The sequence below is a fragment of the Phragmites australis genome, chromosome 19 (assembly GCF_958298935.1).
Source record: "Phragmites australis chromosome 19, lpPhrAust1.1, whole genome shotgun sequence".
Classification (NCBI taxonomy): Eukaryota; Viridiplantae; Streptophyta; class Magnoliopsida; order Poales; family Poaceae; genus Phragmites; species Phragmites australis.
Genome location: NC_084939.1, coordinates 10,917,257 through 10,989,345, shown reverse-complemented (window position 1 = coordinate 10,989,345; position 72,089 = coordinate 10,917,257). Strand labels below are relative to the sequence as shown.

The following is a 72,089-nucleotide window of genomic DNA, read 5'->3' as shown; positions in this document are numbered from 1 at the left end:
TTGTTGAATGCCTTCTTCGATGTAAGAGCCCACATGTAGGTTAACAATCTAATATGTGGAATAACTGGTGCTGACCTTGACGTTCTTTGTAGTATGTTGTGCACCGCTAGTACAAAATCCGTTGTGATGTTGAGAAAGTCATCGTCCGAGTACCTGAGCTCAAGAATGAGGCTATTGAGCTACGCCAGTAGTTCTCTCAAGTGACAGCTAGAGGATCAGATGAAGGGTAAGCTTCTAGTATCCCAATAGGCTACTCATTCATTTTGTCTTCTGAACATGTCACCTTGCATGACTCTCCATGGCCCGAGAAACTGTTGCATAGGAAGGGGCACAAATGTCAGCTGCCTGCCAACAACTTATAGCTTGCTAGGGTTGGGATCCAAGCAGAGCCTCCCAGCGGAGATGATGCTCTAAGGCTCACTATCCGGGCCACCAAGCTTGCTGAAGCAATCAGTGGGTTATGAGGGACAGTCACCAAACACCTATCGAGCCAGTCCCAGTAGAGCACAAGGATGGCATTCACTTTGTGCTGGCTGTCCTCAAGACCCATCAATCGGAGTTCAACACATGCATCCTCCTGGAAGGCTTTGGGAATGAGCAGGAAGAGTCATTGGCCGAGAAGGTCGAGGAGGCAACTAGGATAGCCAAGGCCTTCATGGACGTGATGGACTTCTTGCCCTCATTGTATTTCTTCATTTTTTCCCTACAGTTTGTAAAAAGCACTTGGTTGATTTTGTTAGTTTTAGTTGGGAACTTAAACATTTTTCACGATTGATGGGAGTACTTTGTGCTGGACTCTTTTGACAACATATCGTGGTTTTCTTATTGTCTTTTTCCTTCGATTCATTCAATACACATTGATCACTAGTTGGAGCGCTCATTATGACTGGCCTTCGGTCTTCTTGAGTACGATGCATCATGGCCCCTATTGACCCGTGGAACATGATAAGGAGCCTTTTCGCAACTCCAAGTTAGCAATGCAATGATACCTCTCTTCTCGTTAGAATCTGCTTTCAGAGGGTACACCATATGTTGTTTTCAATTTCTAGCATCTAGTACTTACTAATTAAGCCCTCAACTGTCTACATGGAAAGAAGGTTTCTTGGTAGGCAGTCAAAATAGTAAAAACATAATAAAGTAAAGGGAATTCATATTGCCCTTGGCTCAACATAAGCTTTTTGCCACCCCAAGTGCGCAGTTGGGTTGAAGGACCTGAGAAGTGACTTACTCCATTTGTCGGGCATGAGGATGCGTTGAAAGACAAGGCAAAAAAAAAGAAAATTGATTGACTTCCTAGGCAGTATGATCTTTATTACTGCTTGAAGGTACTATTAGGACTTACACTTAGAACTTACAGAATTCATTGATGACCAACAAGCTATATAGACCTATTATCTAAAACATAAATGATACAAACTAGATTAAGCTGATAAGCAGTGACCCTTATTACTTCGTGGTAGCATAGGTGCTGTTTCATGGGATCTGGACAAGTTTTGGAGCCAAGCTCCTGGGTTTGCGTCTCGACGCACTGTGATAGCGGTCACTAGTGAGGCTTCTTATCCACCTTGATTATTGAGCTCTTGGGTTCTTTTCTTGGTTGGTGTTGAAGTGCCATGTCGAGACTCTGCTTATCGCAACGAGGACCTTCCTTAGGAGAATCTCAAACGGTGATAAGCATAATGCGTGGCTGCCATGAATTTGGTGAGAGTATGTCTTCCCATGATATCATTGTATGCCGTCTCGAAGTCAACCACATCGAACAAAATTATTATGTCTAGAAGTTGTTATGCTTCCTGAAGGTAACAGGTTGCGATATCTAGCTGATAGGAGTGGCTCATGATCCCGGTACTATACTGTGGAAGTATTGAGTAACCGGCTTCATAGCACACTGAGAGATCTGCATCCATTCGAGTGCATTTGCGAACAGGATATTCAGGAAACTCCCTCCATAGATAAGAACTCGGGTAACCCTACATTTATTTATCATATGTTCAACCACTATCGAGAAGCGGCCTAACCGTACGAAGTTATCAGGGCAGTCTTCTTGGTTGAAGGAGATTTTAGTGTCTGACCACTTCATGGCCTGATGATCCTTGGGGATGGCAGCTAGGACTTCTCAGGCCACTATCTTGTACTACCTTTTAGACTCGCAGGACGTGGAACCACCAAACATTTTTTTGATCATCCTCTCATTTGGTTGGAAAGAAGTCAGGTCTGTGTCATCTTCACTGCCATCCGAGTTGGAGTCTTTGCTTAGGGCCGTGACCTGTATCTTCTTTCATTTGGCCACTTTCTCGACCTTTGCTTTGACTAACTTCTTCTAGAGGCGGTACTCGTGGAGGCTGCGGTTGTCGGTCTGGTGGAGGTTGCACCAGGGCGTACTGTCACGTTCGTTAGAGCCTGGTGTAGAGTTCTTGCCTTGAGAGGAACCAGGACGCTTGTCGGGACGAGTGTTAGGTAGATCTGCAACAACTTCTTTAGAATTATTTTTCTTGCCCTTTCCTCCCTTGGTGTTCTTATTGGGCCATGGACTTGTCGCCCTCGAGCCTAGGTTGAGGGCACTTGATGCCCTAAGTCTTCTCCTTAAGAAGCACATCTTCCACCTTAGCGGACTCATCGACGATCTTCATGAGCTCCTTAACTCTCTCAGGCTCTTAAATGGTGATATCTTGAATGTATCTCCGGCTCCTGACCCGCTGGAGTGAATGCTTATATGACGTCGTAGTTGTTGACTTTAGGGATGTTGTTCTAGATATTGCTAAAGAGTCATACAAACTTGTGCAAGATTTTGCTTCCCGTTTGATCGCAATGATAGACATATTTTTTTGTGCTGGGGCGAATGTACATACCTTGGAAGTTGGCTCGAAATACATCGCAAAGCTGCTCCAATGAGTAGATTGTTCCCAGCGGTTGATTGGTCAACCATGTCTTGGTTGCCCCTTCAAGGGTAGTTGGGAGGTAATTAGCCATTACCTTCTTGTCCCCACTAGCTGCTTGGATGATCGTGGTATAGATCTAGAGAAACTCAACGGGATTTGTACTTCGATTGTATTTCTCCATCATCCTAGGGTGGAACCTTGTTGGCCAACTTATGTTTCGTAGTTCTAGAGAAAAGGACAAGCATCTGTTGATCGCGCTGTGCCTGGTTCTATCATCATTGAGAGTCTTTCTAATGGAAATCGGAGATCGGTCCTAATTTCATCGATGTCGGGACGTTCCCCAGTTAGATCAATGAGGGGTAAATGAAGCGTCTTGAGATCCCCTTGGGCACCTTCGCCAGTCGCTGATGACCTCACACAAGTCATTAATTTGATGGCCTTTGACTGGTGAGGTTTGATGGTGGTTGTTTGCCTGATTGTCATCCTGGGAAGCTTTGTTCCTAGGGTTACGCCTTTCCGAACCCGATGCATCTCACGATGGGGGTTTGCTTGATTTGCCCCGATTAGCACTATTTCTAGCTAGGGCTAGATAAGAGTTCTCGGCCTGGATGATGATTTCCTTTGACAAGTTGACTACCAAGTTCATCCAATTCTTACTAGCTGGAGTAGCCAGATCTATGGTTGGAGGGTGCATAAGGCCCTCTTGTAGAAGAAGGATCCTCTTAGCTATTGCAGATTTAAAGCAATCAGCCTCCTATGTTTATGGTCGGGAGACTATATGACTTGAGCTCCATTAAGGATCAGGGGAGGTGTGCTCCTCTAGAGCTGGCCATCGCCCACACCCGGACCCGAAGGATCCTTTGTGTTTGTAGGATCGTCATCATGATTACCCAAATTATCGCCCCGTCTCTAATAGTAAAAACTTCTCAGGGGTAACCTCCGCTAGAGGAGGTGTCCAGATCCATCATGGATGTGTCATCGGATTGCTCCAGGTTGGTGTCTTGACAATCCATGTTGTCAGGAGCTACAGGGATTGATCCAGACTTCTTGTGAATCAGACATTTACAGTTGTTTTGGTAGCCGAGTGGTTTGAACTTGATGCCATAATCCTTAGTGTATTGATACATAAATGGACTTACCTCGTCACTTAAATCGCACCAAAAAGTTTGTCGTCGAAAATGATCCGAACGATCACCGGTTCGTTAGGAAGAGAGGTAAAGTTGTCGTTGCACCCCTCATCCGAAAAACCGATTTTTTGCGAAGTTTTCGGTGATGTTGATGACATGTTCTATATAGTCTTCAACGTGTTTTGTCATGATCCCCACGGACAGTGCCAGCTATCGACGGCTTGTGAACCGCCAATCTAACGGACTTGTTGAAGAATTGGGGGATTCTTTGAGTAGACGAATCACAAGGGAACATACACGGTTTTTATACATGTTCGGGCCTCCGAGAGGATAATAACCCTACATAGTGTTTATCTTGTATTGATTGAGCCTGTTACAAGAGGGTATGTGGCTAGTCTAGATAGATCTAAACCTAGTTCGCGACTTCCTTGCTCAGATTATATTGGCTTGTGTTTACTTGTATTGCTTCGTATTGCTTGTCCTCCATAGGGCCCCTGGCTCCATATATATATGGGAGTGACACACGTCCTCTGGACTCCTCCTTCATATTCTTAGAGATAAACCTTCTTAGTTACGGGACGCGTTAGGTACATACGTGTAGTTTTTTCATCCAGGATCCCCTTTCTAGAGATAAAGATATACTCAAGAATTACGAAAAACTCTGACTGGGGTGTTCGGATACGATTACTATCCATTATTCATCATCATAAAGTTCTCTCTTGCTTTGGGATTAAATTTGTTTGTCTCCTAAACCCAGGGTACTCCTAAAAGCACTGACATCCTGCGACTAAGCTAATACATGCTTATTGCGCTCATGTTACATTATCTTTGATTCACTAATCCTGGTTTCATTTTAGTCGTGTGTTTCACCGCTAACCAATGACCAAATAATTGCAGTCTTGAAAAATGTAGTAAGGTAGGGGCCTCTTAGGATAGTATAGGTATGTTCCTTCGTGGGTTTAATGAAAGTAGCTATTTTCAACTTTAAAACATCAAATACAAAAATAAAGAACTAAGGGGGTACAATGGTGTAGAAATAGAGATGGCACCTGCGCACCGAGACACTGAGTATCTACTTTTATCAGTGAATCAAATAATGCAGCTGGTGAGGCCAAGCTAGGACAATTATTAGAACGGGCGTTGTGACCCTCCTTGGGACACACAGGATGGCTTGATTCTATATAAGCATAAGGTGTACGTCCCCGGGTCCCCACCCCTTATCCGTACTATTTGGATGGCATCCATGGAGCAGCTCATGAAGGCGTTCAGAAAACTCCCCAACGTTTACGTGCTGATTTTTATATTCCTCGAGCACGGACAGAGATTATGTTCGGTGTTGCATCACTTGTCAGAAAAATAAGACTAAACATCTTCATCCTGCAGGCCTTCTTCAAAATCTTGAGGTACCTCAAAGAATTTGGAAGGATATTGCTATGGATTTAATTGAAAGTCTACCTCGCGTTGTTGGTAAAACTATTATTTTTACAGTGGTGGCCAGGTTCTCTAAATATACTCACTTCATTTCTTTATCACATCCTTATACAGCTGCATTCGTTGATCGTGCTTTCTTGGATGAAATTGTTCATCTTCATTGGATGCCTCGATGCATTGTTAGTGCTCGTGATGTGGTTTTTATGAGTAAATTTTAGAAAGAGCTATTTCAATTATCTGGATTTCGTCTTGTTATGAGTTATGCATATCATCTACAAATAGTCAGCCAATCTGAAATTGTCAATAAAGTTATTGACGAGGAGTAGTATAAAAATATCGTACACAATTGTCCTATATATGTACAGGTTCTTTGGGTTTCATAGATTCTCAGAGCATATAAGTATATCGGGGAAAAGAGTCTCTAGATGTATAGAAACTGAACGTGGGTCCTAGGGTATCCTTAAATGAAGAAATCTATCACTATGTTTAAAGATGACATAATCCTACTTAGAAAGTAGTCCAGATATTGCACAGAAACACCCTCATATATATATATATATATATATATATATATATCTAGATACACGGAGCTAGAGGACCCTACGAAGGACAAACAAGTCACAAGACACAACAAGTCTAGCACAAACAACAAGCGCTCAATGTGCCCCAAGCCTTACACAATCTTGATCAACATCAACATCTCACCGAGACTACATACGAAGAGCCTTCAACTAGGTTTAGATTCCATCTAGACTAACCAAGATCCCTCTAATCCGTCTCGGAGATCAATACAAGAACACAAGACGTAGGGCTATTATCCTTCAGAAGGTTTGAATCTGTATAAATTTCTATCTTCTGGTGCACGATTCGGCAAGAGAATGTTGATGGGAGTATGCCCGATCTTTCAAAGGTAATATGATAAGTCTATTGATGGAGTTTTGATATTGACAATCCAAAGGCTCCAACAATAATAGACCGTGAACCCTCGCAAGCATTACACCACTACTTCATGATTGTCAACCGTGCCAAAACGCGGTTGACCTCGCCAAGAAGGAGGCATTTCCTGCAAACGAATCAAGAACACAAGCAAGAACTCGGTCGATGCAATCAAAATATTACTAATTATCAATGAAGAACTCGAAGTTGGGGTTCTACAAACCAATATACGACAATACTATATAAAATCGAATAAGCTAAATAAAACCCAAGACTAAATTATGACAACTACTATATATATAAGGGGGTGTGAGGAGATCGACTTAGGGCTATGCAGCCATGAGAAGAGGCGTACACAACCTGCCCTCCGACTCCAACACGTTTACAAGACCCGGCAAGGCCCACAATGGTGTAACACCTTGATTTTCAATTTCTCAATTTCTTAAAATTTTCCTAGAATTAATTAAGGTCTAACAAATAGGATATGATAAAACCTATTTTCTAAAACCAAATCCAAATTTGACATAGGATATATTTTGCTTGAATGCATTCATGTTGGAATATGTATTTTAGGGTTTTATTTGATTCTTGTTGGCTTTTGTTAGAATTGGACTTGCTTAGGTTTGAACCAAAGGTTTGAGATAGAAATAGAATGAAAAAGGAAAAGCCTAAACCCTTCTCTCAGGCCGCCCCTCCCTCCTTCCGACCCAACCACCCCGAGCCAACCTATTTCCCCAGCCTGATGCCCCTCTCCTCCCTTCCCTCCCCCGCATGGGGCCGCGGCCCGTCCCAGCCCAACCACATGCTCGCTTTCCCCCGGCCTCCTCCCGCTCCAGCTGTGCCTGGAGACACCCCGCCCGGTTCCCTCCTTCACCCCCGCGCTCGCGATAGTCTTCCTCCGCTCGAATGCCGCCCACGCCTGCCGTGTCCAAAACGAACTCGAGCCCGCTGCCTAGGAGTCTCGTGTGCTCCGAGAGCCCCAACCCCGCCTATATATATGCTCGCCCCCTCCCCGATCAATCTCCAACCTAAGCTGTCGAGATCTCAAGCCCTAGCCACCGGAAACCAAGCTCTCCCCTGCCATAGCTGCCGCCGCCATCTAAGCTCACCACCCTACCGCTTCCGTGATGCCTCGCCCTATCGAAGACGCCTAGAAGCTTCACCGCTGCTTCCCAGTGCCCCTGCTGCCATCAGTTGGACCTCCCAACCGCCAGAGTTGCTGTCCTGATGAGCTCCTGTGCTTCCCAAGCCTCTCCGCTGACTTCGCCGTCGCCGATGCCCCTCTGGTGACCCTCCGCCCTCAGTACACCCCAAAATGGAACCCCCTCACTCTCCTCTTCATGTTTCGCCACTCGCCGTCACGCCCCGTGGCCAGCGACGAAGTCCGGTGACCCCTCCGATCGTCCGCCACCGTGTCCCACCTTGGCTCGCCGTGCGCTCCTCCCTTCGGCCGCCCAATCTCTCCCAAGCCGTCAGATCCAAAGCCAATCGCCTAGATTAGTCACCCATATACCCCTTCAGTACCAAATCATAAGCGCCACGTATCACCACTTAACCTAGTTGGCGCCAAATGCCACGTCAGCCGCCACGTAGCCTTGCCACATCACCCTCTTTGCCTACGTGTCATGCCTAGCCAAGCCCAATCAGCAAATCCATTTTTTCTAATACAAAAATAATTCAGTTAATTCCAGAATTAGGGTAATTTTGCAATTATGCTCCTAAACTTCTCTGTTTTTAGCAAAAAGCCCCTATATTTTTACACTTTAGCCCCTGAATTTTTCATAATTACATTTAGGTCCCTCTATTTTTACAAATAAGTCCCTAAAACTTTCTGTTAATCTCAAATTAGCCCTTTTCTATTATAAAAAATCCTAAACTTATTTTTAGCATAACTTTTGCATCGTAGCTCCGTTTTATGTGATTCTCGCGCTGTTAGATCCGTTTCTCTGAGCTCTATCTTTCTAGATTTTTTTTTGTCTTGTTGTTCCTTTGTTTTGAGCTCTGTTCTTATTGTGTTTTATTTGTGTGCTTTGCCGGTAATCATGCGATTAGACGTCAACGCCCTGGATCAATTTGAGGAGCATCAAGATGAAGAGCAAGAGTTCACTAAACAACAGTAAGGAGAGGTCAAGTTCCCTTGATCATCTTGAACCTATGTTTTAAATGTTTTGTTTTACAAAGTTGCATGCAATGTCTGGAAACTTAATGCGTAGTCACCTATGTTAGGATCTATCTAGTTCTTCCTTTACATTCCTTGAAGCCTAAGTATTTTGGGTAGATTTGCTTAGCCATGCTATAGGAATGTACGTTGGGTAGATTATCAAAGTTGCATGATTAATGGACATATGCAACTATGATCATAAACATGACGTAGCAACATGGAACTTAGGGCTTGGGCAAAGAGATGGCTTTGATAATGTTGATACTTGTGATGGGTTTGTGGATACGTTCCAAGCATAATGATAGGTTTTGGATGTCCTTAACATCTGTCTAGGCTCTAGATGTCCTTTAACTTTTGATGATTATTTCCCTGTTGGATAGTCTTTGCCCAAGTATAAAATAAGTGAAATATGTGAACTTGATTAAGGATCGGTTCGTGGAGCGACAACCCAAGAAATATCGTCAAACACGAGGCTGATATGGGTAAGGCTTAGCATATCAATTAGACACCTGGCTGGCATTCATTGTAGTACCAGGACCTAATTAATGGACCATGCTTCGTAGTGATCTCCTGGTGGCACACCACTGGCGTGTGTTAAGTGTCTTGCAAACACGACAACATGGATATCATGACTCATGGCTAAAAATTGGACAAACTCTGTAGAGTATAAAACTATTATAATAGCCATGCCCGCGGTTATGGGAGACTTGGATCCTCACATGATTAGTTGGTTATGGGTTGGTTTGGTGATGGTTAGTTGGTTATGGTTTGCAAGGTGGTTGTTCTCGGACAATAATGGTTTGGGTCATATGGGTATATTCACTTAATAACTGCTTAAAACTTTTCAATTACATTACTATTTTCTTTACTCGCATTTATGCAAACATACCTTGTGTCAACCTACTCTTATTATAAACCTGCATATCATTATTTTTTCCCACACTTGCTAAGTACTCCATGTACTCACTCTTGCTATCTCCCCGAATACATATGTAGCTCAGTGGAAGACTTCCATTAATTTCAAGACGATGACCTGATGTACTTGAAGTGTGTTCCCAGTCGATGCCTGTGAAGTTTATGTGGTCGCCGATGCTTTTGTTCTGCTGCCATCGTTTAGTAGCTATAGTTTGGTTAGTAGAGTTGTTTAGATGAAGTCTTTGTGTAAGAGTTAAATGGTTGTAAGTTAAAATATTGCTTTTTTTACTTCACCTATAATGTCCTTATGTGTGTTAAACTTCCTAGGCACACTTAAATCGCACTTGTTTTTATTCGTTAAAATCGGGTGTCACAGAGGTGGTATCAGAGCCACACTAACTGTTGGACCGCAAACCTAGTTAGAATGGTCATCCCCAAGGGTTCTCCTAGTTTGTTTCAGACCATAGAAGCTTTTCCTTAGTTCTTTTCTCATCTCTTGCTACCTTTAAGGCTATCTCCTATATCCTATCTTCTCCTTTTTAGATGGTTCATCGACTGCTCACTGCTCACAAGTCAACTGGAGGCTGTCTGCCCATTTTTCAACAAGTTCCAACTGAAGAGGAGTTTGATGATCACACTTTCTGCAACATGGACCATGTTCCCGATGTCTATGAGAGTAATGGTCTTCATGCCGGACACCTTTCTCGCCTGCTGTGGGGAATACTTTCTTGATTTAGACACACAAGGAAGCCAATATACCGAAGAGTCAAGAAGCAGCATACCGGATATGTGGAATGGAAAGTAGAAGTCACCATCTATGACTACGAGCGAAGCAAAGATGAAGGCATGGACGCTCATCGAGTTGTGGGCATTCACTCTGCAATTTCCCCAAGAGCAACCTTCACTGCTGGAGTTCAAGATGCAACACGTCAAGCCATATCCCGTGTTTGTGATTAGTACAACAGCAAGATGGTCGAATCTCCCTATGCCTACTGCCCCCGAAGAACTTGTGGAAGTGATGAACTGTAAGTGAAGCACACCTTTGGAGAAAACCCCAAGCTTTCTGAACAAGTGATGATCACTATGGCCTTGAAAGATGAGCTAGATTGTGCCTTATGGGAGTTGGTTGATGTTCGTCGGCACCTCGCTTTTGTCACTTCACTTCTCAAGGATGAACAACATGTCAATCAAGAAGAACCTGAAGTATATGAAGAAGAAGAAGCCATATCTATCCACTCGAAGGTTATATACCCTAGAGCAAATCATAGAGATGATTGTATCACACGTCTATGTTCATGTACTATCGAATAATGTGTTATTCCAAGAATGACTATCATTTACATTGATTGGAAAGTATGTGACTTGTTCATGAAACTCTGTGTTTATTTCATGATGTTATTCTTAGTCAATCCCTGGTCGCATATCATTGTAATGATACATAAGATCAGCACATGTATTGATTGATGATCACATTTCATAGATCATAGGTATAAAGATATCAAGTTAATAATGTGGATATTTATGTTAGAGAATATGATGTTGGATAGACCCACCTTGAGGTACTGTTGGAATTGTTATTTATGATGTGTCATCAGTTGTTATCTCATATGGTGTACCTACAGGATCCTTAGACCTGAGATCGTCATTGATTCCCAGAATGTGTCGTGGCATAATTTGAGGCTACCAAATGCTATTCCATAACTGGGTAGTTATAAAGGTAGTTTTCGGTTTTGGCATGAAACATGTCATGATGTGTGAGTGATTAAGATGGAACTTGCCCATATCTCTGGGCCCCTCGAGGTAGTTGGATTGAGAAAGTGCATGGCCACGCCAATATGATTAAAGAGTTAATCATGATGAATCCACTACTTGATCGAGTGAATGGTCGGGCTATCACAAAGGTGGTACTTATCTCGCCTTGAGCTTGAATGATATCGTGAGGCGAAGGGATCGGCGCATGTGTATATCATGGTTCAGCCGATATGATCTTTTATGTATACTAGAGAGTCAACATGTCCTGCTAGGGACCGCTATCGATTTCAGTTTGGAAATGGTTTCCGAGTCGTAGCCATTTGTACATGAACCTAACGGGTCACACACTTAATGGGTTGGAACAAAACATGCGAATTGGATTCGTATATGGGTTTTGATTGGATTGTGATCCATGAGCAGTTAGAGTCCTAAAAGAATTCCAACGTGGGAGCCTATCGACGTGCTCTATATAAGGAGAGGCGTGGGTAGGGCATGCTGGGGTTGAGTCACTCTAAAACCCTAGCCGCAACCTTCCACATGATCTCCCAAAACCCTAGCCGCGCGTACGGTGCTAGCACATCAGCGCTCGGTGTTTCTGCCTAGTACGTGTGGATATCGTAGAAGCGCTGCTGCTATTGCGGCGCTGATCTTCTTGGTGAGTTAAATGAGATGTGTTCGGGACTGATCGCCACCTGCTCGGAGTTGGTCAAGGAGCAAGACCACCTGCTCGGAGTTGGTCGAGGAGCACAACCACCTACTCAGAGTCGGTCAAGGAGCACGACCACCTGCTCGGAGTTGGTCGAGGAACATGATTGGGGAGGTAGTGAACACTGGATGATTCGGCATGCACAAAATCCAAATGTTGGACCTTCCGATGTGTGTTATCCATAGCCACTGTAAACCACGAAGCATCTGCTGTGTAACAAAATTTAGACGCTGGACCATCTGGTGTGTGTAATCACCTTGGAGTGTCCGGTCTGCACGCTGGACCATATGGTGTGTAGAGTATCAGTGCCAGTTGTGGTCTCCAACCTGTACTAATACCAGTATCAATGCCGATTTTACAACTAAGTCGACACTGATTCTAGGGCTATTAGTGCAGGTTTTTTCCTATAACCATCACTGATATTGTTTTGATTTTTTTGACAAAATATTTTGTTGTATATCTAGGTCTATAATTTATTGTATATTAGGTAATTTATTTTATATTAGGTTTATAATTTGTGTAGTACATCTTCATTACATGTAATTAAATCATAACAAAATCGTTTTACTTAATAGAAATTATGGTATATTCTTAGTAGATACGAATTAGATCTACAACTATCATACTATAGATTTATTTGTACTAATTAAAGCATAAATGATAGATGTAAACTTTTTACTTAGTACAAAAAAGCATATTCTTACTGAATATATGTCCTTGATACAAATTATAGCGAGTCCTAAATTAATTATTACATCAAAGCTGCTTTCATTTAATGTTTATAGCTTCGTTATGATCGTGACATATTTAGGTAGGTTCCTTAGTGTCGTCAATGAGAGGTTGGTTGACATTCTCTCCGAGAGGATGCAGGTCATCAAATTGATTGTAGTCTTCCTGTCGATGACATCCTCAACACCGACAATCTTTTTTTTCCTTAAAGAACCACATGGCGCTCATAGAAGACTTGGGTCCATGTCCTTTACATAGAAGACTTGGGTAACATCTTTGAAAAGCATGAATAATTTTTCTCTGTATTTGACGAGCTTGAGGTTGATGGTAGTTATACAGTACTTATCGGTTTTCACTCCACCTGGTAGTCTAACATATTGGCTCCGGAAGAGGGGGATCTTCAACTGTTCTCCATATTGAAGCTCCCAAATCTCCACTATGAATCCATAGTATGCCTCCCTATTGCCATCACGATCTTAGGCATCAATACAAATATCGTTATTTTGGTTAGTGCTCTTGTTGTCTTGTGCTCTCATATAAAATGTATAACTGTTATGTCATATGCTTTGTATGTATGAATCGTAGTTGACAACCTATTAGCCAACATTTCCAATAGTGCATCATCTGTATCTTTATCCATCATGTGTCTACGTAACCAACTGCTGAAATTATCTCTATGCTCCCTTGCAATCCAATCCTCTGACTTTGTTGGATTTGTGGATTGTAGCATTTGCACGTGTATATTGACATACAGGTCCACTATAATTGATTGTTGCAAACTACAAAATGTGCTTAGGTGAATGGAACATAAACCTTGGAATGGACTGTACTATGACCTAATGTCCCTTTCCCCTTTAGCCTTCCCTCATGATGAGATACAGGCTTACCAATTGCTTTCATATCCATATAGTCGATGGTGAACTCAATGACCTCCTCTGTTCCCTAGCCTTGGGCTATGCAACCTTCTGGCCGACCTCAGTTGCGAACATATTTCTTCAGAACTGACATGAACCTTTCAAAATGATACATCTGATGTAGAAACATGGGGCCAAGGTACTTTATCTCATATACGATGTCAACAATGAGATGGGGAAAACACTCTCAAGCTGGCATATAGTATGAACCGTGTCTTTCTACAGCTTTGTTAGTTTGCTCGGATCGATGACCTTCTGTGAAATTGCATTGAAAAATGAACACAACTTTATGATTAGGTCTCGGACCTTATCTGGTAAAATACCTCTAATTGCACAACAAGAAACTATATCATCATCATGTGACAATCATGGGAGCATCATGAATGTAGATCATCTTACTAACCTTGGAGCACCTTGGTCATGTAGATTCCTCCAAATTTTGATGTCTCCAAGCACAAGGTTGGGCACGAATGGTGGGAGCCGAGTAGAACAAAGCTCCTCTTTGTTCTGTTCACGCTTGGGGAGAAAAAGGTGTCTTTTACAGGCTGTACACTTATTAGTGCCGTAATACAAACCGATACTAATACTCAATATCAGTGTCGGCTCATGGTTACTAGCTGGCACTGAAGTATCAGTGCCAATTTCTTCCAAGAGCTAGCACTGATACTGAGTATTAGTGCCCGTCCAACCTGACTCAATCGATGATCTAGCAAGGGAATCTATGAATCAGCATTGACACTTCATCAGTGTCAGTTCTATCCTTACTAGCACTGATGACCCAGGTCAGATGACTGTTTCTATTATAGTGTGGATCCACAGTGATGCCCTTCACAGCAGCAAAGAATACATGTTCCACATGACCAAAATCGACGCCAAGCATTCATACCATGGAAGCAGCCATAGGAACAACCCCACCTTCCTAGCTCAATAACAGTGAAGAAAGCCATTCTATTGTAGATCTAGGACACACAAATACAATAGTACACTCAGTACACAGATTGAATCAACACCTAACGAACCACAACAAAACTGCGATGCAAACCCTACTCACCTTAGTGAAGGGAATGGGATTCAGAGTCCAGATCTCGAACCTCCCTCGCAAAAATGAGCCCTAAAAAACCGTAGTGGAAGGGGATCGGACGGCAATGAGGAGAGCGAGAGAGATGAATTTCTCGTATCTTTAGTGAGGGAGACGAGCGGTTTGTGTCTACGGGTGTAGTGGGAAGCGGAGAGCGAGGGGTCAAATTTAAAATAGTACCCAGGTCTTTAATTACATACTACTTTTTAGAAAATCCATCTGTATCTAGCATATAGACACAAATAGATCTCACAAGAAATCATCTATGACAATATCACATATAGGTTTTGTCTAAACTCTCTCTATGCTTGTATCATAGAAACAAACAGATTTGTAAAAAATGTCTGTGAGTTTTGGCACACTCGGACGTTGGTTATGTTACACACATGTTCGTCTTAGCAACTGCATGTGGATATTTTGTGGGTAATAGGTTGTAAGAAACTGTCTCTGACACTACGTTTGTTTTACTGATTCTATGGTAGTGAATGTGGTCCTTTATGGCACCTTGTATAAGGAATAAAACAAACACATGGGACACGGAGCAATGCATAATGTTCACGGATAAGGAATCCATGGTGCATTTGGCGAATACAACTATTTAAGACATTCGATTCTATGTCCCATTGCATCGAAGAAAATTTTAACGCAAGCAAAGGAGATATTGTGTAAAGAAAATTGGATGTATCAAGGCATACACATTTAGCATAGACATCTATTTCAGCCATTTAATCCGATATCTTGAAGCATGTACATAACAATCTAAGTTACAGAATAATATGATAAGCAAAATGGATGGCACAGGAAATCTTTCATGCGTTAGGCAGAGACAGCTACCCCGTTAATGTGATCGTATTAGCTGCCCGATTCCTAACCTTTATTCCGGGTTGATCTGCAAAGTAATACCTTGCTGCACAGGGGGACAAACTAAAATGACTTCACACATGCTTGCATGAGCATCTAATATCTAAGAATCGAAGTATACATATAGACTTCATATGAGCTTGTACATGTGATGAACTGGATGCTATAGATACGAAATATTCATAAGGACTTTGTCTAGTGAGTCTTCCATTTTTTTCACCGATGGACTACAAACCACGTACATCTAGTTGCATGCAGGGTAGTCTATGAAGAATCACAAAATTGATTGATTGATCGGGGATCCTTGTACATGCATATATAGGCTCTAGCCTTCCTTATCCAAACTAGTTTATAGAAGTAAAGTCCGGTAAATAAGGAAGGGAGAGACCTAACTTGATACGGCAAAGAGACACTACTATAAAAACTATTTTTCGAGACATCCAGGGTGTCTTCGTATATGCGGTTCATAGGATAAACCGCCAGAGTAGGCCCTTACGATTTCGGGCCACCTATGGAGATAAATTTCCACATACGGTTGCTTACGGCAACCACCTCTAAAAATAGGATGATTACCACAAATAGTTTCTTATGTGAACCGCATGTGTAAAAGGTCATTTTCAGAGGCGGTTCCTATAAGGAATTACTTCTGGAAATGAGATGATTACCATAGACGGTTCCTTAAGTGAACCACCTATGTAAAATATCATTTTCAGAGGTAGTTCCTTATGTAAACTGCCTCTGGAAATGGGATGATTTCCACAGACGGTTCGTTATATGAATCGCCTCTGGTAATAGATGACAGCTTATCTTAAAAGAATTCATAACTTTTCATACGAATTCAGATGAGGATAAACTTTATATGAAAATTGTAGCCCTCAACAATATCTACAACTTTGTAAACCTTTTCATTTGAGGTCATTTAAATATCCAAAAGAACATTTGCAGTTTTAGACAAAAGTGATCAAAAGGATTGCATATGCTATTAGTATCACTAGTACTTCTGTGGCGAGATGGTAAGGATGTATGATGTGAGTTGAGAGGTCCTGGGTTCGAGTGCCACGAACTGCACGCGTGTGTATTTCATGTAAGAAAAATCTTGTGACTTGTTACTTGCGATGGAGCAGCTGCGGGGCTGCCTGATCAGGCCAGAAAATAAATTTGGTTTTTTCTGACAAAAAAATATCGATACGAGGACCAATTACCATAGGCGGTCTGTTTAGGGAACTGTATGTGAAAACCTATTACCAGAGGCGGTCCGCTTAAGGAACTGCCTGTGGAATTACCAGAGGTAGACCGATTACCACAGGCAGTTCCTTAAGTAGACTGCCTCTGGTAATAGGTTTTTATAGACGGTCTCTTTTATGCCTATGAAAATTGTTCATTTTCATAGGCCTATGACCAGAGGCGGGTGGCTAAACGCATGTGGAAATGGGTTACCACCCGCCTCTAGAAACTATTTATGTAGTAGTGAGATAAACCACGATACGTATAGATACGCCAAACAAATCGCTAACAGACCCTTGCAATCGGAGTGGGAGTAGAGTAGATGTTCAAACTAGTCCTGAACTCCACAAAGACCATTGATGGGAGGCATTTGGTGAAGATGCCAGCATACTGTGATGATGTGGGAACTAAAGAACTCGAACTAACCCAGCAGCCACATGATCTGAAACAAAATGCAAGTTGATCTCCACGTGCTTCGTGCGTTGATGTTGCACAGAATTCATCGAGAGATAGACATCATTGATATTGTAACAATAAACAACGGTAGCGCATTGGAGTGGGAAGTGAAGCTCTTGGATTAACTAGCGCAACCAACATTAGCACATGGCAACAACATTAGCAACACCTTGACACTTAGCCTCAACACTAGAACGAGACAGTGTGCTGTCTCTTGGTGGACCAGGACACGAGGTTGTCGCCAAGAAACATGCCGTAGTCCAAAGTAGAGTGGAGAGTGTCTAGACACTTCGCCTAGTTGGCGCAGAAATAGGCAGTTAAGTCATAGATGATGGTCCCGTGAAGCTGCAAGTTGTAGTCAAGTGTACCCCAGAGATAGTGAAGAATACGCTTGATAAGCCCATAATGGGGCTCCCGAGGATCTTGCATATCAAGACATATGTACTGAACTACATAAGTGATATCTGGATGAATGAAACTTAGATATTGGAGAGCACCAGCGAGACCGCGATAGTGGCTAGGGTCAGCCATAGGAGAGCCGTGTTCAGAGATACCTTAGAGAACGTGTCCACAAGTGTGTTGCAGGGCTTGCAGTACGTCATGTTAGCATGATCCAAGATATCCAGGATATATTGCCACTGAGAAAGAAACATGCCATCCACCTGGCAAGCCATAGAAATACCCAGGAAGTGGTGTCAGGGCCTAAGATCCTTCATGAAGAATTTTGTTTGCAAGGCCTCAATAGTCCATCGAAGGAGAGAGACAGAAGAGGCTGCAAGAACTATCCCGTCCACATAGAGCAGAGGGTACATAGTACCAGAGTCACGCCACAGGATGAAGAGTGACGTGTTCGACCGAGCACCCACAAAGCTGATGGAGAGCAAGTAGGAGCCAAAGCGACTGTACCAGGCCTGAGGGTTCGTGCTTAAGACCATATAGTGACTTGTTGAGATGACAAACATGCTCAGGTCGAGAAGGATCAACAAAGCCAGACAGTTGCACATAGTAAACTGTCTCAGTTAGAGTTCCATGCAGAAAAGCATTTTTCATATTGAGCTGATGAATAGTCCAGTGTTGAGAGAAAGCAATTGTGAGCACTGTACGAATACTAGCAACACTACCACAGAAAGGGTCATCTGAGCTCCCTTTTCACTACCGGTTCAAAAATAACCGGCAGTGATAACATATCACTGCCGGTTCGTAAGCTTCAACTACGCATAAAAAGCCAAGCGAACAAGATCCTCAGTGATAGTGATTAACTCTGTCGGTTAGTAATAAGAACTAGCAGTGATGTATCACTGTCGGTTCTTTAGATACAACCGGTAGTGATATTTAAATTATCATTGCCGGTTAGTAACAAGAATCGGCAATGATACATCACTGTCAGTTCGTATTACTAACTGACAGTGATATTAGCTCATCAAAAGACGTGCAAACAATAACTAGCAGTGATAATGGCTATCACTGCCAGTTGCATTTACGAGCAGCAGTGATCCTCAAAATCAGTATGTACTCACACGTGCGACTTTAAACATAAGCGATCGTCGCTCACTCTTTCACTTTGCTCGCTCACTGTCTCTTGCGCGCTCTTGCTCTCAATCTCTCTCTCGCCCACCGCTGGCCACCTCAACCTCCCATGTGCGATTAACATGGATCCACGGTTGCCTCCACAGCTGCCTCCACCGCCTTCTCCAAGGATGCCTCCCACACCTGCGTCCTCGTCCAGGGAGGAGGAGGCCTCGCCGGATGAGACACCGCCCACCACGTCCGATTCTAGCATTGTACCACCGGATCCCCCTTGTCAGACGATGAGGTGTGATGAGATCATTGATGAGCTACCGAGGGCCAAGAAGGCCTGGACGAGCTCGTCAGAGGAGGAACTTGTTGATGATGATGACGCTGTCGCCGATAGTGGCGACGAAGATAATGACGACGACGACAAGGACGATGATGACAGCAATGATGGTGGCATCGAGGATGACAACGATGATGAAAACATGGCTATGAACTTTTGTTCATAGGTCGAGTTCCAGCTCGAGCACGACTACTAGCTAGCTAGTTAGCTAGGTTAGAAAACACACATGATGGCAGTTTTTGTGGTAATTAAACAATATTAATATGATCATTAGTAATGCTAATATACTTTAAATTATGCATGAATGTTTAATTTTTTATTTATATTTTTGTCCTGGATTGAGTATCGTTGCCAGTGCATAGATAGAACGCCAAGTGATAACCATACAAATCGACTGTAATGAGATCAAGAGCAAGAGCCGTCAGTGATTTTACATATCACTGCCGGTTCGTAACATGAACCAACAGTGATACAATCTATCACTATCGGTTCTGGAACCAATAGTGATAATCCTAGATTATCACTGCCACTTATTCATTGCCGGTACAAAAACTAGCATTGATGTCAATTTTGAATCGGCAGAGATGGCATTTTCAAGAATAGTGCAGGTTTTACCACAGGACTGAAGGTCTCATCGAAGTCGATCCTAGGATGCTGAGTCACGAAGTATCCAACGAGCTTTGTAGCGGTCAAGTGATCCTTCCGAATGAAACTTGTGATGAAACACCCATTTACCCGTGACTATGTTTGCTCTTGGAGGATGCAGTTTGAGATCCCAAGTATTGTTTGCATGGAGAGCAACAAACTCATTGGCCATAGTGTCGTGCTAATTTGGATCCATCAGAGCAGCACGAGTTGACTTCGGTAGTGGTGACAAGACGACAACATGAAGGTCGAAAGGAAGCTTTGGTTGCCAAAAACCGTGTTTGCCCCTGTTGACCATGGAGTGGTCATTATAGACAGGCATGATCAGGACAGTAGAGTCGGGAAGCGACCAGGTCGTAGGGGTGTGCAATGCGATAGAGGGCACCATGGTCAGAGTGCCCACTGAGCTCGGGATAGGCACTGCCGAACCATCAGTGAGCGGTGCAGCCAACACAGGCAGCACTGAAGTAGAAGTCATTGTCAAAGTACAAGGCTAGGACCGAGGCCAGTATGGGCCCCGTCAAGGCCACTGTAGGTGCAGTAGTGGATATGAAAGCAGGTGCCATGGCCAACAAATGCACCCAGGCCGAGGTCAGAGCGGGTGAAGCAGCTAAGGCAGTAGTGGGCACCGTGGCTAGAATGTGTGCCAAGGCTAAGGTTCGTGCTGGTGCTGAGGGTGATGTAGTAGAAGGCCCTACAAAACAACGTGGCCCAACAGGCAGTGGTGCAGACTCCATCTCTGATAAAAAATCAAAGTCGCCATGAGACGGAGCTGGTGATACTTCAGAAAATGGAAATGATGCCTCATCGAACATGATGTGCAGGGAGATGATTACCCGATTCAATTGTAAGTCAAGATAGTGGTAACCTTTGTGTTCAAAGGGATAGCCAAGAAAGACACATAGTGTTGAACAGGGGGCAAACATATGCGTAGCGGTCGATGAAAGATTAGGATAGCATCGCCACCCGAAAACATGAAGGTGGGACTAGGTTGGGTGAACTCTATAGAGAGCAAAAAAGGGTGTGGCGAAATTGAGGGTTTTAGTGGGATGCTGGATTAAGAGGTAGCGTCATGTAAAGCTTTGGCCCAATATGGTGCTGGAATACTAGCTTGGAACAGAAGGGTACGCATGATGTTATTGGTGGTTCAAATGACGTGTTGTGCCTTTCCATTTTGTGCAGAAGTATATGGGCATGAAATGCGAAGTGCAACACCATGAGTAAGAAAGAAGGTACGAGCAGAAGCATTGTCAAACTCACGGCCATTGTCGAATTGAATGCTTTTGATGGTGCACCCGAATTGCATTGCGACACAGGAGAAAAAATTGGAAAGGACGGTGAACATCTCAGATTTTAGGTGAAGGAGAAAAGTCCAAGGAAAGTGCGAGCAATCATCAAGAATTATAGTACTTGTAACCAAACATAGAGATGATAGGTGAGGTCCAAAGATCACAATGTATTAAATCAAAATTATTGAGAGCTTGACAATTGGAAGGACTAAAAGGAAGATGAACATGATGACTTAGTTGGCAAGCATGACACAAAGACATGGGTGCACTTTTATTATAGGGAATGGCAACAGTAGCAGCTAAACGAGATAGAGACTCATGGTTGGCGTGACCAAGGCGATGATGCCAAAGTGTGGTGGAGACAGTGCCAACGATGAGGGCATGGGGACTGAGGGTCGACTGCTGGAATGGGTAAATGTGTCTGGAGCTATTGCACCTGGTGATCACGCTCTTAGTGGGAAGATCCTTCGTAGAGAAGCCAAACAGATCAAACTCAATGGAACAATTGTTATCGGTAGTAAATTGACGAACATAAATAAGATTTTTGATGATGTGTGGTGTGACCAGAATGTTTCATAGGTGAAGGTGTTGAGAGGCAGTAGGGAAAGAGGTGAATCCAGTGGAAGTGATTGGAGGCAAAGACCCATTGCCAACGACAATGTGTGGGGAGTATGGGAGGAGAGCGGGAGCGGAACAGAAAGGTTATTGATGTCAGACATCAAATGAGAGGTTGTGCCCGAATCCATGTACCATTCGAGCGACATTGGTAGAGTGAGCATGAATGTGGTGAAGGCGTTGTCAAGACCATGTCCGTTCCATGTCCATGGCACCAAGGCGCCTGCCTGCTGCTACACGTTCGGCTGCTTCCACACATTCAGTGGTGGCTGCTGCTGCGGCCTGAGCTGGCGTAGCATCGACTGAGCCCAGAAGGCTAGCACCGCAGAGGGCACTTCAGAAGAGAGAGCATGAGGGGCCTGCTTTGGATTTTTTTTCCAAAGGATGACCGTTGTTGCAAAGGATGCGGACCGAGGACACCAGCAACAGTCAACCAGAACTGTGTTGTCCCAGTCTAGGGATTGTGGACAAGAGGCCACCCACTAGAACAGGGGTTAAGGCTTCCTGTCTTGGCAATGGAGCCGCTGGTGCTGTTGTTGGAGCCACCTTTGGTCTTGTTGGAGGCACTGTTTTTGTTTCCACGACGATGGTTGTTGCCGCTATTGCGACCTCCACCGGTGTGTCCACCGCTCTTACCCCCACTACCCCACACCCTGGTCCCGCCGTTTGTGCCACCAGTTGAGGGGCATGGGGAGGAGCTAGGAACTGTGGTGAGTAGGGTCGAGGAGGACTAATGGCGACCATTCTGTGTGAGTTGTTCTAGCAAAAGGATGGACTGAGTCTCAACGAAGGAAGGGAAGGGTCACTGCATGGGCATGATGGTGGCCATGTGCGAGAAGGGCTCATTCAGTCCATGTAGCACTGAGAGAACAAGAGTGCAATCGCTGAAAACCTCCCCTAGATCACTGAGGGTGTCAGCCATGCCCTTAATCTTGCGACAGTAGTCAATGATGGGTAGAGCACCTTGGATGAAGGTGTGAAATTTTGCCTCAAGTTGCGGAGCTCGAGCCTCCTTGTTGCCAAGGAATTGCTGCTCAAGGCTTGTCCAGGCTACATGAACCGTTGCTTGAGGCATCATGAAGATCTCCACGAGGTCAGCAAAGATGCGACTGTAGATCCAGGAGACACACAGTCCATGTGACCCTAGTCTACCTTACCGACGGGGACGATAACGAAGATAATGTGGTCGGTGAGGGCAAACCGGCTGAACGTGACGAGGAAGAGCCCACATCACTTGTTGTAGTTTGCAGAGGATCGAGGACGACATGCACAACGGCACCAATGTTGACAATGTCGACTGCCTCAGCATGAATAGCAGCAAGAGTAGTAGCTTCGATAGCCACGACAGGTTGAATGTCCGCCGAGAGGACGGCAGCGGTGACGGTAGCTGCATCATTGTCAGTGAGGGCCACGAGGTCGTAGGAGAGACACGATATAGGACCGAGAATGGTGACTAGAGGGAGATGAATAGGCACCTTACCAATTTCATTTGAAACGGATGGTCTTCTCCTATTTTGTCACCCAACGCACCTCAAAACAAAGAGCGGAAGCAAAGCTGGAGAGAAAAGCAAGTTGCAACTAAAAACATCAAAGAAGTAAGGGCTCTCTTGGATATCTATGAACTGTAGGTTCCATTGAGACTTATTCCAAGAGGCATAGAAATACAAAATAGCAACTTGAAGGGAAAACTCTTCAATCCAAAGAAGGAAGCACCTGGGGGAAGAAACTCTCCAAGTTAATGATCTAGAGGCAAGGAAATTCAAGACCAACTTTGTATGTGAATTTTATACCTCTATCAACAAGAAGAACAAATTCACAATGTGGAAAATTTTTAGCTCAAAGACCAAAACAAAAATGGCAACAAAAATCGAAAGACTTGCAACCAAAGCAAGAAAACCGATAGAGGGAAACTAGAAGGCGATGAGCACAAGTATGACAGGAAACATAAATTCCATTGCTTGCAGTGGATAGCCCTATTTTTGGTAGATTACAAAGTATTTAGCTCACCAAAACTCTCACATAATATATAGGCTAAGCTCTCCTCTTCCTCACCTCTAAAACCCTTGCACAAGGCCCACATATGGCTAGTTCAAACCTCTCCTACAGTCCTACCCCTCTATTTATAGGCCTAGGGAGGTTCCTTGGCCCTTAAGTTTTCTTGTACCTAAAATACTCCTCACTTCTAATGCACTCATATGTACCACCAAGGCATTTTGGTCCACCCTTTGCTTCATCCATCAAATGGCCATGGCGTCTTCATGACTTAGCTTCACCTCAACGCAAGCTATGAGATGATAGAAAAATTTCAGCTCAAAGACCAAAACGAAAATGGCAACAAAAACCGAAAGACTTGCAACCAAAGTAAGGAAACTGATAGAGAGAAACTAGAAGGAGATGAGCACAAGTATGATAGGAAACATAAATTTCATTGCTTGCAAAGGACAACCCAATTTTTGGCAGATACAAAGTATTTAGCAAACCAAAACTCACACCTAATACATAGGCTAAGCTCTCCTCTTCCTCACCTCTAAAACCCTAGCACATGGCCCACATATGGCTAGCTTGAACCTCTCCTGCAGTCCTACCCCTCTATTTTTAGGCCTAGGGTGGTTCCTTGTCCCTTAAGTTTCCTTGTACAAAAAATACGCCCCACTTCCAATGCACTCCTACATACCACCGGGTCATTTTGGTCCACCCTTTGCTTTGTCCATCAAATGGTTGTGGCACCTTCATGACTTAGTTTTGCCTCGACGCAAGCTTTGCAATGATGCCACATGCACTCTCTATTTGTCCATAGTTTTGAGGTCAAACTGTGAAACCACCTTGCACACTTCTCAAAGTGTGACTCACCACCACTTACTTACACCTTAAGTAAGTGCTTCGATGCCGAAGCGTGTACTCCATCTTACGATCTTGACCACCGGTAAGTCTCTCTCACTTCCGGTCCCTCAGACCGCCTTATCACTTGCATCGGCATCCCCTTCATTTGACTTTGTCAACATGCCATCTCCATCCATCTTTCTAAGCTTTGCTTGATCTCCATGTGAACAGCTAGGACCACTCTTTACTCCACCTAGCCTCTTGGATCATCCGGCACCATGCACCCCGCTTAGCTTTGATCATCCCGTCGTTGACCACCAAGTTGCATCCATCACTTTCACAACATAAGACATGAAAACATGCATCTCCAACACCATTATAGATTAGTTCAAATCAATATCATCAATTGAAAGCACAACACAAAAAAATTGTGAACACACCTCTGAGCACTAGACTATCCAGCGTGTGCAATGTCCTCAACCAAGCTGTCTGCAACCTCTCTGGAAAAATCAGTCCGGTGCGCACATCATCTCATCGCTGGACCATCTGACGTGTGTATCTCCACTAGACAACCATTTTGCAACCTCTCTGCAAGAATTAGTCTGGCTTTGACAAATCCAATCGCCGGCTCATCCGACATGTACATGCTCACCAGACAAGCCATCTTGCATCCTATCTCAATTAATTAGTCCGACATGCATAGGACCTCATTGTCGGACCTTCATACCCCAATTTTTGCCTCTGAACTGAAATGCTCCGGTGTGAAACCTTCCTGAGCACTGGACCATCCAACGTGTACAACATTTCAAGCACCGGATCATCCGACGAGTGCAATTTGCCGGGACTCATAGACAAAAACATCAACTCTTTTTTTTTCTGCAACTTTGGTTAGTCATAATCATAATCGCATTACATAGGCATGCTCATGCAATCTCAAAATTATCAAACCAAAAATAACAACTTTATCAATATCATATATAAACCAAGTCACATTTTAACTTGGTTTCTCACACGAGGACACAAGGATTAGTTAAAACAAAGCACGGGAGGTCGGAGGGGTGCCAGGGTGTAGTCGGTATATATGCAGATCGGTGCGTCAACTGGTGGTGAGTTAGGGTTAAGAGGAAGCGAAGGAAAGAATCTAAACTGATACATGAATCGCAGAATTCATTGATTGATCTGGGATCCTTGTGCATGTATATATAGGCTCTAGCCTTCTATATCCAAATTGATTTATAGAAGTAAAGCCCAGTAGATAACGAAGGGAGAGACCAAACATAATATGGAAAAAGATAAACTATGATACATAAAGATACGCTAACCAAATCGCTAACAGTCTATACACTTGTTCGGCCATTAGTTGTGTTCAGATATGAGTAGAACTCGTAAGTAGTATACTAAATAGGAGCACTAAATTGAGGAGGATCTGCACAATGTGAATGCCAGGACTGACCAAGCGGAGTACTAGGATTTAACCATGAATGTATGCATGATAGAGTACTAAACCATTCAATTATTTCACTGCTACACATGCATGCCCTACTAAAAAAGGTACAATGCCAGTTGAAAAATGGTTTCATTGTTGGTTTTTTAACCAGCACTCTTTACTCAGCACTGATAGTTAATAATTATCAATGTTGGGTCTGGAACTGGCACTGAAAGTTCTTTTCAGTGTCGGTTCTTGCCTCCAACCGGCATAAAAAGGTTTTTTGAGCCAAAAAAATAATCTCCAAAAGTGACTCAAAAACTTTGTGTCACAATCCGAGATAATAGTATTAGGCACTCCATGTAGTCGAACGATTTCCCTGAAAAATAAATTAACTATGTTTGTAGCATCATCGCTCTTGTGACAAGGTATGAAATGTGCTATTTTAGAAAATCTATCCACAACTAAAAATATGATATCCCTCCCCCTCATTGTCCTAGGTAGTCCTAAAACAAAATACATAGAAATATTCTCCTATGGTGCACTAGGAACAGGAAGAGACATGTAAAGACCATGTGGATTCAAGAGAGACTTAGATTTGTTGCAAGTGGTGCATCAGGACACGTAGTGTTCGATATCTCATCTCATCTTTGGGCAAAAGAAGTGGGCGGCCAGCACATCTTCAGCCTTCCTTGCTCCAAAATGTGCCATCAATCCTACTCCATGTGCCTCCTATAATAACAAAAGACGAACGGAGCTAGCTGGAATGCATAGCTTGTTAGCACGATAGAGCAATCCTTCATTCAACACATACTTATTCCATGTTTTCCCTTCTTTACAATGTTCAAGCACTTCTTTAAAATCCAAATCAACAGCATATAAGTCCTTAATGGTCTCTAAACCATAAATCTTATGATCAAGTTGAGATAACATGGCATAACGCCTAGAAAGCGCATCACCAATCACATTGTCTTTTCCTTTTTTATGTTTTATGACATATGGAAAAGACTCAATAAATTCGACCCATTTATCATATCATTTATTCAATTTATCTTGACTCCTAATATGTTTCAGCGATTAATGATCAAAATGTATAACAAATTCTTTGGGCCATAGATAATGTTGCTAAGTTTCAAGCACACGAACTAAAGCATATAATTCTTTATCATAGGTAGAATAATTCAGACTTGGGCCACTTAATTTCTCGCTAAAATAAGCAGCATGTTTAACTTCTTGAATTAACACACATCTAATTCCAATCCCGCTAGTATCACACTCTAGCTCAAAGGTCTTACAAAAATGAGGGAGTTGGGGTAAAGGAGCATGGGTAAGTTTCTCTTTCAACAACTTGAATGCTTTTTCTTGTATAGGTCCCCATTTAAAAATCGCTTATTTCTTCACAATTCATTCAATGGGGTAGCAATGGTGCTGAAATCTCGCACAAAGCGCTGATAGAAACCCGCAAGTCCATGAAAACTTCTCACTTGAGTAACAGTATTAGGGGTTGGCCAACTCTTTATGACTTCAATTTTTTCTTCATCCACCTCTATTCCCTGTGGAGTAACAACATAGCTAAGAAAAGAGACTCGATCCATGCAAAAGATGCACTTTTCGAGGTTACCGAACAAACGTGCATCTCTCAAAGCGTTAAAAACAACATGTAGATGATCAAAGTGTAACTCATGTGACTGGCTATAAATCAAGATATCATCAAAGTATACCACCACAAATCTTCCAATGAATGCACATAAAAATTCGTTCATCAATCGCATGGAAGTATTAGGTGCATTAGTTAACCCAAAAGGCATTACGAACCACTCATACAAGCTAAACTTAGTTTTAAACGTAGTTTTCCATTCATCTCCAAGTTTCATCCTAATTTTGTGGTATCCACTTCGCAAGTCAATTTTAGTGAAAATTATAGAACCACTCAACTCATCAAACATATCATCTAACCTAGGGATAGGGTGATGATATCTTATAATAATATTATTAATATCTCTACAATCAACACACATACGTCAACTACAGTCTTTCATAGGAACCAAAAGAACAGGAACAACACAAGGACTAAGACTTTCTCATACGTACCCGCGATCCGAAATGTCTTGGACTTGTCACTAAATTTCCTTAGTCTCTTCCGGGTTGGTCCTATATGCAGCACGGTTTGGCAAAGTTGCTCCCGGAATCAAATCAATTTGATGTTCTACCCCTCGAATTGGTGATAATCCCGGGGGAACTTTAGCTGGAAATACATCCAAAAACTTCTGCAAAAGGTTAGCAATAGTAGGAGGCAAAGAGCTAGATATATTCTTGAGTGACACTAAGGTCTCTTTGAATATCAAACCATAGCATGGCAGCTTATTAGCATAAATTTCAGCAAGATAAGATTTAGTAGCAAGCATAACACACCCTTTCAGTCTACTTCCATCGGACTTAGAAGTTGTTGTTGCTTTCCCCTTTTTGGGTGGAAAAACTTTTTTCGCTACTTACTGATTTTCAGATTCATTCTCAAACTCTTTTCTCTTATTTTCATCTATCTCTTGTTCACATTTCACAATTTCAGCAGGAGTTAAAGGTAAAAAAGTTATTTTCTTTCCTTTATGCATAAGGGTGTACTTATTACTTCTACCATGATGTGTTTCATCAGTATCAAACTCCCATGGTTGTCCTAACAAAAGTGAACATGCTTGCATAGGCACTACATCAAAATCAGCATAATCATGGTATGGACCAATAGAAAAATGCACGCTAGTTGTTTGCATTACCTTCAACTTACCATTGTTGTTGAACCATTGAATATGATAAGGGTGAGGATGGTTTCTTATCGGCAAGGCAAGCTTCTTGATCATATCTGAACTTATCAAGTTGTTGCAGCTTCCTCTCCATCAATAATGACTTGAACACGATAATCCTTGACTATGGGAAACATCTAAAACAAATTGTGGTGGTTTAGCTGTTCCGCTTGCTCCATTTGAGTATTTAACACTCATTGCACAATGAGTGTCCTATAATTCTCCGTAGCAGCTACACTCAATTCTTCGTCATTGTCGATATCCGTCTCATGTTCGTCCTCATCGCCTGCATGGTTAGTAGCAAGTGCATATTCATTCTCAACATCACTAGCACTTATATTCCCACCGTCTTCTAATATAATCTTCATGATGTGGCCCATTCTCTTGCATCGGTGGCAAATAATCCCGGTCGATCGGCCTGTAGAAGCAACCGAAGAAGAGCTCTTGGTTGGACCTTGCACACTTACAGATTTTCTTACCTCAAGAGCATGTGACGGTGTCGAAAGTACTGCTAAACACGCCCTACCCGCGAAGGGGGCAGTAGACCATGTAGCTAAATATGAGGCTATTTTGACTTGTCCCGGTGTTGATTTTGAAGTAGTTGTGCTTCCAAAATTGCTCCTTGGCCTCTGTTGTCGTCCTTGCAATTCTTTTTCTGCCAAACACGCAAGTTGGAACAATCTAGGAACACTATCGTATTCTTTGTAATCAACTGTGTCTTGAATTTCACGCCTTAACCCTCCATAAAAGTGTGCCATTGCAGCCTCTTCGTCCTCAATAATATCACAATGCAACATACTAATTTGAAGCTCCTGATAATATTCTTCTACGGATCTATGACCTTGGTTTAAGCGCTGCAAGTTCTTACACAAATCACGTTTAAAAGAAGGTGGAACAAAATTGTTACGCATAGCAACCTTTAAAGCATTTCAAGTAGTAGGAGCTAATCCATCGATGCATACCCTATTCCACCAGATGATTGCAAAATTTTTAAATTCACTAGTGGCTTGTCTAACTCTATGCACTTCAGAACTAAATTAGCATTAAACTTCTGTTCTACCATCATCTCCCAATCTAAATACCTTTCAGCATCATAAGCATCGTTAAAAGATAGTATAGTAAACTTAACTTTAGCAAATGGGTCATCATTAATACGTGGGTTATGTTGCTGAAAATTATTACCTCTCATACCATGACGGTTGAAGTTCAATCGATTCCTTTATCGTTCATCAAAGGTGTCACATTATTGTCTCAAAATTTCATCATCCGTGACAGACTCATCTTGTTCATAGGTTGCACCATGAGGATCCGCTCGACCATTGTTCGGTGGCAGATTAACCAATCGATCAAAGCATGTATTGAGCTTTGCAATGATTTCACTGAGTCGCTGCAATGCGGTATTGGATCCCACAAGCTTCTTGTCAATGTCATCATTAATAGTTTGTCGATGATTATCCAACAACATTGTAAGTTCTTCCCTCAAAATACACTCCTGTGCATTTGATGCTTCTCCTGCCATGGTTAGTTGAAGATAGAAAATAACGAAAGATAAATTATCCCTATCGTCTACTAGGTGGTGGAGGTGGAGTCACACACTCTCAAGTGTCTTACCATGCTCTTGCAAGTGTTCTTGCCAATCACTGTAGTTGGTACAACCGGTAGCTGGTTCGTGATACCTTATCGGTTGCAAGTGAGGTAGTTGCAAGGGAAGATACCGTTCTAATCGAGAGAAGGTGTAGCTTGGATAGGCAATATTTAGCAGCAAGGAATAGCAATTAATGAAATCAGATTAGCAAAGCTGAATAAAAGTCCACAGTACTCGTCACAGTTGCTAGCCCGATCACGTTCCTAGAACTAGCTAAGCAAGCCGAAAACTATATCAGACACAAGTACAATGGAACAAAATTCACCATGCAAACTGATTCTTTTTTTTTAATTCTCTCTTTTTGCACTCTTTGCTTCTCTTTTTTTGGCACTCTTTGCTTTTTCTTTTTTTGCACTCTTTGTTTCTTCTTTTTTTGGCACTCTTTGCTTCTTGTTTTTTTTAATATGACACAAACTCAATACTCTTCTACTGACTTTTCTCTAAGTCTAAATAGGTATATGGGTCACAAACTTTTTTCGGAAAGCAACTGCTTTGATCGGTAGAGTAGACACACAAGATAAACCTAGAGCACAAAGAGATAGAAATTGATATAGATTTATCTTGTGTAGTTTTTGGAGCCGAATAGATTCTAAGTGTCCTAATTTACGTGCTTCTTAGGATATCCTTGATCTCTTCACATGTTACGATTAATCTATTCACCATCAAACTGCCTATGGCGGTTGTTGTCTTCCTGATAGTTGGGGAGGGTTATCTCCCCAATGCACCCAATTATCCTATATAAATGTAACACATGCATCAATGAATGAGAAGTATGAACTCTATTCGAACTATTGTCTCTACTGTTTCTCTCGAGTTTGAACAAGTTATCAGCATGTTTTGCTCTCCATTCCGAGACGACGATGATGCACATAAAAGGAATCACAGACTAACAAGAAAAACAAGATGCCAGCAACACAATCCACTATGTGAAAAAGGCCTTCAGTGACGGGTGATAACCGTCATTAGTGACGGGTCCCGCACCCATCACCATGAACGACCCGTCACTAATGACCTTCATTAGTGGCATGTCATAATAGTGAACCATAAGTAATGACTGAACCTAAGTGACGGGTCCCGCACCCATCACCACGAACGACCCGTTACTAATGACCTTCATTAGTGGCATGTCATAATAGTGAACCATAAGTAATGATTGAACCTAAGTGACGGGTCATAACAGTGACGTCATTTACGACTGATGAACGTTAGTTTTTTGGACACAAAAAAGTCAAAAAATTATTTTTTCACTTGCGCCATCCAAACGCATGGGCCTATCGCATACGGCCCATAAGCCACACCATTTTTCAAACTATTTTTCAGTCTAAATTTCGTGGGCCTCGAACCCCAATCTCCTCTAGTGCGTGTAGCTCCCTTAGCACCTCACCTATCATGTAGTTGTGATAGAAACCAAATATTTATCCTTTTAACCTTCTTTGCTGAAGGTCATAGGTGACGGGTTAGAACCGTGACTTATCACTAATGACTAATTAGTGACAGTCACTAATGACTAAATATTAGTGACTTGTTGTAATCTTGACCCATCACTAATAATTGATTTTGACAAATGTCGTCGAGCGCTATAATTTACATATAAAATTTTTCTTCATCCAAATTTGTACAAATATTTTATGAATTTATGAATACTCATCCAAACGATCTCAATTTCATAGATGACCCAAAGTGCATTCGGTAAAACAGGCATAGCGTTTGCATACAGACTCTGATTTTCAACTTTTTTTGACTCTATGAACATCTAACAAAAAAGCTACATCCATTTCTCCTACACTTTTGCTAGGTTTGGAAAATTTTTTGAGGTCAGATTTGGCCTGAAAGATTGAGGTCTTGCCTCCTAAAGTTTCTGCACTATTTGTGGAACGCGCGTTTGTGTCCATTACCGCCACCGCTTACATCTAACTTGAGCAGAAATGTACAATGGTTTCTATTCTACTGCTGCTGACGTGAGAAAAAAATAAGAGAAAATAAAAAAATATAGCATCATGCTATACACATATTTACTATATAGGCATTTTACGCGCAATTGCTACTTGTATGCACTTTGCTTTGTAGTAAGTAGTAAACACTTTTATCTAACTTAAATTAAACACCATGTAACATAGAAAATAGAACCCATAAATAACAATACCATCATGTAACTAAAATTTAGCCAAGTATTTGTGAATACCGTCATTAGTGACAGATCACAACTTGACCCATCACTAATGACTGGCCTATTGAAGGGATCAGTGACGTCATAAGAGGGGGTGAATTAGGACACTTAGAATTATTTCGGCTCCAAAAACAACACAAGATAAACCTATATCAATTTTTATCTAAATTTGCTTTAGATTTATCTAGTGTGTCTACTCTACCGATCAAAGAACTTGCAATCTATCTAAGAAGGTAAATTGCAAGAATGTAAATGAGGAAACATAAATAAGATAGAGAGAGCAAACTCGGCATAAGTGATTTTTCTTGTGGTATCGATGACATGAATGCCACTCCTAGTGCATGTTGGAGCTCCACAAAGGATATGCTCTCGGTCGGCACCCGGTCACGGCTCTTGAGCCACCAAGTCATAAAAACAAGGCCTCCACCCGGATGAGCTACCAAGCCACCAAGGCAAGGTCTCACCACTAGCCTTTTTTCCAGTTCCTTACCACCGTGATCACTTCGAAGCTTGAGCCACCAAGGAAAGAGTCTCTACGTCCCTACACAGTCGCCTTGCCGTTGCTCCACACCAAGTCGGAGGGTCAACAAGCTTGCTGGCGAGTCACCAAGGCTCCAAAGTGCTGGTGTACCACTTGGTACTCCTTGATCCACTCTCTAGGCAGCAATCACCTGGCAACACTCTCTCTAAACCTATAAGTACTAATCACTCTAATGGTGTGCTTAATTGCCTTGAATGATCACTTTAAACACTTTGGTGGCTTGGATGTCTTCTCATGTGTACATAAACTTCTCTGGACTTCAACACCTTCAAATGGCCGAGTGGGTGGGTATTTATGGCCTAAAACTCGTGCACTAGCTGTTAACCCAACAGATCTGAAAAGTTTTTAATACCAGATGATCCGGTGAGAACAATAGTACTAACACTGGATCATTCGGTAGTACACTCTCACAAACTAGCCGTTAGAACCCTACTCAATCCTCTGTGAACATCAGACACACCAGTGCATACTTCATCTTCATCACCGGACTATCCGGTGAGTTATCCTGAGCCATCCAAGCATTTTCTTCTTCTCTATGTAAATTGCTCCGGTGTATGCATCCGGTGCACATCACTTCATCACAGGACTATCCGGTGAGTTAACTTTAGCCACCCGAGCCTTTGCAGCCCTCTCTGGAAATAATACTCTGGTGTGCACAAACTTAATCACCAGACCATCCGTTGCATTGAACTTCATTCTGCTTCTTTGCACTCTTCATTGTTCGGTGTATTATCTTGTGTTCATTCCATTCGCACCGGACCATCCGATGTGTTGAACATTCGATCTTCAGCGGCTACATCCTTCTTTGGTAATAATACTCCAGTGAGCACTCTGCTCAAACACCGGATCTTCCGATGAGGTCTTCAGGCCTCTCTCCCATTTGACAAATATACTCCAGTGAGTTAAACACCTAGAGCACCGGACCATCCGGTTAGGCAAATCTTCCTAGAACTTCTCCAATTCAGTCCAACTTTGTCCCGGCTGCGGTGGTTTTATGTATTGCATCATGAGATCTATTAACATATATTCTTGACAAACATGTTAGTCACATTAAATATGTTTTCATTAATCACCAAAATCACAATCATGTTCTAATGGGACAATTTTCGCTACAATCTTCCCCTTTTTGATGATTGATGACAATACAACCAAAGCAAGTGGCAAATAATAAATGAATCAAATGTAAAGATTATAAGCGAGTACAAAGTCTTACCACATTGCTTGGATGCATGTCCTTACCGCTCAGTACACCTTTGTTGTGGCTCTCCCTTTCTCCATTGCCACTATCTCCCTTGAACGACCTATGCAAGAGCTTCTCTTTTGTCAATCTAGACGCATAGCATCTTTTCTTCTCTCCCTTTGTCAACTTCGGCATTCCAAGATATCTTGCTTGATGCTACAATCTCCTCGCGTTGTTCATCTTGCTTTGGTCGTCAAACTTCTCCCTCTTTATCAACAATCTCCCAAAAAGGACTATAAACATATGCTGAACTCAAGGGAAAAAAATTAGAGCACATTGGAGAGAGCTTCACAAATTATAATCCAATAAAAGGATACCAATTGTGTGGATATCACTACAAAATAATGATACCAATTATAGGCTACGAAAACACATGGATCATAATTTATGAAACTCGCATAATATAATTCAAACTCCCTCTATATGGGTGCATACATATGATGAGAAAGAAATATATGCACAACTCGATAATATATCAAGATAGGAAGTTTAAGCTATTTTATACATGGAGGTAGTTTAAATAAATAAAAGATTTGACAATGATACCAATTGAGGCATTTAAGCATTGCATACCTCTGGGGACATGTTGATTGCTCCATGAGGCTACAAAAGATGTTACTAGAACACATGTTAGTCTCAAAATCACAACCTATAGGATATACTCCCCATAAAAGTGTGCATACAAATGTTGAATATTTGTGAGATACATATATACACTTGTTATTGATGACAATGGGGATTTATCCTATAGATTGGATCATGACACATAAAAGATACCAAATGTAAAATCTCGTGCCATGAAAAGAACCTACAACTAATAAACCATATAGGTTGCACATGGGTTAGAGATAAACAGAAGCAACCTACCATATGAAGACCAACACTAGGAATTGCAATAGATTGAAATAAGCATATGCAATCCTAGACGAGGCAAATAAGCTAAAACAATTAAAAGATTTTGCATCTAGCTCCATTACCTCTTTTACCTTTGGAAGGGGATTTGGGTATATGATGATCATGATCTTCATCAATGCTCCTATCTTGTATACCTGGTTTCTTTGCTTGAATCTTCATTTCATTTTGCAAGCCATGTCTCCAAATCCCCATAGCCGCTTCGGGTTTCAAGTACTCTTTGGAACCCAAACTGATTGGGGGCCCTTCATGTTGATGATGACTTCCTTGGGCACCCAAATGGGTTGGTTCCGCCTCCGGTCCTTTCCCCCAACTATGTGTGGAACCACCTTGCCATTGTCCTTCTTCTTGAGCTTGTAGTGGTTGCTCTTTATCTTGTAGTTGGACTTGGCGTAGAGGTTGGAGTTCTTGTTGGAGAGGTTTGCTATCTTCTTCTTCTCCTTGGTCTCCTTCTTAGCATCCTTGCATTGGAAGGACCTGTGGCCTTCTTGATGGCATTTGAAGCATGTCACGGTGGACCCCTGCGGTAGCTTCTTCACCATGGTTGCACAGTTATCTTGAGGAGGTTGGACATGTCCTTTGCCCTTTAAACTCATCAAGTCCTTCTTGAGCTTTTCTACTTCTTGCTTAAGCTCATAATTCTCTTGTGCAATGAGGTTATTAGATGATTCTACAATAACATTCTCAACAAAAATCTCATTGCAAAGGGGTGAGCATGATATATTAATTAAATCATTACAATAAGTAGAAGAATCTACCTTATGATTGTAATTAAATAGAGAGGTAGATTGGTTCAAAGGGGCTTTATTTTGAGATTAAATGCACTCAAATTTAGCTTTAAGATCTTCATGCTCCTTGTTTAGTAAATTGAGTTTGCACAATAATTATTCATAATTAGAAACAAAGGTAGCATGAATGTCATTAAGTGCATTGAATTTCTTCAGCTATTTTGATTATTTCTTAAGGGCCCTTTGTTGCTCGTTGATCAAATGAAGGAGTGAATCGTAGGAGGGAGAATCCTCATCGGATTCATCATCACTTACATCACTATCCATATCTTTGGCCATAAGGCACTTATGAGATGACTTGCGCGATGACCACTTGTGATGATGACCTTGAGGATGAGCTTTTCTTGGAGGGGAGGATGAAGCTTCCATCACTTGACCTTGACTCTTCATCGTCATTCACCCATCTCCCTATTCTTGTGAATGTCTTGGCTCTTTCCCTTGTCTCCCCCTTCTTGATCTTGGTGTTCTTCTCTTTCTTTATGTGATCAATTGTGTTGACCAAGTCTTCAATGGACATAGGATGATCAACCTTGACATTGATCCTCTTCATGTTCTTTTGTAACTTTGAGAAGAGCTTGGCCATCTTAGGATCAATTTCTCCATCACTTGATGTGCTTTGATCATTCTCTTCATAGCTCTCTTCATCTTGATCATCATCATCTTCTCTTGAGCTTGACTCTTACTCTTGTCTCCTCATCCTTGCCTTCATGTGTTGATATTGAGCTCGTTTGCTTGTGAGCATAAGGTTCTTGGTGTCGGATGAGGAAGAAGCTTCCACCCCCATGTTCATTGTCATCTCATATGCGGTGATCTTGTCGAGCACTTGACTTGGAGTCATCTTTTTTGTGTCATTATTGTTGTAGATGATAGAGACTATCAACTTGTATTTTGAAATAAGAGCTTAAAGTATTCTTCTCACCACTTGATCATCTTCAATTGGCTGCAAACCTAACCCATTGATCTCATTAACAAGAATGTTCAAACGAGAATACATATCATTAGCACATTCATTGGGTAGTTACTTGATGCCATTGAGCTTACTAACAAGCACATGATATTTCTTATTACGCACATCCTTTGTGCCTTCATGTATTTCAATAAAACTAGTCCAAATATCGTGTGCATTGATGAGAGAATAAACACGATTAAATACATCAACACATATAGATGATAAAAGGATACTCTTGGCCAATGCATCTAATTGTCTCTCCCTGTTGGTGATGCGAGGTCTCATCCCTTCCTCGGTGACTCTCCAAACATCTAACCCTCGAGCTTACAAATAACAAGTCGTTAGAATTTTCCATCAGAGGAAGTTTGTGCCATCAAAAAGTGGAGCACTATAGGAATCCATCCAAACCCCGAACATCACAACTCACTAGGCGGTGAAGTCTAACCGATCACAATGAGACTAAGGCTCAAATACCACTTGAATTAGCGAAACCTTGTGAAATGTGTGAAACTCTAACACAAATTGTAGAGCTAGATGTGACCTCAAGCTTTGATACCAATTGAAGGGATCGGTGACGTCCTAAGAGGAGTGAGTTAGGACATTTAGAACTATTTTGGCTCCAAAAATAACACAAGATAAACCTATATTAATTTCTATCTAAATGTGCTTTAGGTTTATCTAGTGTGTCTACTCTAACGATCAAAGCACTTGTAACCTATCTAAGAAGGTAAATTGCAAGAATGTAAATGCAGAAACATAAATAAGGTAGAGAGAGCAAACTCGGCATAATGATTTTTTTTTTGTGGTATCGATGGCATGAATGCCACTCCTAGTCTACGTTGGAGCTTGAAAAAGGATATGCTCTCGGTCGGCACTTGGTCACAACTCTTGAACCACTAAATCACAAAAATAAGGCCTCCACTCAAATGAGCCACCAAGCCACCAAGGCAAGGTCTCACCACTAGCCTCTCTTCTGGTTCCTTGCCGCTGTGATCACTTTGGAGCTTGAGCCACCATGACAAGGGTCTCCGTGTCTGTGCACAATCGCCTTACCGCTGCTCCACACTAAGTTGGAGGGTCAACAAGCTTGCCGGTGAGTCACCAAGACTTCAAGGTGTCGGCGTACCACTTGCTACAAGGTTGGATCATTCCTTGATCCACTCTCTCGACAACAATCATCTAGTAATACTCTCTCTACACCTATAAACACTAATCACTCTCTAATGGTGTGCTTAATCACCTTGAACGATCACTTGAAGCACCTTGGTGGCTTGGATGTCTTATCAGGTGTACATGAACTTCTCTGGACTCCAGCGGCACGCCACCCCTTCAAATAACTGTGTAGAGGGGTATTTATAGGCTCAAACCCGTGCACTAGCTGTTATCCCAATGGCTTTAAAAAGCTGTTAACACCGGATGATCTGGTGAGAATAGTAGTACTAACACCGGATCATCTGGTGAGTACGATCTCACAAACTAGCCGTTGCAATCCAACTCAATCCTCTGTGAACACCGGACTCCCCGGTGTATACGTTATCTCCATCACTGGACTATCCAGTGAGTTATCCTGAGCCATCCGAGTCTTTCCTTTTTCTCCGTGTAAATTGCTATGGTGTATGCATCCAATACACATCACTTCATTACTGAACTATACGGTGAGTTGACTTCAGCCAATCGAGCCAATGCAACCCTTTCTGGAAATAGTGCTCCGGTGTGCACAACGTTCATCACTATACCATTCGTTGCGTTGAACTTCGTTCTGCCTCATTTGCACTGTTCATTATCCGGTGTATGCAATACATTGATCACTGAACCATCCGTTGCGTTGAACTTTATTCTGCCTCTTTGTACTGTTTGTTATCTGGTGTGTGAAAGACATTGATCACCGGACCATTCGGTGCTTTGATCTTCAACTTCAATGGCTGCAACTTTCTCTGAACAAAATGTTCCGGTGTGTACCTTCTCTGATCACTGGATTTTTTGGTGAGGTCTTCAGGCCTCTCTCCCCTTCACCAAATTAATATCCTCTGGTGCACTTTTAACACTAACACCGGACCATCCATTATAACACTTCTAACAATTTTACAATCGAATACTATAGCATCAAATTATATCCATCTAATTGAGATCCAACAACTCACGGTTGAGTGAAGTCAGCTGTGAAATCATAGAATCCCAGTGCCTCAAACTTAGGCTCGGCTTAGGCATGCAGGTAGGCACCCTTTAGCTCGTATCGTTTACAGCCCCTAAACGACGGCAGATGCAGTGATAGTACGGCATGGTTGGAGAGTGAAAAATTGGTAAGACAATCACGTATTATTCAACTCAATTTATTCAAGCAAAGTGTTTTCAAGGATATAATAATAATACAGTGGTAGATTGATGAAATAATAAATGTGCAGTTTCCGCATATCATCATTGTACAGTGATAGATTAAATTTATTCAAGGCAGAAAGTAATCTGGACGTGCTTGTGGCGTGGTGACGAAAGCAAATGACGCAAAGCAAACAACGGAGAAGCAAGCCAGAGGTGGATGGGTAGTAGCCTGCAGGTAGCTAGGCTAGGCCTAGACGTTGGAGGTGGCGATGACGATCTTCTCTATGGCCTGCAGCGCCTGGACGGCGGCCTGGATGTAGAAGGCAAGTGGTCCAGCGATGGCGGCCATTGGGTTCGCCTTGATTTCTTCCTGGGCATCCTCGTCCGCGGTGGGTAGCAGCGCGTCGGGATCCTTGGCGAACTGCTTGGCCTGCTCGAGGTAGGCGTCCATGCGGGGCGTGGCGAAGAGGCGGACCCCCTCGACGTCGCCCCTGGCGGCAAAGCGCTGGCGGGCATGGGAGGTCTCGGAGGCGAGGGCGTAGGGGCGGCCTTCCGTCTCGTAGAGCTCCTGCGACTCCATGCGGTCGAGCAGCTGCTGCAGCTCCGTCCTAAGCATGCCCACCATGGGGTTAGCCTGGTCCAGGATGTCCTCCAGCGCGTTCTGCGCCTCCACCAGCTTGTCCCGAGCGCCCTCCAGGTTCTTCCCGTCAGCCAGGGACCTTGCCGCGCTGATGGAGTCGGCGTGCTGCCGGCGAGCCATCTCGGCCTGCAGCGGCCTCGTGGTCGCGTCACTGCTCGCGGTCGCGGTGCGCGTTATGTGGAGAGTTTGGCCCCTGAATTTCTGCCTTGCCCCCTGGGCATCAGGGTAGCTGACCGCGACATCGAGGATGTCTGTCTCGTAGTCGCTTTCATTGGTCTCTAAGAGCAAGAGGTCCACAACGACCTTGCGCACTTCTCCGCTGAAGAGGTCGCCGAACTTGACGGTGATCGTGCCGGACTGACTTTCGGTTTCTTGGTTGAAATCTCCGGGGGCAACCTTGACGATCTTATCAAGCTCAGCGTCCGGGCTAGTGGGCTTGGACAGAATAAGTTGCAGGTCCTGCACCACCACCGTGAGGAGGCCGGCCATCAGCTGCGAGAAGACGGCGAGCATGTCCATGCCCCCGTTCTCCGGTACGGGGCTAAACGTGCCGCCGTTCTTGGCGAGCTCATGCAGCAGCTTGATGTCGGCGCCCATGCCGAAGGCAAGCGAGTAGACGGGCACGTTGCGCGTATTGCCGACTTGCCTGGCATCACCATTGTTCTCCTGCCCGTCGGACATGAGCAGGATGTTAACGGTGCGGCCAGCGATGTACTGACGGCTGCCCAGAACTTCCAGGCCGGTCTCGAGGCCAGCCTGGATGTTGGTCCCGCCGCGGGCAGCAAGGCCGTCGACGATGGCCTTGAGATCGGACTTGGCAGCTTCGGACATGGCGCGCAGCGGGCAGAGCCTGGACGCGCGGCTGGAGAAGGTGACGATGGACAGACGATCCATGGGGCTGAGCTTCTTGATGACGAACTGCATGGCCAACTTGAGCTGGTCCAGCTTGCCGCCATCAGCCATGCTGCCGCTGACGTCCAGCACCACCACCAGGTCCAGCGCGGCCCTCCTGGCTGTGGAGGACGAGCTACTCACATCCAGCAGCACGCGCACGGTGTTGGCCTTCAGAGGAGCCTGTTTGTTGTGGTCTGCCTTTACCGACGCCTTCCCCGCATCGCTGAACCCTAGTGCGGACCTCCCTGCGTATATTAACATATACACCAACAACCCAATTATGTCTATCATTACATTTTCCCTTAACTTGTGTGCAAAACATTTGCATCACCGATCGATCTTTGCAGCTGCGCACGGTACCTGGTTTCGAAACAGGAGCGATAGGCTGGTCGTCATCGTTGAACATGATGGCTGGCAACCTTCTGCTGCGCCACAGGCACCTCTGAATCTGATTATCTACTCGCTAGCTGTAGCACTAGCTGCACACCTTGTGGTATGTCCACGATCCGGTGCTAGCGCTACCCCCTATATATACACACTAGCACTACACATCCAGCAAGAAGGAGAGGTTCGTCTATACCATCTTTTCCGCAGCTTCCTCTTCTTTGTTTGCATGTATCAGTTGACTGACCATGGAGATGTTTGTGCCATGTGCGCACCTACATAATCAGACTATGCTCAAAAACGGACATCCACACGGACTGCAGCCTGCAGGGGAGCTGGGCAAATGATTAAGTGGGGACCAATTAGAAACAGAGAGAATATACCAGCATTGAGAAGGCTTACGTGAAAAAGCATTGCTCGGACTAAGGGCCAGTTTCTGGGTGCGGTGCGGTATGCTGTGCTGTGATGAACTACGAAATTTAATTTGTTACGGCAATTTGTACAAATTCTAGTAACATTTTACTACTCTGTCTCTTGAAAGGATGTTTTTAACTAATAGCTATTTGTCCTAATTAAAACAAATAAATGATTTTACATGGGCTTTAAGTGCCTTGGGCCAATGATAGACGTGCGGCAGCTAAAAACAATGCAACACTGGTAAAAAAAATAACCCTTCACTACCAGTTCATAAAGGAGTTTTACTGTTGATTTTGAAGCCGAATCGATGTTTCAAGACTGTAATTTTTTTTAAAAAAAATTGCACCTGAAGAACCCACGCTCATGCTGTCGAAAGTCACAAGTCACACGATTTTTTACGCGAAATACGTACGCGTGCAGTTTGTGGCACTCAAACCCGAAATCTCTCAGCTCGCGCGATACGTCTTTACCATCCTACCATAGAAGTACTAGTGATACTATTAGCATATGCAATCCTTTTGACATCTTTTGTTTGAAACTTTAAATAATTATTTGGATATTAAAATGACATCAAATAAAAAAGATTCCAACTACAAAGTTGTAGATCTCGTCGAGGGCTACAGTTCTGATATAAAGTTTGTCCTAATCCGACATTGCCTGAAAAAGTTATGATTTTTTTTTAAAATAAGCTATATCACTGCTGGTTGGTGGCTAGAACCTACAGTGATAGTTAAGGTCTCACTGCCGGCTCATAACACGAACCGGCAATGATAGTATCACTGTCGGTTTGTGGCTAGAGCTGATAGTAATTATCAAGTTTCATTGTCGGTTCTATTCGAATGGCCTTTTAGTGTTAGTTTTTGATACGAATCGGCAGTGATAATCACTATCAGTTCATAAGAAATTGACAGTGATGGGCTGATATATAAACCTATTTCTGTAGTAGTGCAAGTGCGGCAGTTGAAAAAGGGGCATGAGCAGCCACCAAAAACTATAAGGCAAGGGACAAAAAACCTACTGAAATTTCAATGCTGTCCATGACTTCTATTTACGCTAACCAAACACAACGGAGTGACCTAGCCTCTTGTTTTCCGTTAAGGTTTCCCTAGTATCAAAGGATACACTTTGGAACGTGTGTAATTCCCTATCCCGAGATATGCCCTCTTGTTTTAATCGAGCAGTGATATAGTTCGAAAGCTTCAGACGTACATAAAAAATCGAGCCAATAAAAACTGACATTGATATGATTAACTCTGCAAGTTATTAACATGAATCGATAGTGATACATCACTGCTAGTTCTCGTTACAAACTAGTAATGATATTCAAATTATCACTACCGGTTCATAACACGAACCGACAGTGATATTAGCTCATTTAAAAATGTGCTTTTATAATCGGTAGTGATAATGGCTATCACTGCCGGTTGTGTTTACAAACTAACAGTTATACTTAAAAATCGGTAAGTCTTCATGCACGTGACTGCTCAACTTCACGCGCCCTGTTGCTCGGCTTCTCCCAGTGACTTTAAATGTTGCCCACTCTCGCTCGCTCACTCTATTACTCTCTTTCACTCTCTCTCTCTTGCGCTCTCACTCTCACTCATTGTCGCCTTCCACCACCGAGACCTCACCTGGGGAGGAGGAGGCCCCACCGGGCGGGTCGTCGGACAAGGTGCCCCCAACATCCTCGGACTCTGGTGTAAGGAAAATGGCCCTATTAGGCCATATTTGTAATTTTGGTGATTAATGACAATATAGTCAATAAGACTAATATGTTTGTCAAGAATATATGTTAGTAGGTCTCATAGATACAATACATGAAGAAGCCACCGAAGCAAGGACAAAGTTTGGATGAATTAAGAAGTCGTAGGAGTTTTGTTCTCATTGGATGGTTCGGTATTGAATATGTTGCACACACTGAACAATGAACAGTGCATATAGATAGAGGTAATTTTGTCTCATCGGATGATCCAGTGTTCAATAAGAAATACACATTGGAGCATTTGGTTCTGGGCAGAAGATTTTGAAGGCATCAGATAGTCCGGTGATGAAGCAAGAGTACAACAGACAAATACATCGGACAATGAACAGTACAAAGAGCTAGGCGAAGCTCAAACCATCTGATGGTCCAGTGATGAATTCAAGTGTACATTGGAGCATATTTTCTAGAGATGGTTGTATTTGGCTCGGATGGCTAAGGATTGCTCATCGGATATTCTGGTGATAGATTAATAAGCACTGGAGAAGGCACCAGAGCAATTTACATAGATAAGATGTTAGCTCGGATGTCTAAGATATACTCATTGGAAAGTCCGGTGATGAAGATGTAGTATACACCAGAGTGTCCGGTGTTCACAGTGGTTTGAGTGGGGTTCTAACAGCTAGTTTGTGAGAGTGTACTCACCGAATGATCTGTTGTTAGTACTACTCTTCTCACCGGATCATCTGGTGTTAACAAATTTTCAAAGCCGTTAGCTAGTGCATGGGTTTGAGGCTATAAATATCCCTCCACTCAGTCATTTAAATGTGTGGCATGCAACTAGAGTCTAGAGAAGTTCATATACACTTGAGAAGATATCCAAGCCACCAAAGTACTTAAAGTGATCATCTAAGGCAATTAAGTACAAGATTAGGGAGTGATTAGTGCTTATAGGTCTAGAGAGTGTGTTGCTAGGTGATTGCTGCCTAGAGAGTGGATCAAGGAGTGATCCAAGCTTGTATGTCTTGGTACGTCAGCATCTTGGAGTCTTGGTGATGCGCCGGCAACTTGAGCCGGAGTTGCTCAAGCTTGTTGACCTTTACACTTGGTGTGGAGAGGCGACGAGAAGCGTGTACGGAGATGCGGAGACCCTTTCCTTGGTGGATCAAGCTCCAAAGTGATAACGGCGGCAAGAAACTGGAACAGAGGCTAGTGGTGAGACTTTTACTTGGTGGCTTAGTGGTTCATCCGGGTGGAGGCCTTGTCTTTGTGATTTGATGGCTTAAAAGCCGTGACTTGGTGGCTTAAGGCCTTGTCTCTGTGATTTGGTGGCTTAAGGGCTTGTCTTTGTGATTTGGTAGCTTCGCCATTCACTCCTCCAAGAGAAGCTCTTACTCAAGATCATCATCACACAAGTCATCTCGCAAGTCATCTCACAAGTGCCTTATGTCCAAAGGTATGGATAGTAATATAAGTGATGATAAATTCAATGAGAATTCTCCTTCATATGATGAACTCTTTCATTTGATCAATGAGCAATAAAGGACCCTTAAGAAACAATCAAAAGAGCTTAAGAAATTCAATGCACTTAATGACATTCATGCTACATTTGTTTCTAATTATGAATAATTATTGTGCAAATTAAATTTGCTAAACAAGGAGCATGAATAACTTAAGGCTAAATTTGAGTGCATTGAATCTTAAACTAAGGTTCCTTTGAAGAAGTCTACCTTCTTTTTAATTACAATTCTAAGGTAGATGCTTCCACTACTTGTGATGATTTATATGCTTTATCTAGCTCACCCTTTTGCAATGAGATTTGTGTTGAGAATTTTATCGTAGAATCATCTAATAACCTCATTACACAAGAAAATGATAAGCTCAAGCAAGAAGTGGAGAAGCTCAAGAAGTACTTGGCGAGATTGAAGGGCAAAGGACATGTCTAACCTCCTTAAGATAACCATGCTTTCATGGTGAAGAAGCTTGCAGAAGGGTCAACCATAACATTCTTCAATTGCCATCAAGAAGGCCACAAGTCCTTCCAATGCAAGCAAGTGAAGAAGGAGACTAAGTAGAAGAAGAAGACTAGCCTCTCCAACAAGACCTCCAACCTCTATACCAAGTCCAACTACAACAACAAGATAAAGAGCAACCACTACAAGCTCAAGAAGAAGAAAAATAGCAAGGCAGTTGCAGACATGATCAGAAAGAAGGATCAGAGGTGGAACCAACCCATTTCGGTGCCCCTAATCAGTTTGGGTTCAAAAGGAGACTTGAAGCCCCAAAGCAGCTATAGGGATTTGGAGGCTTGGCTTACAAGATGAAGTGAAGATTTAAGCAATGAACACTACTACAAAAAACGTCATCACAGGCGGGTGGTAACACCTTTTCACAGGCGTTTAGTGCACCCGCCTGGGACCGAAGGCCGGTGGAAATGAACGATTTCCATAGGCGCAAAACAGACCGCCTATGGAAATCCATTTCCACAGGCGGTTGGGTTAAGGAACGTCCTGTGAAAATGGATTTCCACCGGCGGCCCACTTTAGCTGCAGCCTATAGATATAAAGATTTCCACAGGCGGTTCCGTAAGAGAACCGCCGGTGGTATGTATTTCTTTTAGAAAAAAATGAGCATATATTTTATTCCCTCCAAATTTCACATAGTTTCAATACAGATTTCAACATCATCAAAGATTTCACAAAATTCAATATTTAACACAAGTACAATAATATTCACAACATCACAAGCCTATATTGCTAAGAGTCTTTCCTCTCCCACTCAAAAAGCTTCAGATGGCAATCTAATTCATCTCCGTGATCAAAGAATCTGCCACTCTTGTGGATAACTTCGTGCATAATAAATCGACACATGTCACGTTGGACGTTTTGGATATCTTCGTCTTTGAGAGATTAGTTGGTACGTTGGATCATCCGTGCCCGGAAACATAACCAAATAAGAATGTGCTGGCGCAATGATGACTTACATCCACAGGGTTCATTGTGTACCTCCCGTTTACCCTAATAAATTGGCAAACATAGTATCCATAAAGAACGCTATTGAAACCTTGCTTGTGGCACTACAAATAGAAAAACAACGTATTCGTTAGTTTAATAAGACTCTTCGTCATAAATAGTGAGATACAAGTATTAGAAGTGTGTTATTACTGGAAAGTGTGTACGGACCGTCATCGCATCCGGCTTGTCTGTATCGTGTATCCCACCTGTCGTTACGTACCACTTGAAGGCCCTATTCGAATGCCAATAAATAATTATCAATTCATAAATGATTTATAAGAATTTTATGTATGGAGATTTCTTTTACCTCTGTATAACGTCAATGAAATCTTGGTAGGATTTTTGTTAAAAATTGGCTGAGTCAAGGACCACAATTTTGCTCGACTTCGGCATTGGTATTATACAAATATAGTGGTCGCTACATGGATACTTATGTTAGATTCTTGACTGATAAATTAAGTTAAATACTTATGTTAGGTTCAAGACCTATCACACTTACTTAAAGTTGTAGGGAGCCAAGATGCAGTCCTTGTCCTGTATTTCTAGCATAGCCCTTCCTATGTAGACTGACATTTCGAGCCTTTTTATTTTGGTCAAATCTCTTATGACCCTTGATTTCTCCTTGTTACTCTTCCCCTTAATATTGGGGTCATCAGTCCTCAAGTTCACGACCATGTTGGGCTGAGAAATTCATTGCAGGTTAATGAATCCGATAGGCCTCTTCAACTTTTCCGCATCGCTAAATTGCATCCTACAGAACAAGTCACTAGTCATTAGCTTCTATAGCATATATTGGTAGATATATGAACGTAGGGATAGATTGTAGGCACTTACAGGCACCACACGCTTATGAGATTGATGTCGAGTTTTTCACGGCGCAACAAAGCGTCCATGTCCTTAAAACCCACCATGAGTGGGGACAAAAGCAGTGATTACGGAGAACCCTACGTGACATGCCCTCATGTACCATTCGTGGAATTTTCTCATCTCCCATGGACCTTCTTAGAGTTGAAACAATGGCAGAAATGGCTTGCCATGCTCATAATTCTCAGGAACATCCAGTGTAAGCAAGAAATCCATCTGAGAGGTACTTAGTGTTTTGCCCATCTCTTTCACGAGATCGCCCTTCGCTGATTCCTGAGCGAATGATGCCTTTGCTTTTGATGAGGTTAGAAGCCACCTCTTCACCGGATCAGGTAGAGTCTTTTCGTACGGGGTAACCATGACAGGAACTCTCCGATGCTCAGGTGAATGTGGTGGAGGCGCAGACGCTGGAGGCAGAGATGCCGGAGTCGCAGGCGCTGGAGGCGTAGGTGCCTAAGTCGCAGGCGGTGAAGCATGATGTGAAGATGCTTGAGGCGGAGATATTGGGCGCAGGGGCGAAGGTGCCTGAGGCGGAGAGGCTTGGCCTTGGGGCGGAGGTGCCTGAGGTGGAGAGGCTCGGCTCTGGGGTGGAAGTGCCTGAGGCAGAGATGCTAGGTGCGGGGGCGGTCGTGACGCTGGCGATTGTGACTTCTGATGGCTGAAGATGATATCCCATATGGGCCACAGAATGAAGTTGCCAATAGCCTCATCGAGAAGCTTGATCCCCTCAAGTGTGCTGATGTCTAGCTTGTACTTCATGAAAAGCGGCTATACCGAGTCCACTTGTGCCCTGGCGTAACTGGTCGGGATGTCTTGATTGTGAAACATACGGCCTAGAATGGCCTGGCCTGTGGTAGCCTCGATAGTGAAGTCTCCCTTGCCGACCCGAACATGTAGCATGCAAGGGGTAGCCTCTGTGATATCATCCACAGGATATCTCTGGTTATCGGCTTGCATGGACCCGACGCTGCTCTGAAAGCCTAGGCTGGTTGGTTGCTCTATCAACATTAATACCGCCCTTTCCTTCTTCTTTTCCTTCCACGTCTTCATGAATTGGACCTTGACCTGTTCTTGTATTTTTTCCTCTAGGGTCTTCTTATATCTATTACGGGTCTTTTACTGGCCTGCGGCGTCTGGGAACCCATGCTTCTAGGCCACTTTTGATATGATGCCTCGAGTGTGATCCAGGTATTCCTTGTTCCCTAGGGTCTTGGTAAACAGGTCATTCTACTTGTCGGGCTCTAGAGACCCTTCCTTAGCAATACCTTGAATGGTCTGGGTCACCTCCATGGTCTCGGGGCTATTGAAGGCTAAGTCCCCAGACTCGATTCGTTGTGACCAAGTGTAGACCCAGTTCCTGCTTCGCTCATCACAATTTTCCAAAGGGTTCGGTTTCCCAGCCCGGGCAGCCTCTTCTTCTTTCCTCCTTCACTCAGGAATTTTGGGGGCGTACCCAGATGAGCCCAGGTGATGGTGGTGCTTATTCTTCTTCGCAAGGTGCTTGAACGATTCACCCAGTTTAATGGCCTTAGGTGTGGTCTTCTGCCTAACAAACTCTGCCCATTGATCTGGCATAATCTTTCCGTATTTATTAAAGGGTACTAGGTTCTTCTTCACGAAGTCCTTATTTAGCTCACTCTTCCAGCCTCGGAAGCTCTTTCCCATAGTTTTCAATGCATTCTGTTTGGCGGCTTCCTCTGTTCCGAGGGGAATCGGATGGTTCTCGGAAATGTTGCCCATAGGAACTCCTTCGTCTCATCCGGTAGCAACTGCCAATCAGTTATATTGATTGGGACATACTCCTTGACAAGAAATCCGCAACTATTGCAGAATTTGTCGCAGACCTCACAAGGTGCAATAGGCTCCCCTTCAACATCGACCTGTGTTATTGTATAAATTCCGAACGGCAACTTGTTTCTACTACGCTCGCCCCTTCTTCGTTTCAGTGTAGGCCCAGAGGGACCCAAAGTTTTGGGCACAAAGGTAGCGGTGGGTTGTGGCGTAGAATGTTGTGGCGCAGATGATCGACGCAAAGATCTTTGCACCCTCACCCTCTAGAGAGAAAAAGGAGAGTGGACATGAACAGAAGATATTCCTCCATTTAAGAAGTATAAAATGCATTGACTTAACTAAATACCTCTTTGGTCGGATCGTAGTCATTATCACTTTCGCGATGTTGGATCTCCCGATCGGACGGAACAAAGCTCGGACTGTGATACGAGCCTAAGCTTTCGCTGTTGTTGGAGGAGGACGGCTGATGCAGACTTGGGCTCCTATCCGACCTCCTGCTTGCATCCGCTCCATCTTGTGTCGGGGCGTCCTCTATTGGGAGTGGCCTCTATGCCGGGACGCCCTCTATTGGTAGCGGCTTCTTAGGCTCCAGAGTACTTACTCGACAACTGAATTATTGTTACATAGAAAGATGCAATAATATTACTTTAGAGGAACGAAAAAGAATCAATGTATATGTTTTAAACTTTCGTATAGGAAAGAAAAGGAATCAAGTGGCATTATTATTGAGCCATACTTAATTGAACTAACTATTTCGCTTTTCTTAGTCTACATTTTTTGAAGCAAATTGTTGATAAATTCTGATGACATTTTGACATTTCTATGTTGACTATATGAACCACCTGAAAACATGGAGATATTTCCACAGGCGGTTCACATAAGGAACCGCCTGTGGAAATTAGTTTTCACAGGTGGTCCACAGCCGCATGGGGTCTCAGCCACTTTCTCAGACGGTTGGTCCTACGAATCGCCTATAGAAATGAAATCTAGGTGTCTCGAAAAATAGCTTTTATAGTAGTGTGATCCTTCAACTATCTTCAATTAATAACAAGATCTATATGGTCACAAGTTTCTTGTGGTCTTTTGTTCTTTTAATCTAAAGCTAGAGATTAATATTTTCCCTTCATGTGATTGTAACAGAAAACTACAATGAATGTGAGACTTCTATCCCATTGGGAATTTGATACCCTTATCAAGAAGGTTTGCTTTTTCTTTTTTTGTCTAGTTAACTTTGTTTCCTCAGAATGTTCCCATCTATCTGCAGAAATGAAGCATCTGATCCAAAAAAATCAGTAAGAATTAGGCAAATAATGCTCCTTTTTTCAGTCGAGAAAAAGATTTAATGTCAAAAATTTTATATATATGATGAGAGATATAAAATTTCTTGCTGGATCTTTCAATAATATATAGACCGCTAGCACTACCGCTTGTTGACAACTAAATATACGGAGAGCTTCTAATGCTCCATGCAATCTCGAGTACAGTAATATTTGTGTAAAATGATCACAAACAGTGTGTTAGAAAACACTATAAAAATAAATTAATACAACTGTCTAGTTTAACTGGATGGCCCCCTGAGTTTTGAATGTGTTCAGTTGAATCGAGGTCCATATGGCATGCAATGAATTAACCGAGAAGATTTCAGATCAAAATCAAAGTGGAACTTGTTACAGTTCAGTTATCTGATTATATCAGTTTTAGCAGTTTATTCTTTGCTGATTTATTTGCAAACCTTGCAGACTGTTCGCATTTGGCAAGGGAGCGAGGATGGAAACTATAACTGCATCCATACATTGAAAGATCATACTGCTGAGGTTAGTATTTTGGTGGATCTTGCTTCTGCTGCGGGTAACCTGCTCTATGCATGGATTCATCATTCCTTTCTAATTGCATACAGATTAACATTGCTGTAAATGTGGCAATGTTTACGAATTTCTATTGTATTGATTGAATGCCTTCTGGGTTTGAGGTAACAATCAATGGTCCGAGATGGAAGTTTGTAAGTTATAATTTGCTACATATTTTCTGATGGCTAACTCTGATATGCTACATATTTTCGACCATCCAGTTTTTTTTATTGTTTCACTTTAGCTGTTTTGGCTAATTCGTGTAATCACATAAAATATTTTGTATAGTTTAACTGCTAAATTTTGCTATAATATTCAAAATTCGACTGAAATCTGAATGTGCAATGTGGTCTGAAATATGGTAAAATTCATAAAACATTCTAATAGACGACACATTGTTGTTTCCCTTTACAAAATCAAGATCACAAGCAGACAGTAGCTAGCACCTATCTCACTTTCGATCCACGGAGTGAATGCGTCTGTGTACTGTATGAACAACACAGAGGCTAATAGACGACACATATATGAATACATGCTTGCATCTGAGCCTCATCGAAACTACTGCCATGGAATAACAACGGCACGATGGCCGGCATCACAAAGAGAGGAAGGGCATCACACGGCCGGCCGGAGCACCGGCTATGACGGCGCGGCCGGGAGGGGGATGGAGCGACTCACAACTTACGGCTTCAGCGGCGGTCAATGTCGGGGGGGGGGGATGCGGTCGGAGTCGGGAGGAGTGTGGCTAGGCGTCGCGGGTGGAACCTCCTCGTCGGGAGCGGCAGCGTCGTGTGGAGGCACCTCTTTGTCGCAGATGAGGAGAGCGGTGGTGGGGGGGATGACGGCGTTGGGGAGACGGCGTAGGCAGCCGGAGTCGAGGAGAGCACGTGGCCGGAGTCGGGGAGGAGCGTGGCAAGGGAAGAGGGCAGCCTGACGGCGTGCAGCCAAACTTCGTCAAAGAGATAGGGTTTCAGGGGCCTCGGCGGGTTGTGAAAATGATTTTTTTATTTTTTTCGGCAAAACACCAACTTGTTAATACATGCCCTAAAGCATATTATTTACTCCATACATGCCCTTGAATTAAATTAAAGCATAATCTTACATATTGCATACAAAGTCCTTGACTGTGGATACATTTCGAGTAGAATAACGCAAAACATCAACTTGTTTGATCAAACATTTTCAGAAAGAGTAAAGTTTTCATAAGTTACATAACATCGCACTATTTGTCTTGAACTGTTTTCCCTACACCATCAAGGTGCATGTAGGGCATCACAGATCTATCTAGGGTTGCTTCTACAAGTTTGATCTTTTCTAGATCTCCGAAAGGCGGCACGTCGTTGAATTGATTGTATTCTTTCTCATCCTCTACATTCTCGACTCCGACAATTCTTTGTTTTGGGTCGTGCTCTTCTTGTCTTTTGCTTTGGTATAAAATGTGTACCCATTAATGTCATACGCTTGCCATGACGTAACTAAACTTGATGGGCCACAAGCCAACATTTTCAAAAAAAATTTATCTACAGATTCACCATCCGAAAAGTTTTGGTTCTTGAACCATGTGGTTCTTGAAGTGATGCTTGTGCTCTTTCAAGATCCAATCATACGAGCGGCCTTGATTTTTTGTGTGGAGCTCATCCAGGTGTTGCTTGACGTACGACGCCACTAACTAGAGCTGCTGCAAGATGGTGAAATGTGCTTCTTCCACTACTTTGTATTCATGATCAATGAATCTTTTCTTTCCTTTGGTCCCTCTCCCAGACAACCTCCCCTCATGTCGAGATACAGGTACACCAATCGGATTAGAATCTTTTATGTAATCAATGCAACACTCAACGACTCCCTCGGTACTGTAGCCCTCGATCATGGAACCCTCTGGGTGATCACTTGAGAATGCCCATGTACCACTCAAACGCATACATCTGATGCAAGAATACAGGGCCAAGCGCAATTATCTCATTCACGATGTGAACCAAGAGTTGTACCATGATATCAAAAAAGGATGGAGGGAAGCACATCTCAAGTTGGCACAGAGTCTCTACCAAGTAATTATATAGAGCACCTAGTTTTTCAGCATCGATCACCTTTTGAGCAATTGCGTTGAAGAAGTGACACAACCGTGTGATGACCACCTTTATGTATCTTGGCTTGATACCCCTGATTGCATTAGGGAGCATCTGCATCATCATCACATGAAAATCGTGAGACTTCATGCCAATTAGCTTCAAATCTTTCATCGAGACTAGGTTCTTAATGTTGGATGAGTAGCCAGTCGGGACTCTCACCCCACGTAAGCACTTGCACAGTGCCTTTTTCTCCTCAGGTGTCAGAGAGTAGCTAGCCGACGGAAGATAATGTTTCCCATTAGGTCTGTCTTCAGGGTGTAGCTATGGCCTGATTTGAAAATGTACCACATCCTTAGGTGACTTGATTCCATCCTTTGCCTTGCCCGGTATTTCCAATAAGAGGCCAAGGATGCTATCACACACATTCTTCTCAACGTGCATGACATCGATACTGTGACGGATGTCCAAGTCCTTCCAGTAGGGCTAATACTTAAAAGAAAATCAGCATCTTCTTTCACAGCATGCTGGTCAGCGTCTCACTTTCTTCCTCTTTTTACCCTTCGGCGGCTTCCAAAAACAACCTTGATGCTACTGACCATTTGAAACACTAGTGCCCCACTGTGAGGTTTTAGGCCAGTATCTTCCTCAACCGTGTTGTCAAAATGTTTCTTCATCTTGCGGTATCTGTAAGTTCTGAGTAAGAACCGTCGGTGTCGCGTGTACACTATATTCTGTGAGTACGGAAGGTACATAGATGCGGTTTCATCCAAACACACTGCACATCTTTGCTTCCGTTTTACCTGTCCCGATAGGAAAAAAAGGGCGGGATAATCATTGATGTTAATGAAAATCATGGCTTTCAGCATGAAATATTGTCATCGTAATTCATCCCACACTTGGACCCCCTCGTGCCACAGTTTCGCCATATCTTCCATCAATGGTTCCAGAAACACATCTATATCGTTGCTAGGTTGCTTCGGTCCTTGGATAAGAATGGACAGCATAAGGTACTTCCGCTTCATGAATAGCCATGAAGGAAGGTTGTAGATGGTCAGGACCACTGGCCAAGTACTATGTGAGGTGATCATGTCACCAAAAGGATTCATTCCATCGGTACTCAATGCAAACCTTACATTCCTTGGTTCTTCAGTGAAATCTGGATACATGGCATCGAACTTTCTCCAATAGCTAGCATCAGTGGGGTGTCGAAGCTTAGTTCCACCTTCTTGTGCTTATCGAAATGCCAACGCATCAGTTCAGAATCCCTAGGGTTCGAGTACAAATGTTGCAAGTAGGGGATCACTGGTAGGTACCACATTACCATCATAGGATTTTTTTCTCTTCTTCTCCGCGTTGGAAGAAGTGTCTTCTTCATCACGACCAGCATTACTCTTCTTCTTCTTCGCGTTAGCAGAAACATCTTCGTCCTCACAATCATCATTCCTCTTGTACCGACTCGCATTGCACACTTGACATCTATCCAAGGCTTTGTACTCTTTACGGTAGAGGATACAGTGATTCGGACATGCGTGTATTTTTTGCACATCCAATGACAACGGGTAGATAAGCTTCTTCACCTGATAAGTGGTGGTGGGCAAGGAGTTAGGCTTCGGAAGCATGTTTGCCAAAAGACTCAACAGATCCGAGAAGCTCTTGTCAGACCATCCGTTGCTGGCCTTCAACCTTAGAAGTTCAAGCACCGAATGCAACACCGTAAACTCCTTATCACAGCCCTTCGATTCCTCGTACAAAAGTTCCTTCGATGCCTTCTGTAATGCCTCAAAATTATCTAAACCTCTCGTGTCCCTTAAAATATGCGGTTCTATGTGGCGTAGCATTTCCTCCAGATCAAAATCAGTATCATCATCCATCATAACATCAGTGTCGCATTCTACTGCTCCCTCATCATCACCATCCACTTGATCAGCAGTGATGTCCTCGTTTGGTTCGCTTGTATGTTGTTCGCCGTGATTGGACCAACTTTTGTAATCCTCAACAAAACCTCTCAAGATCAAGTGTGATTTGATTATGCTTGATATGTCCCATAATTTCTGATTCTTGCAGTCAGAATATGGACAATATATTTCCTTTGTCTTCTTAGTCAAAGCTTCCTTCTTGGTGGCTTCAATAAAAGTAGGGAGTCCTTTGATGTATATTTCTCCATGTCTTGGCGCATCGTACATCCATGTTGTGTCCATCTTTAACTTCAACCACAAAATTAGATACATCAATTAATTAATTTGAAAATCAAAATTAAAAAGATTTTTTTTTAAAAAAGAAAAAATGGGCTTGTTATGATTATAATATGTCTACGCAATTGAATCTACATTGGAGCAAATTTATGGCTCAAAATAATGTGAATTCATTACTCTCTCTCCCTCTCCCTCTCCCTAGAGATCTAGATCTAGATCTAGAGAAAAAATCTCCATTCATGATAAAACCTCCTAGATGCTAAAAACATCAAATTCTAGCTACATTTTTTTTTATATAATGTTAGAACCATGTGAATCTATACAATTGAATCAATATTGGCAACAAATTTTAGCTAATTCGAAGATCTAAATGGCAAGAACCATGAGCATCTCTAAATCACATTTAAACCCTAACTAAGCCTTAAATCTAAATCTAAACATTAAAAAAACTGTAGCTAGGGATGAGATACCTTTACCTTAGATGGTTTCTCCAAAGAATTAAAAAAAAAATCTTCCCCCTATTTTCCAAATCCGCCGAGCTCTACTATTCGAACAGTAGAGCTCTCTGTCTCAATTATTATGGAGATATTTCCACAGGCGGTTCACATAAGAAACCGCCTGTGAAAAATAATTTCCACAGGCGGTTCCTTATGTGAACCACCTGTGGAAATTAGTTTTCACATGTGGTCCATAGCCGCATGGGGCTGCACGGGGCCGCAACCACTTTCTCAGGCGGTTGGTCCTATAAACCGTCTGTAGAAATAAAATCTAAGTGTCTTGAAAAATAGCTTTTGTTAGAAGCCAAATGACAAGATGAGTGCATTGATGACGATCATAAACATCATATATCTAAATTCTCATCCAAAGGTAAAAGAGGTAATGAAGCTAGATGCAAAATTTTTTATTTCACATAGCTATTTTTACCTCATCTAGGATTGCATGTGCTTATTTCAATTTATTGTAATGTCTAGTATAGATTTTTATATGATAGATTATTTGTGTTTCTCATTTATCCATGAACAACCTACGTGAGGGGGTAAGGTAAGATGTTTATGTAGTAGTGGCATGTGACTTCAGAACAATGACAAGCTATACTATTTGATCTGGAAAATAATTCCACTCGCTAGCCGTAAATGTCAATGTATACAAGCAATCCTCTTTGATCTGGAAAATAATTCCACCCGCTAGGTTCTCTAATCGATCCATATAACTCAGGATGATTAACTACCCCAGCCAATTGGTTTGTAGATCAATCTGAAACCATGTATCGAAGTTTTACGCCACAACAGATATTAGTGCATTTAAACAGAAGAAAACGAAAAGTGTTAATTATATTACAGATTAGTATTTGTTGCAAGTGGTAATAATTGTAGTATTCTAACCCGAAGAGGTTTTCCACTGATTATTAGTTTTTTAATTTTTTTGGTACTGCTGAACAGGCCACATGAAATTTGACATTATATGACAAGGCAAAAATATCAACACAGATCACATTTTCATCAGAAGGCAACTATTGTGCCAAAATATCACTAACATTGATGCAGTGTAGTATGTAGTAAATGCTCCCGGTGGATCTGAAATGACTAACGTTCTTCACTGATGGATCACAAATCATGTATATCTGTTAAGATCGGAGCAGTACTGGTAAGTAGCACTAAATAGGAGCACTAAATTGAAGAGAATCTACACAATATGAACGCCCGAGACTGACTAAGCGAAGTTCTGGGCCGGACTTCTCCAATAATATATGCATGATAGAGTATTTCACTACCTTACCTGCATACTGTTAGCTAAATAATCTACACTTAATTTAATTGACTTTACATGTGCATTATATATAGCTTTATATAAGATATAGACTAGCCTTTAGGTCTTGCTACCCAAAAAAAAAAAACTATCTAATGTTGATGTCTTATTTACGACCATTAGAATTATTCATGGTTTAGTTGTCCAAATCTGTTAGCTTAACTTTTACCACGACGCATGAAGGAAAATTTTCCTATTAACCTCATATGCAAATACCTGTTAACCAAGTGCGTGTTGCAAGCTACATGCACGATTCCTATTCTACCGCTCTCTAAATCAACTGACCGATAAAAGTGTTTCTTGTTGAATAGGGGATTCTGGGTCAATGCCAGCCTGGAGTATTCATAGCTGCAGTGCCTGATGCAGTGTAAGTTCTTGATGTCCTTGCTCATGGGCACAAACTAAAACAACTTCACACATGCTTCGAAGTAGGATCTAATATCTCATAATCAAAACATACATAAATACTTCCCTCTAGTCAGTCTTCCATTTATATTGCTTTTGTCCTTGTACATCTGATCAGCTGGATGCGTCTGAATACAGACTATGTCCAGCTAGATTAACAACTGCCAACTATTCCCTCTAGTTTGAAATAAGTGTTATTTTGGATATTGACACGGTCATTAAAATACAACTTTGACTACTATTTTTTATTGTAATATATTGAAAAAATATAGAAAAAATATACTATTACCACTACTAAAGAATCTATTTGTACAGGCGGTTCGTAACCCTGGTGTGGGACACTTTTTTGAGCCGTATGTGAAAAAAAGTATGTATAAATTAGATTTGTACAGACGGGTTTTAAATCTAAAAATAAGGGCAACCATTAATTCAAAACTTGTCATTAAATACTATAGTTATTGATAATTTTATATTTATAAACCAAAAATCCAAAATTTATCTACAATACTAGATTAAAAGTAGTCATATATAGTATCACATAATTAAACCTTCATCTATACTTTGAGCTTCATATATACCTAAAACAACTAATATATTCTAGATCATCATGAAAAAAATCTATGTCCAGATGTAGATATAGTTGATCTCTCAAGACTAAATTAGAACACAAATCTACATCATCTAATGAATATAACAAAACTATGTCATTATGGAAAAAAAAATCTAGATCTAGATCTAGCTAGCTCTCCAAATAAAAATCTAGACTATCTAAACCAAAATAGAACATAATGCTTACCTTGGAGAAACAAATGTCAATGAATCTTCAAGTTTTCACCGAATCTAACAAATTTGTTGGTCAAAATCCCCCTCTCCCTCCACTGCTCTGCTTACTGTTCGGGACTGTTCGGGCGTCACTGCACTGCTTCGATCTAGAGGTAGGAAATGATGTACTGTTCTTAGTACAGACGGCTTCATATTTTGAGTCGTCTGTAATGAAGTGTCCCACCTCCCCCCGGCTATTTTCTCAGATGGTTCGTATTTGGAGCCGTTTGTATTAATTATATAAACAGTTCTTGTTTGGAGCCGTCTGTGATATTATTTTTATTATAGACGGCTCCAAATATAAGCTGTCTGTATTTATATTACAGACGGCTCCAATTTGGAGCCATCTGTGATACTGGTTTTATTACAGACGACTTGTAACCAGAGCCGTCTATAATATTAATATAGACGGCTCCTGTTAAGCCGTCTATAATATTAATATAGACGGCTCCTGTTAAGCCGTCTATAATATTAATAAAGACGGTTTCCAACATGAATCGTATGTACTAAAAGAGTCTCACAACTCCTGGATGGGTCTCGTCATTATCACAGATGGTTCTTTTTTAGAGCTGTCTGTGATAATCTTTGCACAGATGGCTCCACATAACCGTTTGTACAGGGCGTCCCACTAAATCATTTCTGTAGTAGTGTATGACAGTATTTTTTGTGACAAATCTACTTGTATCATTATCAATTATCCAAACGCAATACATAAATAATAATTTGTAGCCAAAGTTTAAAACAGTTGACATACACGCAACGTAAAACAATATTTATTTTGGACTAGAGGGAATATTTAATCATCGCTATTTTCCAATAAATCAATACATATACCAGTATGATATCATCTCATCCATCTTGCATCTATGTTCCTGTTTGTGCTTTTGTGTATGTGATAGGCTTGATGCGAATCAATACAAACGACATTCAACTAACTCAGTAGTCGTTACCATGTTTTAATCATTATAGCAGATACTAGGCACACTTCATCTGGTAAGTCTCGCATCTACATTTGCAGTTGTGCGTTATTGATGTGGTATGTTGGATGCACACCAATGCAAACTATGTCTAGATAAATTAACAAATGCCAGCTGATTAATTGTTGCCGTTTTCTAATCATCAAAACAAATACTAGTAAAACATTATCTAGTAACTCATTTGTTTATATATTTAGTTGTACTTCTGTGCATGTGATAAGCTGGATGCATATGTCATAGAAACTACGACTAGCGAGCTGAACTAAGTGCTGAATGATTAATGTCCCTGATTGCGAATCATCAAAGCTTATACTCCCTCCATCCACAAATGTAAGGCATTGTTTTTGAACGGTTTTGTCCAAATATGTGACAGGCACCAGATGCTGTGGCGCTATGGTGGTGCATCAGGCAGACAGAGCTATGTGAACCATTTGATTTTTACCTCGTAGCATCAAAAGAATAAGGAAATGAAGGGGAGGCTATGGAATGAAGATTGGATGGGCATGAAATCCGTCATTTTTGTTGTGCCATGCGTCTATCAATCTCAGCCGTCCGATTTGCACTACTAAAAAACTATTTTTAGAGGCAGTTGATAACTTAACCGACCAAGCACCCCAAGTCACAAGTCACGTGATTTTTCGCGTGAAATACGTCCGCATATGGTTCTTAGCAGTCGAACCCAGAACCCCTCAGCTCGCGCGAACCTTTCTTACCATCCCACCAAAGAACTGCTATTGATACTAAAACCGACAGTGATAGTATTAGTGCCAGTTTTTGTCATGAACCGACAGTGATTAGTCATTTTCATTGCTGGTTATTTTCGTATGGACTATTAGTGTGAGTTCTTGACAAGAATCGGACTATTAGTGTGAGTTCTTGACAAGAATCGACTGTGATACGCTATCACTGCACGATAGTGATATGGGGGGGTGCAAGGAAGGGTGTTTTTTAGTAGTGACATACGACTTCGGATCGAAGACGAGCTATCCTCTTTGATCTGGAAAATAATTTCACTCGCTAGCTATGTAGCCGCAAATGTCAATGTATACAATCTATCCTCTTTGATATGGAAAATAATTCCACCCGCTAGGTTCGCTGATCAATCCCTGCGAATACACAGGATGAATACAACATTGTCTCATCGGTATATGGAGCTATGATTAACTACCCCAGCCAATTCGTTTGTCATGATCAACCTGAAATTATGTAGCAAATAAGTTGAACGCCACAACAGATATTAGTGCATGTCTGTAGAAGCATAGGATCAAGTAATTAAGCAGAAGAAAACAAAAACTGTGTATTACTTGACAGTGGTACTGGTGGTAGGATTCTAAACCTGAAGACGTTTTCCACTGCATAATTTTTTTATGGGTACAGCTGGAGAGGCCACAAGAAATTTGACATTATATGACAAGGCAAAAAATTCAGGACATATCACATTTTCATCAGAAAACAATTACTGTGCCATAAAAACACTAACATTGATTCAGTGTAGTATTTAGTAAATGTTCCCAGTGGTTCTGAAATGCACTAAGGCTATTCACTGATGGACCACAAATCAGGTGCATCTGTTACGATCTGAGCAGTACTGGCATGTAGTGCTAAATAGGAGTGCTAAATTGAGCAGAATCTGCACAATGTGAACACCCAAGACTGGCCAAGCGAAGTTCTAGGACTTCTCCATTAATATATGCATGATAGAGAACTAAAAATTGGAATTATCTCACTGCCCTATATCCATGCATGTGAGTCATTGATTCCTGATACTCTTAGCCAAATAATCTATGCACTCGACTTAATTGACTTTACATTTGCTTTATATATAGACTGTGGCCTTTTGATTTGTGCAAAAAAAAAAAAAAACATAAAGCTATCTAATGTTTAGGTCTCATGTACGACCTTTAGAATTATTAATGGTTTAGTTGTCCAAATTTGTTAGCTTAACATTCAGCGTGATGCATTAGAGAAATTTGCCCCTGTTAACCTCTATGCAAATACCTATTCACCTAGATGCGTGATGTAGTGGAAGTTCTATACTTCCCTCTAGTTAGTCTTCCATTTATATTTGTACTGGTGCTTGTACATGTGATCATGCTTTCTAGCTTGATGTGTCTGAATACAAACTACTTTCCAGCACTCCAGCTAGATTAACTAATGAAAACTATTTAATCATCATCATTTTCCAATCATCAAAGCATATACTAGTATGACTTCATCTCGTGCATCTTGCATCTATATTTCTGTTTGTGCTTTTGTACATGTGATATAAGCTTGATGTGAATCAATACAAACTACATCAACCTAGAATTAATAACTGGCAACACATTAAGCGTTACCATTTTTCCATTGTTAAAGCATATAGTAGGTAGACTTCATCCGGTAAATCTTGTATCTGTATTTGCAGTTGTGCGTTATTGATGTGGTATGTTGGATGCACATCAATCCAAATTAAACTATGTCTAGATAGATTAACAAACTACCAGCTAATTAACCATTATTGCCGTTTTCTAATCATCAAAACATATAATAGTAAGACATCATCTGGTCAGTCATATATCTATATTTTTAGTTGTACTTCTGTGCATGTGATAAGCTGGATGCATGTCAGTACAATCCAGCTGAATTAACTAAGTGCTGGATGATTCACGTCGTGCTGCCTTTGAATCCTCAAAGCATAAAGTAGGTAGACTCATCTGGTCAATTATTTATTGTTGGCTTCAGCTGATGACCATCCTTCCAATGAGGAAGAGGCCAAGCAGGCCTAATTGCAGTCATATTCTAAATAAGACAGTTAATTCAGTCATGTAGTACTCCTTTTACACATCACGCATCGTCTTAGAAATCGTGTCTCAGCAAAGATGATAAAGTTAGTTGGCTTTTGGGTAGAAATGCGGAAAGCCTGCGGGGCTGCGTCCAACACTAAGCAGAAGGGCTGCCATTTCTCCGGATGAGTTGCCTTCAGTGGTGAACCCGCACATTGAGAAAAAATTTAATCTAGAACATCACATAAGATCGGTTTGTGATCGGTAAAATGCTGAAAGGAAGATAAATATCACCAAAATTGATGCAGTGTAGTAGGTAGTAAATGTTCTCAGCGGATCTATATGCATGCAGGCAATCTGCACTTGATCGGCTATTCTGTTAAGTACGAGAAGGACTGGTAAGTATACTATGTAAAGCACTAAACTGAGGACAACCTGCACGATGTGAACGCCCAAGACTGATCAAGAGGAGTACTAAGACTTCTTCATGAATATATGCATGATTACTAAACAGTGGAATTATTTCACTTGTCTACATGCATGCATGTTAGACAATTCGAGACATGCTACCCTCACTTATCTGGAAAATAATTTCACTTGCTCGTCGCCAGCAGGTTAATGTATTTTATTTTTTCTATCTCATCTTGGTTATCTATTTGACTGGTTAGCTACGCTTATCAATCCATGTGAATACTTGGGGTGGATACAACGTCCTGTCAGGCTGCAGAGCTAGTATTAACTCTTCTAGCCAATTGATTTATTAAGAGCAACCTGAAACTATTCATCAAAGTTGAACGCCACATCATCGGTATTAGGTCATGCCTGCACAAACATTGGATCAAGTAATTAAACTGAACAAAACAAAACCGTGAATTATTCGACATGATTTGTATTTGTCTCCACTAGTACTAGTGCTAGTATTCTAAAAACCAACTAGGTTTACATTTTTGTGATTTTTTAACTTTTGGGTACGACCGGAGTGGTCACAAGAAATTAGCCATGGGAAAAACATCAAAACAGATAACATTTTTAATCAAAAAACAATTATTGTGACACAATATTGGCATCGTGGGAAAAACGTTATGTAATCTTCATCACAGAAAGTACTAGAGTGATGATGAATCTTGTATACATTATAAGGAAGTTAATAGCTAGACTGCTTGCCCAGCCTGGCATCATTTATTGTTACGAAATGTAATCACCATTAGAAATATAACATTCTGTAACGAAAACTAGTCATGGTTATACGAATAGTAGTTCTCCCTAGACAAACTCGTGACAACAAGTAAATGTTATATATAGGATGTTTAATACACTGTACTAAAAAAACATAATCTCAATCAGTTTCAAAATAGTTATCCCAGTCAGTTTCTGGAAACCAACTTAGATGTTCTTATTGCAATCGTTTCATAAGCTCTACCCATTTGAAAATGGCCAAGAGGCTAAAAACCGACTAGAAAAAGGCATTTTTCACTGATGGATCACAAATCAGGTACATCTGTTAAGATCTGACCAGTACTGGTCAGTAGTACAAAATTGGAGTATTAAATTGAGAATCCGCACAATGTGAACACCTAAGACTGACCAATGTGAACACCTAAGGCTGGGTGTGTCTGAATACAAACTAATTTCCAGTACTCAAGCTAGATTAACTAACGACAACTATTTAATCATCACGTCCATGTTGCATCTATCTTTCTGATTGTGCTTTTACTACTACAGAACACTACATATATAGTGCCCTATTAATGCCGGTTCAACAATAACCGGTACTGTTGACGTATCAGTGTCGGTTCTTAAACTTCCGTGTGCTAACAACCACTTAGTAGTTAAGAACCGACAGTGTAGTGTCTATCAGTGCTGGTTCCATAAACCAACCGGCACTGATGGGGTGCTACAGTATAAAGCCCACTTCTCCCCCAAGCGTGACCAAACACTATACAAAAACTATTTTTCAAGACACCTAGAGTGCATTTTCACAGGTGGCTTATCTGAAAAACCGTCAGCACAGTTAGCGGAGGTCCACTGTGGTTATAGACTACCTGTGAAAATATATTTTCACAGACGGTTCCTTATATCAACCGCCTTTAAAAATATGATAATTATCACAGGTGGTTAATATAAGGAACCGCTTGTGTAAAAGGTCATTTTCACGCGTGTTTTCTTATGTGAACCGCCTGTGAAAATGGGTCATTTCCACAGGTGATTCACATAAGTAACCACCTGTGAAAATGAGTGATCGGTTATCTTAAAAAAATTCTAACTTTTTTATATGAATTCGGATGAGCACAAATTTTATATGAAAATTGTAACACTCGACGAGATCTACAATTTTGTAGTTTTTTATTTGAAGCCATTTACATGTCTAAATAATCGTTTGAAGTTTCAAATGATTATTTGGACATGTAAATTACTTCAAATGAAAAACTTTTCAACTACAAAGTCCTAGATCTCGTTGAGGACTACAATTTTCATATAGCGTTTGTCCTCATCTGATTTAGTATAAAAAAGTTATGAATGTTTTTAAGATATGTTGTCACCATTTCCACAGGCGGTTCATATACAGAACCGTATGTGAAAATGATGGTCATTTCTACAGGCAGTTCACATAAGGAACCGCCTGTAAAAATAAGTGATAACGTATCTTAGAAAATTCATATCTTTTTCATACTAAGTTGGATGAGCACAGAATCTATATGAAAATTGTTGCCCTCAACAAGATCTACAACTTTGTAGTTGAAAAGTTTTTTATTTGAAGTCATTTAGATGCTCAAATAATAGTTTGAAGTTTCGGATAGAAGATATCAAAAGGATTGCATATGGTGTTAGTATCACTAGCAGTTCTCTGGTGGGATGGTAAGGAAGGTTTATGCGAGCTGAGTGGTCCTGGGTTCAAGTGCTAAGAACCGCACACGTGTGTATTTTGCGTGAAAAATCACGTAACTTGTCACTTGCGACGATGTGATCGCAGGGGGTGCATGGTTGATTAAAAAAATTGTTTTGTTGAATAAAAAAATATCAATTTGGGGACTAATTATTACAGGCGGTTCGCTTAAGAAACCGTCTGTGAAAATTGATTTCTACAGGTAGTTCGCTTAAGAACCGCCTGTGGAAATCGGTTTCTACAGATGGCCCACTTAAGGAACTGTCTATGGAAACCTATTTTCACAGGCGGTTCCCTAAGTGAATCGTCTGTGGTAATATATTTCCACAGGTGGCTCTTTTACGCCTGTGGAAATCGTCCATTTTCATAGGCATTTGATTACAGGCGGATGCGCTAAACGCCTGTAAAATTGAGTTATCAACCTCCTCTAAAACTAGTTTTTGTAGTAGTGAGAGCCGCCGCAAGCCCACCAGAACAGCGTTGATCGCCATTTTTGCCATCTCTACGGTTGGATGATTCAAGATTTGGAGGATTCAACTGCTCTAAGGTTAATAAGATGATCTATATTTCTTTTTTTGATAGATTAACTTGGTAGATTGCTCTAGGGTTGATGGTTGGTGCTTGTTGTATGATTAAAGATTTAGAGATGCAATTGAGATCTAATTTAGGAAAAGTTTGCAACTTTGTCATTGTTAGATGTATATAGACGATTTACATTTGATTCTTAGTTGGATTTAGTTGAATTTAGGTGGTTGTTCCTTGGTGTTGAATTTTGGAATGAGCAAGAGCTCTAATATGATATAAATTAGAGAAAGATCACTATTTTGTCATTGTAGATGATTTAAGGAGTAGATTAATAGTTACATGTAAATAGATATGGGTGAGTACATTGAAATCTATGGACAATCTATGGACAATTACAAATTTACCACTACTTGAACCATTATTGCTATTAAAAAATTACAAAAATATCACTACAACTGTCGTTCGAGTGGCATCCTTGAAAAGAATAAAAATCAAGAAGGTATTTGAAAATTGCCCGAAAATCTAGCTTTAATTTTCTAGTATGTGGTTTGCGTATATTTTTAAAGTCTTCAATTTCAATAATAATCCAGTGGATTTTCTTTGTTCAGTAATCAACATAGTGAATTTAACACAATTGATAGAATACTGTATTTTAAGGATGACACGTCCACCCACGGGTCGCAATCGAACATGGTAGTCTTTGGAAGGCAGGTCTCCTGACCCGACCCAAGTACTAGAAGGAGATAGGCCCTCGAATAGGAACCAATCAGGATGCGAGGTAATTCAATGAATTTGTTCTAAATTTTGAAATGTTTAATGATTATAAGTTGAATTTGTTTAATTATAATGATTTGCAGATGGACCGGTCGTGGATGTACAAGGATCGAGGGCCAGAGTTTTTTGTTGCCGTTTAGGATTTTCTAAGGTCTGCTGCACTATACAACAAGACAAAAAGGAAGTATGTCGATCACTATATATGCTATTTGTGTGTTGACTGTAAGAACAAGAAGCAGTTTTAAAACATAGAGCAGATCCGTACACACTTGATTCGTAGGGGTTTCAAGGCTGGATATACCTGTTAGACTGAGCACGGTGAACTTGAAGATGTTGTGCTTGAAGGGCAACCAACAGTCGAAGAAGACAAAAGCAACAATATGACGGCTAACGAAGACTTTGATATGTCAGCATCTGAAGATAATTTTGTCAAGAACGATGGAGGGGACACTTTTGTTGGCAACAATGAAGATAGCTTAGAGCAAATGATGTGCGATGGGGAGGGGGACTTCACTAGTGAAAGACAACATCAAAAGTTCCAGCTCATGGTAGAGGACTCTAAAACACTAGTTTACTCGAACTGTAAAGATGAGCACAGCAAGTTGCATGTGGTGCTGACACCGATGCAAATGAAGGCTAGCAATGGTTAGGCCCATAAGGGCTTTAATGAATTGTTAGAATTCTTGAGAAAATTGCTTTCAAGGGGAACATGTTGCCCGAAAATAAGTACCATGCCAAGTAGTTTGTCTGCCCGTTGGGATTGGAAGTAGAGAAAATACATGCATGTGAAAATGATTGCATGTTGTTTCACATCGAGGATGTAGACTTGGAAGCATGTCGCATTTGCAATGCACCATGGTACAAGCGCAACGTTGATGATATCGAAAGCAATGGCGTCAGTGTGAAGAGAAAGAAGAAAAGATCCTCTGTTAAGGTGGTTTGGTATTTCCCTATAATCCCCCGTTTGAAGCGATTGTTTGCTAACAAAGCGAATGCCGAATTGATACGATGGTATGCTGAACAATGCAAGAAAGATGGAATGCTTAGACACCATGCTGATGGCATGCAATGGAGGAGATTTGATTCAAAATACAAGGAATTCAGGGATGAAGTGAGGAATATAAGGTTTGGGTTGAGTACAGATGGGGATGAATCCTTTCGGCAATACGAGAAGAATTCATAGCACTTGGCTCGTGACTCTCTGTATCTATAACCTTCCACCTTGGATGTGCATGAAGCGGATGTACCTTGTGGTGCCTTTGCTGATTAGTGGGCCGAATCAAGCAGGCAACAATATCTATGTCACGGGTTGAAGATCTTCTTGTATAGGTACTAACCGGCACTAGTACTCCAAATATCAGTGCCAGTTGGTAAATAGAACCAGCACTAATACATGTATCAGTGCCGATTAGTGCCTAGAACTAGCACTGATACATGTATCAGTGCCGATTATCATCTAGAACCCATATTGATGCTTCTGCTACCTATATTTGTCGACACTTAGCCGCTCTCCTCGTTCGCTCCATTCACTTTGACACTGCTCCTCCTTCCGACACACCGCATCCTCCCTGAGTGTCGTTGCCTCCCCGACGGGCCTCATCCCCGAGTGCCGCTTGTCCCTGACGGCCACATCCTCCCAGACCGCCGCTTCCTCTCCAACCACCACCTCCTCTAGATGCCTCCTCTCTGACTGCACCTCGATGTGACACCTTCTCCCCGATGACCTCATCCGTCCTCTTCCTCATGGCCCGCCACACGAGCCCCCCTCTCCGTCGATCGCTCGATCTCCGTAGGTGAGCCTTCGCCCGGATTAGGGTTACATAATGTAGTGAATCGGAATTGGTTTGGGTGGGAGGCGATTTGTGTAGTTATTGTGAGGATTGAGAACTGATAGCAGTAGCACTAGATTTAGCAGTAGCCGTAACATATTGGACCTTCTATGTGATGATCTTCTATTGTCTTGCTTGGTAGCAGTAGCACTTTTGACATTTAGCACCAGCAGTTTAGATGATCATTTGTATTGGGTGGCTAATGTGGCTATGATCTAGCGATAGTAGCACAATACTTAGGACATCAGCTCTTTAAACTGTATGTATGACCATGAATTGAAAATGCTCTACTTTCAGTTTTCTAGATGGATGTGGTGTCCTATTGTGTCTGCTACTATTATCCTGAATTTCTTTTACTACATTTATATAGACTAGGAGGATGCCCGTACGTTGCCACGACAAAAATCTATCCAACCCCTGCTGGCAAAACTCTCCATTACATTAGACAACATCGATAAATATTAATTAGTAAACAAAAGTGTTATTAGGTAAATTAAAAACACAATGTGGTAAGTGGTCAAGAATTATACAAAAACATTACCAACTTGGAACCAAATTATCTTAATGATATTCTGGCAGTGCTAAATGGTTCATTACAAATTTAAATCATCATCGCCTTCGAGTTTCTAAGCAAAGCATCATATCCACCCCTCACACCCCTCACCGAGCTGAGGAATGACAGGCATATTGGTCTTTTTTATTTGCGTACACATAATTAATTAGAGAATTAATCCCGAACACCACTAAAATATCAATGGTAGTTCGTCAGATTCCAATATTTTCAATTAGTGAAAACTGATTTAGGAACCAGGTAGATCAGTTCATCATTTAAAATCGTCAGTAGTACATCTGATTTCTTTTACTTCGTAAACTATGATCTAAGTAGTTCAAAAAATTAATTAGATTGAGAACCTGAAATCTCATAAAAACTATGGCCTACGGCCCCACCTAGCAAAGTGATCTGCCTCGTAGAAAGAAAAAGAAAATGATCTTGCTTCCAAGTTATACTCGAAGAAAATGATCTTGCCTCTTAAAAAGATGGAGTTCTAATTTTTGGTTTTATCTAATTTAGTTAATTTTACATATTACTAGAACAGAGCTAGAATTTGAGACCTTGTCTTCTCTGAGATGACACTCCTATATTTTTAATTATCTAGAAAAAGTTCAGATTTCAATCATCATCTTTTGGTGTATCAGTTTCTGTGATGAGGAAGAACTAAAATTCAATGATTATATTTTTGTTCTTTCATTTGAGAATATTTGTGGACCTTCCTGATTTTTATATTTGTACATTGCAGTTCTAGTGTGAAGAACACTTGCATTCAGTTCCATGAGTGAAAAACATTTGCATTCAGAAACTCAGGACAACTTGAGAGAGGTGGAGAGTGGAACAATGCTTGATGTATCTCCAAGCAAAAATTGAATGTGAACTAGAATTTTTTTTTGTGGCTATATAGTTGCTGTTTGCTTCGCTAAATTAGTTCGGATTGTGTAACGTGAAGTCGTGTACATATTATGTGTAGCAATGATTCAAAGTGCCAATGTCTCTATTATGTGTAGCATTGTACATATTATGTTTTTACATATGAGACATGATATCATGATTGTTAGATATCTAGCATATTTATATGTCATGAGCTATTATGAAGAGCTTAATATGAAAATCAGAAGGGTCCTTTTCTTTGAGCTTGGGATCTTCTTCCATCAAATTTTTCATCAATGTCAATATGTAGGCAAATATAGCTACCTAGCTACCTAGCATATGTCCATGAGCAAGACAAGACTTACTAAACATCTGCACGTTTTACTTGGCCTTTTTCTAAATGTGAATCGATGTATATATTGTGACCATAATTTGATTACATATCTCATTAATTTTAACTCTATATCAAGTGCTTCTTGTGTCTAAAATTTTTAAGTAGGAAAAGCATGTAAAAAATCTAACCACCGTGCATGGCCCCCTCCTATCCCCCCTCCGATACAAGGCCATTCCTCAGATCTAGCTCCAGCCTCGGTACAAGATGAGCCTGCAAACATGGAGCTAGACCAGATGGGAGGCAGTAGCCTGAGTGTGAACCTGAACAAGGATCAGTTCGAGTTGGAGATAGCTGCTGAGGCTGCGTAAGGTAGAGCTAAAGATGATGCTCCAGAGGGTCAGAACAATCCTAATGCTGATGCTTCGGAGGGTGACAAGATGACAAGAGAAGAGAGGATTGGACGAGGTCCTAGCAGGATACCCGAGGGATGTTTCATCATCACGGATGTCAATTTAGTCGGGGAGCTTGCGAGACCTAACGTTGTTTTGGGCCGTTCAAAATAGCAATCGGGTGTCTAGTGAGGGACCATGTTGCAATAACATATAGAAGTTGGAGAGGCAGACGAGATGACATGTGGGTGGTTCTCGATAACATCAAGGATCTTATGTGGGGCAAGTGGGTGGTAAAGTTTGAATACCCTGAAGGTTGCAACATGGCTAAAGCGAAGAGTCATGCCCTATCAACAGTGGCCATCGCGTTCAAGAATTTCAAGGGTAAGCTGTGGAGAAATTATTACTTGGCGGGCGGGACAACGAAATGGGACGATTATCCGATGGTGGAACCATTTTGGAATAATTTCATATAGAATAGGTGGTCAGAGGAAGCACAACAACTAAATGAGGTAAACAAGGCCAACTCCCATAAGAACGTGTACCCCAACAGAACTGGCTCGCGTGGGTACGTGAGGAAATACGACGAGTGGGAGGAGATAGAAGAACAAGTAACCTGCAGTGGTGCCACACCTCAGACGGCCTACTGGATGAGCGAAGCACTATCTGTACATGATAGGGGTGACTTTGTCAGTAGATGGTAGCCTAATCTTCAAAAGTGACAGAGAATAGGAAGTGATGCAAAGAATTGCAGATGCCTATGCCCAGTTTTCCCAAGGCTCTTTCAGGCCAAAAAGGGAGAAAGACCAGCTAACCTTGGCACTAAGAACCAAGGAGCACCCAGGTCACACGAGAGTCAACAGTGTGATGCCTTGGAAAGAGGGATTCCCAGAAGTTACCAAAAGTTACAGGAGTCGGAAGAGAATGAGAGAAGAACTGGAAGAGCTGCAGGCTTTAGTATGACAAAAACTTGTACAAGAGCGTCAAATGACAGACGCCAAAAATCAAAGAAGCACTTCAGCAAGGAAACCTGCAGCAACAAGGCAAAGAAAATGTTATGAGTCCTGATGGTCATCGGAGCAGCTGCGTGTCCGTGCCCTGGTGCTCGTATACGTATAATTCACAGTATACATTTATGTACCATTGGATTGAATGTCTTAACTTATTCCTTATGTAAAATTGAGGTACAAAGATGCAGGATGGAGAGCATCGACCATGTAAGATTCATCGACCAACATCATGTAAACCTGAGAGTGATGCAATCTGATCCAAAACGAAGTGGGGACTATGCATCGAAGTGTATTCTAGAGCTACAATTGAAGAAATACATACTTTTGCCCTACCACTTTGGGTACGTGTTTCTCTCCATTAATGTTCTACTCTTTTTGAGCAATACATCGTTAGAAATTAGGACCAACTAACCTATGGTGACCTATGTGTAGTTATCACTAGATCCTCCTTGTCATCCAGCTAGACATTAGCAAGATCGTTGTCTACAAATCAAAAAATAATCCAAAAGAAAGATACCAACCCGTCATTGACTTGCTATAAAGGTAAAACCTGACCATTTCGTTATTGCTCTTGTACTTTTTGATTTGATTGAATCTAAGTCTACTTACAGTAATAACCACACACATGCAGAGTGCACCTACGATACATCAAGAAGAGTGTTAGACACCGGCCATTTGCAAAAGAATGGATAGTCCGACATGACTTTCCTTGTAGGAAGTAAAGTCGGGGAAGTATTTTATGTGGTTTTTATGTAATAGAATTCATGGACGGATTCGACAGAGACGTGTCATTCTAGGTGGCCGATGCTGAGGTATGCCACATACATCTGGTTGACTAATTTTTAGGTCTGACACGTGTTCATAAGGATTGATTTCTTCAATTCTTGAAATTGCACCTCCTCGAGCTATCCAGAGATCGACTCTTGGTCATTGAAATCAATGCACTCCAAGAACAACTTGTCGGGTTCATCAATGAACAAGTTATTAGTCCAACTGGCTCCTCTCTCTTGTTACCTTCATCCAACAAAAAAAAGCAGAGTTCGGAGCCTTCGATTAGCAAGAAACCTTAAACTCTTTTTCATTGTTGTAATGAAACCTCACATATATGCGGTGTATATATACTGTCACGAGACTTGATGTTTTAGAAATGGATTTTATTTGTGATTGTG

The 72,089-nt window shown here is 41.8% G+C and overlaps 2 protein-coding genes across 2 annotated transcripts; one reads left to right on the top strand and one right to left on the bottom strand.

Moving 5' to 3' along the window:
* The first annotated feature begins 18,818 nt into the window (after positions 1 to 18,818).
* LOC133900191 (uncharacterized) lies at positions 18,819 to 19,190 on the top strand. The gene has a single exon (XM_062341316.1). It carries the CDS (start codon positions 18,819 to 18,821, stop codon positions 19,188 to 19,190), a length of 372 nt encoding a protein of 123 aa, XP_062197300.1.
* A 19,996-nt stretch (positions 19,191 to 39,186) lies between these two features.
* LOC133900061 (E3 ubiquitin-protein ligase WAV3-like) lies at positions 39,187 to 41,337 on the bottom strand. Its single transcript, XM_062341152.1, has 2 exons — positions 41,067 to 41,337; positions 39,187 to 40,951 (listed from the first exon to the last, which is right to left on the bottom strand). Exons 1-2 carry the CDS (start codon positions 41,110 to 41,112, stop codon positions 39,423 to 39,425), a joined length of 1,575 nt encoding a protein of 524 aa, XP_062197136.1. The 5' UTR covers positions 41,113 to 41,337; the 3' UTR covers positions 39,187 to 39,422.
* Positions 41,338 to 72,089: the final 30,752 nt, after the last annotated feature.

Excerpts from the sequence above, each read along its gene's own strand:
- LOC133900191 (XM_062341316.1), top strand. The coding sequence starts at position 18,819 with ATGGATCCACGGTTGCCTCCACAGCTGCCTCCACCGCCTTCTCCAAGG.
- LOC133900061 (XM_062341152.1), bottom strand. The coding sequence starts at position 41,112 with ATGTTCAACGATGACGACCAGCCTATCGCTCCTGTTTCGAAACCAG. Across the intron at positions 40,952-41,066 it reads CGCTCCTGTTTCGAAACCAG|GGAGGTCCGCACTAGGGTTC; the intron begins GTACCGTGCGCA and ends TAATATACGCAG.